The 70,630-nt window shown below is 41.2% G+C and overlaps 4 protein-coding genes across 11 annotated transcripts; all 4 read right to left on the reverse strand.

Annotated features, from left to right (window-relative positions):
• Positions 1 to 3,164: 3,164 nt before the first annotated feature.
• Positions 3,165 to 37,411, reverse strand: LOC105924423 (ladderlectin). Of its 4 annotated transcripts, none has more exons than XM_036129286.1 (7): positions 35,176 to 37,411; positions 9,328 to 9,420; positions 9,217 to 9,246; positions 4,148 to 4,254; positions 3,908 to 4,042; positions 3,712 to 3,823; positions 3,165 to 3,503 (listed from the first exon to the last, which is right to left on the reverse strand). In XM_036129286.1, exons 2-7 carry the CDS (start codon positions 9,386 to 9,388, stop codon positions 3,436 to 3,438), a joined length of 513 nt encoding a protein of 170 aa, XP_035985179.1. In that variant the 5' UTR covers positions 9,389 to 9,420; positions 35,176 to 37,411; the 3' UTR covers positions 3,165 to 3,435. The 4 variants fall into 4 exon arrangements, with proteins under 4 accessions (XP_035985179.1, XP_035985178.1, XP_035985180.1 ...); XM_036129285.1 differs by lacking the exon at positions 35,176 to 37,411 and adding an exon at positions 10,274 to 10,472; XM_036129287.1 differs by lacking the exon at positions 35,176 to 37,411 and adding an exon at positions 9,510 to 9,539 and having other exon boundaries at positions 4,148 to 4,251.
• LOC105922793 (ladderlectin) lies at positions 26,459 to 35,083 on the reverse strand. The gene is made up of 6 exons (XM_036129291.1): positions 34,995 to 35,083; positions 34,882 to 34,911; positions 27,478 to 27,584; positions 27,258 to 27,392; positions 27,062 to 27,173; positions 26,459 to 26,798 (listed from the first exon to the last, which is right to left on the reverse strand). Exons 1-6 carry the CDS (start codon positions 35,014 to 35,016, stop codon positions 26,731 to 26,733), a joined length of 474 nt encoding a protein of 157 aa, XP_035985184.1. The 5' UTR covers positions 35,017 to 35,083; the 3' UTR covers positions 26,459 to 26,730.
• A 3,616-nt stretch (positions 37,412 to 41,027) lies between the features above and the next one.
• On the reverse strand, positions 41,028 to 51,605 carry LOC105922433 (type-2 ice-structuring protein). 5 transcript variants are annotated; one of them, XM_036129295.1, is made up of 8 exons: positions 51,568 to 51,605; positions 46,728 to 46,804; positions 46,490 to 46,516; positions 46,350 to 46,391; positions 43,027 to 43,130; positions 42,769 to 42,903; positions 42,559 to 42,682; positions 41,028 to 42,314 (listed from the first exon to the last, which is right to left on the reverse strand). In XM_036129295.1, exons 2-8 carry the CDS (start codon positions 46,786 to 46,788, stop codon positions 42,232 to 42,234), a joined length of 576 nt encoding a protein of 191 aa, XP_035985188.1. In that variant the 5' UTR covers positions 46,789 to 46,804; positions 51,568 to 51,605; the 3' UTR covers positions 41,028 to 42,231. The 5 variants fall into 5 exon arrangements, with proteins under 5 accessions (XP_035985188.1, XP_035985190.1, XP_035985189.1 ...); XM_036129294.1 differs by having other exon boundaries at positions 41,031 to 42,314; positions 43,027 to 43,127; positions 46,490 to 46,531; XM_036129293.1 differs by having other exon boundaries at positions 41,034 to 42,314; positions 46,490 to 46,531.
• Positions 51,606 to 58,814: 7,209 nt separating this feature from the next.
• LOC105922431 (galactose-specific lectin nattectin) lies at positions 58,815 to 65,964 on the reverse strand. The gene is made up of 8 exons (XM_012858319.3): positions 65,863 to 65,964; positions 65,684 to 65,767; positions 63,650 to 63,712; positions 63,471 to 63,500; positions 63,260 to 63,363; positions 59,352 to 59,489; positions 59,161 to 59,269; positions 58,815 to 59,045 (listed from the first exon to the last, which is right to left on the reverse strand). Exons 2-8 carry the CDS (start codon positions 65,742 to 65,744, stop codon positions 58,969 to 58,971), a joined length of 582 nt encoding a protein of 193 aa, XP_012713773.2. The 5' UTR covers positions 65,745 to 65,767; positions 65,863 to 65,964; the 3' UTR covers positions 58,815 to 58,968.
• Between the last annotated feature and the right edge of the window lie 4,666 nt (positions 65,965 to 70,630).

Raw genomic sequence — 70,630 nt, forward strand, 5'->3', positions numbered from 1 at the left:
GAATTTAATTAAAAAAAAACTCTAGACTCCATAACAAGTAATCCAACATGAAACATTAACAGAAAAAATGTGTTTAGTTTACATTAAGACAAGTGAGATGAAACATGGCATTTACAGCAGATTCAATTACATTTTTTTCTGTCGTTAACAAATGTCTCTTTTTGGTTTAATTTTCTAGCTCAGCAATTTTTGGTTAGTTGAGAACTGAAACAGCAACTCTATTCTTCAAATATCCTCTGGCAAGTCTGACGTTTATTCCTTCAACTCAGCTAAACTGGCTTTACCAAACTAGATGAAAAAAATCTGCTAAGGATCTCTCGGATTTAACGACTGAAATATTGTTTTAAAGGGATGCAGTTGGGACCAAAATTTGCTTTGAGCCACAAGAACATCAACACCTGCCTGCACGCTCATAAAGTTAAGCTGTGTTGTCAATTGTCTAACTGTGTTCCCTAAAGACTACATCAGAGCCAGGGTCCTGAAGTTTAGCGTGATATTCAGTTTTTCTGGCACTCAAACAGTAGCAGTGACCTCAACATCCACATCAACCTAAAGGGGTTAATAAATGGGACATTTACACTCTACTCGACTCAGCACGCTTCGAGAGTTTTTTCCCTACCCGGCTGGGTTGTCTCACCCCTACTCAGAAGGAATATGGTGGTGGTTGAGTGGAGGATTACTCTTGCATGAGTAGACTGCTCGTCGGTGATTGGTCATGAATGTGGCCAGCAAGCCAGCTAAAGTTCATCAGTGGAGCAAGGGGGGGGATCAACATTTATTTGCTGACTCAATACTACCAAGAGGCAAAAACTGGAATCTACACTGTAAGCTGTGAAGTTGTCTCTAAAGCAGGAGTCACCAAGGAACAGCAACTGAATACAATATTTTAAATGCAGCTCGCTGGAGGGTAATGCTATTTCTTTGAATAGGCCTGAGGGCATCACCAATGGCCAGCCTGAGCTTCACACAGATAGCGGATCCTTCTCTCTTGGCAGCTGCTGCGGTGTGGAGTAAACCCCTGGCAGTGTGGAGGCTACTGGATGGCAGAGTAGCAGCGGCTGACAAGACAAGAAGCTGTCACTGTCACTGTGGAGAATTCTGAACCTTTGCTCCGCCACAGCCGGCGGATGCGATCCAAAGAAACCTCCACCAAATCATTGCAGCATAGTGTGAATACTCTATATTCAGCCTGTAAAAATAAAAAAGCCCTAAATTTGAACTCTGTGAGGAAGCTGGGAACATATCTTCTGCTCTCTGTGCTTCTCTCTCTCACACACATCAATAATTGTCTAGGGCAGGCAGAAAGAAACTTTGCATTATTACTTCAGCCTGATCTGTGATCCAGATATTTATCCCAGTGGATTATTATATCCTTAAAATTATTGAAGACATTCTTGCGTATACAATATTACAAACATATGTATTTTTTAAATAAGATGATTTACATTCACTTTACTGCACAGTAATCTATATTGTCTATAAAGGGACTGCTATCTGAAATTTATACTCATAAATGAGTCTATTAGCTGCTAAGGACTGTTTGCCCACTTCTCAGGAAGTCTTGGTCACTGCAATTGACTGATTTCAGGAAAAAAGGGAAAAACAATGTTTGGAAAGGTTACATCTTATTGCATGTTATGTGTAATCTGTGTGCATTTACTTGAAAAAAAATGTCATTCCGGTAACAGATAACGACAATAAAGATTCCAGATTCTCAATTCTTGAAAATGTTGACATTTTTTTGAAACACTTTAATTTATCAAAGACAGTTTTTTTTTCTAAGTCTCTCTTTCACAGGGGATACAAACAATCCATGAGGTTTGGTAACTTTTAGTTCACAGCTTGTATTTGCTGCCACTTGGTTATCATATCTCTGTATGCTGACAGAGGATATCAAGGATGAGCAGTTATTGATCATTTGAGATAGACCCATCTCCAGCTGTCTCTAAGTAAAAACAAACATCATCCAGAAGGGTGATTGTTTGCTCTGTTTTATGCAAGTCTGAGATGTTCTTAATTTACACTTCAGAAGCACTTTCAGTGGAACTGAATCAGGATGTCACATTTAAAGAACGCCCACACCTTTCCCAAACACATCACGGGCAATTAAGTATTTATTATTTTTATGCATGTATGCAGTCAACTTCTGTATTTGAGATTTGTGCAGGGTAATCTTCTACAGTAGGTTGGCTTTGATGTTGTGGAGATTTCCCACCAGACTAGGATAGAGTGACATGGTGTTGCTACTTCACTTCTTCAGTTGACTGTCTGTTGGAAAGTGGTTAATCAGACAAAAACATTCTGAAAAATAGAAAATGTAATAACGTTAGGGCACGAAATACAGAAAACAAAAATTGAGAACAAAGATATGTAATCAAAATGCAGAAAGCAAGAGAAGAAGGCAGAATATCTAAGGAGCTTCCCTAAAAGCACCAGCACACAGCTGAAGTAGGAGGCAGAACTGAACCAAGTGTTTAGTTTTAGGGTTCTGAACTGGACCCAGAGCTAGGAAGCAGGAACAATGATACAAACATAATCCACTAGAGGGCACTGTATGAACACATGGAAACATTGGAAAATGTTTTTTTTAATATAACTGCCAGTTTATTTTGAGAACTGTGTCACTGAAAATAATATATCAGAAACATTTCAAATAATTGCATGCCCTTTTTTGTATGTTATCTATTATAGGTTATTATTACAAGAATTACAAAATGCTAAAGTCAGATGGAACCCACTAATGCTAGTTTGTCTGTTTGAATTCTCCACAAATGTAAAACATTTGGTGGAAACTTGAGATCCTAGAGAAGTTTTAAGACAAAACACTAAATAAAATCAAACATATATGAACTAATGTTCATATTCGTAGCACAGTAAAGATTAACTGAAATTAGGTCCTTGATATTTTGTCACTGAAAGAGTCAATAGGCTTAAGTCAAGTCAGTGGTGTTTACCCGTGAAAGTTATACATATCACTGTAAGTTTTGCAAACACAGCCATATTAAACATATTTTAAACAAATTAAGAGTGTACTGGTGGAAGAGAATGGTGAGAGACTGGTTAGACTGAAGTTTATATTGAAGTCCAAAGCTGAAATAATACAGAAGGTAAACATTCATAAATCAAAGGCAGGGAACAAACCACACAAAATCTTGTTTTTATGCTTCAAAGGTTTATTTTTGAAAGGCTGAAGAAAACAAGAAAGTTTAGCTTAAATTGTAATTTTTTTTAACACATTCAGCTCTAATTAGAGAGAAAATCCACCCGCTCTTTATTTTTGGCTTCATTTTACTAGGTTGCAAAACAGAGAAATTATGTAAAGGAAAGAAGCAGAAATGAGTTTTAGGATATCTGAGGCTTCAAAAAGGCAGGTTAACAGAAACACGTAACACCAGTCCTCATGTGGATCCTGCATCTTTGTGAACATCTGACTCATTAGATTTTCTTGGCGCAGACAGAAGGACGACGGACAGAACAGGTGTCGTCATCCCAGCACTTTTCACCTTTGAGCAAGAGAACAAATCAGTCAACATCACAGAAACAAAAACCCTGAAAGCATCCACAGTATTATAATTATGGGAAATTACCTTTTAATCCAGTAAATATATGTGTATGGCAGCTAAAACACTTACTTACAAAGTACACCAGCTAATTACCAATGAGTCCCTTTACCTTCTAAGAAAACACAATCATGTGTGATATTTTTTTTACCAGAATAGTTCATCTGCAAACAGTGCTGCCTGTTTCCCCCATTATTAGGCTCTCCGTGACACCAGTTTGTGTAGTGCAGAGGGCTTCCATCGCTCCAAAACCAAATGCTCGTCTGAAAGAAAGAATTCAGCAGATGACATGTTTCATTCAGTGTTTCACAAAATAATTAATAATTAGACTTTACAAGTTAAAATACCTCCTGTGCGTTAGTGCCTCCAATCCATGTTTCTTTGGACCCGTGAGATGCCGTAGTTATCAGAGACTGAACCTGATGGTACTCGTTCAAGCAATTAACTGATGCAAGGTGTGCCCCCATGGACAGACAGTGTCTCTACAGACAAACACAGAATTATCTAATAGCAGCTGGGGTTTGTTAATTAAGAACTTTGAAATTAGAGAGAATAAAAGAAAATAGGAGCTCAGTATTGGAAATCACCTCAGCTCTAGCCCAGGTCATGGGTTTGGGAACATAGCGAAAGCAGCGATTCTTGATTGGAGACCAGCCGGGAGGACAAGAAGATCTCTGGACCAAGTCAACTTCTTCTGATAACAAACAGATGGAGAGTCTCAGGTAAAGACATTTTATATGCCATTAGTCTTATATGAAAGGTGCATTGCGTATGTTGCACAAGTTTTGAAGTTAAATATTATTACTTTTCTTTCCCATTCATGCCCTTACAATTGCCCAACATGTAAAAATAGTTATATTTTATTTATCACAGTTGCCTCTATAGGTTATTACATCAAGATGACACAAGATTTGTCATGATTTTAGGTTCTGTCTTAGTTTTGAATTATGGAATAGTTTGAGTTTTGTTGTGGTTTGATTTTGTTCTTTGTTTTATACTATCTGTTAGGGTTCTGTAAGCTTTTAGCTCAGTTCTGTTCACCTGCCAGCTCACCTCCCTGTTTACCCTATTAGGTTGTCACTCCCCTGTCAGCAGTCACCAACCTATCAGTTCAGAACTCTGTCAGTCACTTCCCTGCCTCTGATTAGTTCCAGCTGTTTCCCTGTAATTATTTTTCACTCCATTTCACCTGTGCACTTCACTATATAGTTCTGCCTCAGTCTTTAGTTCTCCGCCAGATCATTAACGAGCCCACGGTGAGTTTAGTTCCAGCGTTCCTTTCTTGATTGACCTGTTGATGCTAACCTGAGAGCCTTTTTGATTCTGAGCCAGCCTGTTCCCTGATCTGTTTTTCCTGCCCTGTCTTACTGATTTACCGTTTTACCGACCTGATTCTGTCCCATGATTATCCGAGCTTGCTTTTGCCCTGTCTGTACCTCTGCCTATTTTGGACTGCCTTTTGTGTACCGGATTTTGGACTGCCCTTTTGATCGTTGAGCCCGCCTGTCCCTGTTTCATTATTAAAATCCTGTTTTTTGCTTATACCTCGCTTGTTTGGTTTGAATACTGGGTTTGCCTGATTCACGTTCATAACACAATGATCTGGCCCCCCTAAAACCTATCGCCAAACAAGCTTGTAGAGGTTTTTTTTTCCTCCCCTTAAATTTTTTGTTTTTTTTCCCCCCTCCACAAACTATGGCTTTGGAGGGTTCCAGATTGGCATTCTGTCCCCCTGGTGTCGGTCCCAGACGCCATCTCTCCAGTAGCCGCAGCAGCAGTAACTCGCTGCCTGCTCAGAGCCTACGCTTGGGAGGGCTCTTTTTAACTAATTCAGGTTCGGCTCGGTATAGTAGGGATCACTCACCCAGCGACACCGCTGTCGGCTCCGCCCAGGGGTCTTTTCCTGATCCAACTTTGTTTTTGGAGGTCGAAGCTGAGGTGGTACAGGATCTTCGTCCGGATCTTTTTCTCTCTCTCCCTCCAGAAGAGGAGATGCAGGGAACGCTGTGGGCTCCGCCGATCCCGGCTCTACCAACAGATTTTAACCTCCAGCAAGTCCTGCCGTCCCACGGTCGGAGGAGGGGACGGAAACCTGTGGGTCGCTCCTTCACCCGTTCTGTTCGGCCAACAGGTGAGCCAGTACCGCGCCCGTCCGTTGCCACTTCCTGCCCAGTGGATCGGAGTCCGGTGCTCCCCAGAGCTGACCAGCCCACAGCGCCTCCTGGTGGCGCCCGTGATGCTGAGGATCTGGCTCTGGAGAACCAGATAAGAACTTTTGCCCCTATTATTAAACACCTTAGGGAGGCTCTTTTCAGCCAGTATTCAGAGGAGCTGGAGGCTAAATTAAAGGAGGTTGAGGGGCACTATAGAGCGGCTCTCCAGGCTTTCTATAGTAGACCCGATCCTGTTCCCAAGGGTCCAGCCGACGCCTCGGCACCTGCACCTGTCCCAGAGGACCCGCCCTCTACCTCAGCTCCAGTGCCGGCTTCCGGCAGCTTTAAAGCAGCACAGTCTCCGCAGCCGGCCCAAGACGCTGCAACCCAGGAGGGTCCGCAGCCGGCCCAAGACGCTGCAACCCGGGAGGGTCCGCAGCCGGCCCAAGACGCTGCAACCCGGGAGGGTCCGCAGCTGGCCCAAGACGCTGCAACCCGGGAGGGTCCGTAGCCGGCCCAAGACGCTGCAACCCAGGAGGGTCCGCAGCCGGCCCAAGACGCTGCAACCCAGGAGGGTCCGCAGCCGGCCCAAGACGCTGCAACCCGGGAGGGTCCGCAGCCGGCCCAAGACGCTGCAACCCGGGAGGGTCCGCAGCTGGCCCAAGACGCTGCAACCCAGGAGGGTCCGTAGCCGGCCCAAGACGCTGCAACCCAGGAGGGTCCGCAGCCGGCCCAAGACGCTGCAACCCAGGAGGGTCCGCCGCCAGTCTGCGACGCTTGGACCCAGGAGGGTCTGCCGTCAGTCTGCGACGTGGGAACCCAGGAGGGTCTGCCGCCAGTCTGCGACGTGGCAACCCAGGAGGGTCTGCCGCCAGTCTGCGACGTGGGAACCCAGGAGGGTCTGCCGCCAGTCTGCGACGTGGGAACCCAGGAGGGTCTGCCGCCAGTCTGCGACGTGGCAACCCAGGAGGGTCTACCACTGGTCCACGAGGAGGGGGTTCAGACGAGCCCTCTTTCAGGCCACAACTCTGGGGCTCATCGGGACACTGGGCGTCGTGGCCCTCGTTCAGACGACAAGCGGCGTCGTGACCCTCGTTCAGACGACAGGCGGCGTCGTGGCCCTCGTTCAGACGACAGGCGGCGTCGTGGCCCTCGTCCAGACGACAAGCGGCGTCGCGGCCCTCATCCAAACGACAAGCTCCGTCGGGGGTCTCATCCAGACGACAAGCGTCGGGGGTCTCGCCGAGAAGACAAGCACCCAGAGCCCCATGGAGACTTAGAGGTCCCTGGACCTCTTCTGAAGCTCTTACCCCCTCACCTTTGGCTAGACAGCCAATTTCCCAAGTGGCTGACCAAGCTTTCTTTGTCGGAGGTTCTGGAAGGGTTACTGCTGAGGTTCTGGGTGTTAAAGGGTCTGGGAGCATCTGAAGTCTGTAGCCCGGGGCCTCCTGAACCTGAAGCCTGTAGCCTGGGGCCTCCTGAACCTGAAGCCTGTAGCCTGGGGCCTCCTGAACCTGAAGCCTGTAGCCAGGCCCCGTCTGAACCTGAAGCCTGTAGCCAGGTTCCGTCTGAACCTGAAGCCTGTAGCCAGGTCCCGTCTGAACCTGAAGCCTGTAGCCAGGTCCCGTCTGAACCTGAAGCCTGTAGCCAGGCCCCGTCTGAACCTGAAGCCTGTAGCCAGGTCCCGTCTGAACCTGAAGCCTGTAGCCAGGTCCCGTCTGAACCTGAAGCCTGTAGCCAGGCCCCGTCTGAACCTGAAGCCTGTAGCCAGGGGCCGTCTGAACCTGAAGCCTGTAGCCAGGGGCCGTCTGAACCTGAAGCCTGTAGCCAGGGGCCGTCTGAACCTGAAGCCTGTAGCCAGGCTCCTCCTGAACTCTGTAGCCGGGCGCCTCCTGAACTCTGTAGCCGGGCGCCTCCTGAACTCTGTAGCCGGGCGCCTCCTGAACTCTATAGCCGGGCGCCTCCTGAACTCTGTAGCCGGGCGCCTCCTGAACTCTGTAGCCGGGCGCCTCCTGAACTCTGTAGCCGGGCGCCTCCTGAACTCTGTAGCCGGGCGCCTCCTGAACTCTGTAGCCGGGCGCCTCCTGAACTCTGTAGCCAGGCGTCTCTTCTAGCTCTTAGTCTGGCGCCGTCTCCAGCCTTTAGTACGGCGCCAGGTTCTGTTCTCTCTCTCTCCAGGCGTCGAATCCTGAGGGTCCTGTTCTGCCGACGGCCTCCTCCTGGACGCCCGCCTAAGAACTTGACTCATCTTGCTTTGTTTTAGTTTGTATTTGGACATTTGTTTGACTCTAGCCCTCCGTCCTGCACCTCCCTCCACCCACCCGATCTAGTCTGTCTTCTTTGTCTTGCTTTAGGCCGTCTGGAATCCGGCCTTAAGGAGGGGGTTCTGTCATGATTTTAGGTTCTGTCTTAGTTTGGAATTATGGAATAGTTTGAGTTTTGTTGTGGTTTGATTTTGTTCTTTGTTTTATACTATCTGTTAGGGTTCTGTAAGCTTTTAGCTCAGTTCTGTTCACCTGCCAGCTCACCTCCCTGTTTACCCTATTAGGTTGTCACTCCCCTGTCAGCAGTCACCAACCTATCAGTTCAGAACTCTGTCAGTCACTTCCCTGCCTCTGATTAGTTCCAGCTGTTTCCCTGTAATTATTTTTCACTCCATTTCACCTGTGCACTTCACTATATAGTTCTGCCTCAGTCTTTAGTTCTCCGCCAGATCATTAACGAGCCCACGGTGAGTTTAGTTCCAGCGTTCCTTTCTTGATTGACCTGTTGATGCTAACCTGAGAGCCTTTTTGATTCTGAGCCAGCCTGTTCCCTGATCTGTTTTTCCTGCCCTGTCTTACTGATTTACCGTTTTACCGACCTGATTCTGTCCCATGATTATCCGAGCTTGCTTTTGCCCTGTCTGTACCTCTGCCTATTTTGGACTGCCTTTTGTGTACCGGATTTTGGACTGCCCTTTTGATCATTGAGCCCGCCTGTCCCTGTTTCATTATTAAAATCCTGTTTTTTGCTTATACCTCGCTTGTTTGATTTGAATACTGGGTTTGCCTGATTCACGTTCATAACAAGATTAAATGCATTAAAAACATAACTTGGTTAGTACCAATGCAACAGCTGTATGTTTAAATTTTTGATGCCCAGTTTGTCACAATCATTAATCAGACAACTTGATTTACTTTGTTTAAAATTGTCTCTCGATTAAAGCAAAGAACTCGCTGATGGTGATATGCTGGACTGCTAACTACGAGCTTTTAACAGGGGTAAAAGCTTTGGTCACAATCACAAAAAATAACCCCGAGATATATAGTAGTTTGAATGTAATTGCAAGAATCAGAGAATACATTTTTTAATATAAGTCTACTGGATAAACTGAAGAATAATAATGTTTTTATGTTTTGATTCTACAAGGAGACATAAATGTCCTATTTATTAAGGATTAATTACAGTTCTTATCCCTCACACTGAGGCATAAAACAATGACAAAAAACAGACCCACTTACCTTGATCAGTGGAACCATCATCTTGGATAGCTGTGGACATTATAAACAGGAGTTAGTGAGATTGTTTGTGTCAGTCTTGCAACATAAATAGAGTACTTAAGAAATGCTCACGATCAGCTCTGGTCTGAGCCATCACAGAAAAAACCAGGACACACACAGCCAGCAGCTTCATGATGAGGTGATGAGATGATGCAGATTTGAAAACTGAAATCAAGTGAAATTAAACAAACATGATAAGAACATTCAATCTCATAATGGAGTAAAAAAGATAAGCCAAAATGTTATCAGCCAACCTGATGCAGAAAGATCTGTTTCCTGAATCAGTCAGCAACTTTTTGCCTTCACCACAGAATCACAGGCTACTTATAGAGCCTCTAAACATGCTATCATCCACAAAATGGGGAAATGACACAAAGTAATTATGCAGAGTTACAGTCCTTGATCAGATCTGGTTCATAACTTCTGTCATAACTCAGAAAAAAACAAAACCTACATCTGTTACACCTGTGATGCTTATGGAACTTGCAGTAAGTTGTCATGGTCCTGGTTTGAGTGTGTTTGTGTGAGCACTGTTTTCAATAGAGGATCTCTGCTGGGAGGCAGGGCTGTTTTGTGTTTGTTTGCTGAGGATTTAAGGAGCTGCAGGAGGTGCATGTGGTCTAGTCAAGACCTCTGGGTTTTCTGAGAATGTTTTCCGAAGTAAATTTTCCTAGAAATAACCTTTTAGGGATGATAAGATGAGACATTGAACCAATTGAGATTGTCATTAATAAGTAATAAATATTAATTTCTAATTATCACATGTATATAAAAATATTTGTTGAAAATCTTCTGTGTGTAATTATTCTAAGAAAAGCTGTCATAGTTTAAGACAAAACACTCTAAATGAGAACAATTACAGAGGCAGACAGGTTAAAGAGTTTATTGTTAAGTTGTGGCTTGAACAGGGAAGGGTGTCGGCAGGTTGACGGTTTTCCGGGCTCTGCTGGGAAAGATGAAGAGACTGGTGAATAAGTTGGACTGGACTGGTGGAGATATTTTGTGAGGAAGAACTCACTGAAGAAGAGGCTTGGATTTGGTCTTGGGGGAGTGATGTCCAGGTTGTCAGTACAGGTCCGGTTAGTTCTCTCCAGTTGGTTGGTTGGAGGGTGGACAGGCAGGTGAGCTCAGGCAGGAGGGCTGAGCAGATGAATGGTCTGAGGTCCTTCATGGGTTCTCGGCAGGTTTGCTGGGAGTGTCTCTGATACGGTTCCAGAGTCTGTGGTTCTTGGCAAGGCGTCTCTTTGGTAAGATCCAGGGTACTAGGAGGAATAAAAACACAGGACTAGGTTAGGTTCACAAGGTAACTAGGGTTTAATCAAGGAGTTGGTCTGTACCACGCTGAAGCGTAAATGAACTGACACTCTCCTCCTGGTTCCAGCTACTTATTAAGGACTAATCAGTCCTGATGGAATGCACCTGCCGGTCATGCCCTGCTGTAGAGAGAGAGGGAGGAAACCAGACCTGTACCTAGACATGAGAGTATGACAAAGCAGGATCCTATATGTCAGGGTGTGTATTGTTTTTCTGTCACTTTAATGAAAAGGCATGGGTTTAAGTACACAGACAGTGAAAGTGTAATGAACTGAGAAAGCGGACCCAGAATTCAGCCAGACCAGCAGAGGTTCAGTTAGATCTTCTTTTATTAACAAAAAGCAAAACAGGGAAAAACCAAGAAGGACCGTCATTTCAAAAAACATCACAAAAATAAACAGACTAACGGGGCAGGCAGGACAGGAACAGACAGGAACAGGATGGCTCAGATCACTGGAGACAAGGGGTCAAAAATCCAAAAGCAAACCAATAAACAGAAACTTGCAGGAGGAGACTCACCCATACTCAAACAGACGACCTGGCACTGATGTCTGGTCTCAACAGTTTATATGGAGGTGGAAGCAGGTGAAACCGGTAAGAGGTGATTGCAGCAGGGGTGGAGTTAGGCAGTTGTGCAGAGTAAGTAATTAGACCAGACATCAGTGCAGAGGCTCAAAACATAAAATAAATCAGAAACCAAACCTAAACTAAGAAGCTGACAGGACAAGACAAAACTCAAAGTAGCCAGAAAACCTAAGACAGGGGAGTAAAATAACATAACCATTACAGAAAGTGCTTGTGGAACTAGGAACAGAGTAAAGGGCAGACAGCCGCTTCAGAACGCCTGTCTGCCCTTTCAGTCAGTCCAAACTTTTCCAGTTTGTTCACATTTAGGATAAATTTCTGAAAACTCCAGGTTTACTGTTGAGATACCACATGCTACAGTGTTACAGAGAATAATCAGCTGCTGTAAAGGTAAACTGTAAATTCAAAATTAAATGGAGAACCCAAAAAATAGGAGGAAATAATTAATAATAAGAATCTGCAGCAGACTTATTGAATCAGTTTCTTGCTTTAAGCTCAAAATCAGCCTGAAAGCATCAGGTTTGACTAAAGAACAACACATCAGCTTTTATGCAGACTGTTATCTTGGAATCTCAAATTAAAAGAAGAAGATTTGATGTGAAAAGAGCAGTGGAGGAAAATGGAGACTTTGCATTCTGGGTCAATTCATGATCATTTATTTGACATATTTAGAGATGTTTTTGGGCAGCCTTGGAAACATTACAGGGTATTTTTATTTGTCCTTAACAATGCAAATGTATAACTTGTATAAGTTTTTATGTTATGGCTGAACTAAAGCCAAGTTATTTTTTTTTTAAATGGAAAAAAGAACAATGTTAGTCTGCTTTTATTGTTGTTCCAGGTAAAAATTAATCATGGAGGGTTTCTTGACTTAAAATAAGAGCTTCCAGAAAAAAAAAAGAGTTTCATAACTGACAATATATGCGGCTTTTGACCTTTTACAATAATGGTAGCTGCTCTTAAAAATAACATATGCACAACTTATACATTTATGTTTTGCATAAAACGTTTTACATAAAATTGTGGCTGTGTTCCCTTCCACGCATGAGCTATCTTTCAACAAGAGCATTTCTAATTCTTCTGTTGTACATTTGGTAAAAAAGTTTTGTCTTATATCTTACCATTGTCCAGTTGTGTACCCTTGTTAAATGGAAATGTTTTATTTGATATGAAAGAGGAAACAATGAAGTAAGGAGAAGTGTTGCATGTGCATTGTGCAATACTTAATATTCAGTACTTAATAAGCCAAAAAGTTACCCAACAAGCTCAAAGGCACACAGTATAGTTCTTTTTTTCTTTTTTTTTTTCCAGTATAGTTCTTTGTGTTGTTTTTTTTTTTTTTGTGTGTGTGTTTTGAAATTTTCTTAGAAGAGCCAGACCGGGGCCATCTAAAAAAAAAATGTAAATTTTGATGGTTCTAAGAAAAAAAGTATGATGTTGGTTTTAAGTTCCACTAATCTTTAACGTATATGCTTCCTGTGCATTACTCAGCATACTATATAGTTTAACACATATCGTGTTACATCTGGTGGCAAACAAAACAGCTGAGCCTTTAGTGCAAACTTTACTAATAGAATATTTATATTTTCACATTTTACCTGCTTTCTTGCTGTCATAGTTTATGCTGCAGTCTTCTGCAGGGACATCTAAAGCTGTTCATGTCCCTTGAACTTATTCATACTTTATTATGTTGCAGCCAATGGCTTTATTGCATTGGGATTTTGTGTAACACACACAGTGGTGCATAATAGTGCAGTAGATAAAATAAAACTAGACGTATTTTCTTCAATTTATAGCAACTAAAAATCTGATAAGTATAGTTTGCATATGTATTCAGTTCCATCTAATGCAATAAATATATCAATAAAATCATCTTAAAGCAACTTGTTTCACCTAACAAGTAAAGAGGAATGGGAGGCAGATCTTTTTTTTTTAATAGTGCCCTGTCCGGCAATGTGGCAATAAGAATTGTTGTCTTATATGGCAAAAAGAAGTCAACGGATTTTACTTTCACAAGCGGAGCCTTACTTCGTTCGGCACATTGCTCCACTTGATTTATACATGCAAGAAGCTTTATTATAATTAATGCAGGGAATATTTCATGTTATATGTACACTAAAACAAGTAGGTAGAAGAGAAAAAAAAGAAAAACAAAAAGGAGAAAAGGTGAACGAGAAAGAGGAGAAAAAGGAGAGAATGATACATCCTCAATGTGCTTCTTCACCTGCAAAGAGAGATGTAAAAAGAACCGCACAAGCAGGCGATCAAGTGTTAGAGATACAATCAAGTAATGCCTTGATACCAGCACTGAAGTATGTACAGTATTAATTAATACGACATGTATCAAGTGACAGCTGAAGATAATAACGGGTTTTCCTTATGGAAGTGAGTCTGTTAGCACCTGGATCCAAGCAACTGTAGGTGTTTGTGAGAGTGTGCTTGTGTCTGTAACGTGTATCCATAAGAAAAATGCTCAATAGTGGTTGTGAAGAGCCAAAGACCACCCTTCCTCCAGAGCACCGAGCCAGACGCCAGGGGAACCAAAACCCCCAGATGCCCAAAGAGACACCCAGAGTAAAGGTGCCCAAGAGGGGCCAACACAGGAAATCTGAATCCCCCACCCAAGGGAAGAGGAGAGACGGCCCCAAGGAAACCCCCCAACAGCCACAATCCCAGAGCCCCGAGGAGCCACACGGTGAGCCCGTGGACTCCACGGGACCGAGGCCCCTTGGGGGCCCAGATTGAGCCACGGAGGGCCAGGCCCCCGCCCGGGCACCCAGCCCGGACATCAAGTACTACCAATGCACCACCAGGCCAAGGCGCCAGCCAGCGGAGTGGAGGTGTTAGCAGGTGTTTCTCATCTTCACATATCAAGATGGTATCATGAACAAAACCAAAGGACCCAGAATTCTACCAATCAAGACAGGTAGAGTTTAAAGACATTTTTTTATGGAAAACTGCTGCAGGTAGAAGGGAAATCGTAAAAAGTTAGTCAATGGGTAAGAACCAGAATGACAGAGGTATGCAGGATGACCGAAGGGATAACCAGAGTCCGTAATCTGAGAGCACATCCAGAGTCAGAACCGGCTAATCAGAAATCCACAAACAGTCCAAATCAGAATCTGAGGGCTGAGTCAGTGCACAGATACAGGTCCGGTAACTGGCAGGAAAACAGGTCTGACAAGGACAAGGCAGGCTCAGAGAATCCGAAGACAGAAAAAGAGTCAGGTAACAGGCAGGTAATCAGGTCCAGCAGAGATCAGACAGGCTCAGGAGACAAAACTGCGTCAGATCACAGGCAAGTAGGCAGACATAAAATGCTGGATTAGACTCACTGGAGGCTTGAAATAATCTGGCACTAGTGTCTGGTCTGAGGACTGCTTCTATAGTGAAACAGGTGAATCTGAAGAGCATTGATGAGAACAGGGCGGATCTTCACAGGTGTGTCAGGTGGTAATCACATAATCTCAGCACTAGTGCCGAGATTATGACAGAAGGAGTACTTAGGCAGCTAAAGACAGTTGGAAGGCTTCAGAGCATTAGCTCACCTGAGCGGTACCTGACCACAACCTTTCTCCTTGTTTGCTCCGTTTCAGAAAAATTCCTTGACTAATTCCTCCCTCTTTCCCTCTCTAGTTCCATTCCGGTTTTGGCCCAGTTCTACCAAGTCTCTCCTCTGTTAACATCATCATGGTCGTCTGTAAGTACTCAATCCCTCGAACCTCCCTGGCACTCCAGTAGGACAAAGCTCCTCCGCTTCTGTTGCCGTTCTTCAGTCACCATCCAGCCTGTCCAAACTTCGTTATGGACCATCCCTCCAGATATGGAACTGCACCTCTGCTTGTCACTGATCACCACAGCCAGACTAACTCCCTCCGGTTCTTCACTTACCATCCTCTTCTCTGTGACCAGAACCATCCCAGCTGGCCAGATTTCACACCCACTTCCATAACACCTCCCTCTACTCTTTCTCAATAATCCTCCTTAACCATTTCACTGTCTCCGTTTTGTTGCTTCCAGGTCACCGATCAAATTAAAACCATTACACTCTGTCCATTACAGAGTTCACTTTAAGATAATTTTTATTTGTTTTTAAAGGTTTATATGGTTTAGCTCTGTTTTACCTCTCTGAGCTGCTTCATCCTTACTCTCCTGCTCGATACCTCAGGTCAGCTGATCAGCTGCTCCTGGAGGTGCTGAGGTCCAACAGGAAGATCAGAGGGGACAGAGCTTTTAGTGTGGCTGCTGTTATTTGATGGAATAACCTCCCTATTCAGATCACATGTGCCCCTTCTGTCACGTTCTGTTCTGGTTTATGTTTATTATTTGGTTAAGTAGCTCTTTCCGCCTTTGGGTTTATTTCTGTTTTTGGATTCTAGTTTAGCCCCTTTATTGTGTTAGTTATCTGGTCCCTGTTTTTGCTCTGTTTTTAGTTCCGTGCTTGGTTTGTTCTGTTTTGTCTTAGGTTTATTTTCTAGTGTCCTGTCTGCTCCCTTAATCACTTCCACCTGTCCTTGATTAGTTTACTTCCGCTCACCTGACTATCCGCCTATTTAAACCTCCCTCAGTCCTCTGCTACCTGTCAGGTCGTCACCTATTATTCCATGTGTGCATCCCCTGTTTGTGGTCCCTACCTGGTAAGAGCTCCCAGCATCTTGATCCTGTTCTGTTTGCCCGTTTGATTCCCTCTCCTCACCTTCCCTCAAATAAATCACAGTTAAAAGCATTGCAACTGTGTTTGGCTGAATTCCGGATTCTTCACCACACCGATCATAACACCTTCAATGTCCAGTTTTAAAACTTTTCTGAAAATTGAAACTTTCTGTTTTCATTTTTTTACTTCTGTTTTTATTTTTACTGATTTTGTTCACTGTTGTTATTATATGCCCTTTGCAATGTTTCTTGATTTTACATGTTGCAGCTGCATTTGTTTTAAAGTTCCCTATAATTAATGTAGTAGTAGTAGTAGTAGTAGTAGTAGTAGTCGCCCATTGAAATGCTGGAGATAGGCACCAGCACCTCGCGACCCCATGAGGGATAAAGTGAGTAAGAAAATGAATGGATGGATAGAAGTAGTAGGAGTATTAGTAGTAGTAGTAGCAATTAAAGATTAGAGGAACTTTAAAACCGGCATCATACTTTTTTCTTATAACCATCAAAATGTACTTTTTTTAAGATACCCCAGCTAAAAGCATTTCAAAAAGGGTTCTAACAAAACCACAGAGAACTATTGGGTAACTCTTTCGCTTATTAATTATTGCATTGCATATTTTGACATAGCCATTCGCACAATGAACATGCAACATTTCTGTCTATTTCAAAAGTTCCTCTTTCATTTCAAATAAAACATTTCCATTTATGGGGGCTACACAAATGGACAATGATAAGACATAAGACAAAAATGTTTGGCCGAGTAGTTAGAAATGCTAATGGCTTTGTTGAAAGCTATCTTGTGCAGGGACAAATATAGTGGGGTGGCATAGGGTGGCAACCGCCTGCAGCTCTAAATTCAAGCTACAGTTAACAGCATGTCGTGCGGTATGATTGTGAAACTTCTTATGTTCGACAACATTGAATGCAGCATTAGGTAACCCTACAAGGCTCAAGGCAACATTGAGTGGAGGGAAGCGAGAGGGGAGCAGCGCATGTCCTGCCAAGTTATGCACTTGCTGCAGTGAGAATGCACATCGTTCAGTAAAATAGCACATGAATGATGAATATTAATTAAAATATGACCAACAGAGCTACTTTAATTATATTCGGCATGTCATTAGAGCCTGAGACATCATGTACCGCAAAGAGAACAGGTGAAAGTGGGATTAACCAGGCTGAAGTTACCAGTAAAAACTGAATGCTAGCTCAGAAGGAGCTAATTGTAAGTTAAAGCTGATTATATTCATACAGCAAAAAGGGAGGTGGAGGTTTACTCTGATGAGCATCACCAAGGTCCTCATAAGAGACAGAGAGCAGAGGGACATTCACACGAGCTACAGTTAGGCTTGTTTGTGCTCAGTCATCATTGTGCCCTGTCTTTGCTTATCATCTTACCCATCTGGAGAAGTTTTCTGGGCACTCTGAGTTTCTGACACAATGTGGCCTCTTTTTTGAGCTGCAGTGCCAGCAGAAGCGGTTCGGATGCAGCAGAGGTGTAGCATTGCCCAAATTAGTCTTTTTTATTAAAACCTATTCAACAAACATTCAAACTGTTATTGTTTGATGCTATGTCAACTAGGAAAGTGTTTTTGTCTTGGACTGATGGCACGCTCATTGACATTTTCAAGCTAGTTAGTAACAGAATTGCATGCAAATTAATTTCTCAAGTGAATATATTCTATTCCGTAAACGAAGATTAACTACTAGAGGTGTTGCTTCCTACATATGTCATGCAAATAATAAAAAAAAAAAATTGTTGCTTTAAAGTTTTATTTGCTTTAAAAAAAGTATTGCACCTGAAAGCAATACTTTCTGATATAAATCCTGTCTGAGTACTGATGTTACTCACAGGTTCTGTTGGTGTAAAACAGTTTTCTATATTTCGTACTTGCAGTACAAAAAAGCTGGACTGATGACAAGTGCAGGATCCACCTACCGTTTGTCAGGCTAAGCCTCAGACATGAAGAAGCTTCCTTCTTTTACATCCCCTTTTCTCTATAGCTATGAAGCAACACAACACATCAACCATACCCTTTTTATTTTGTTACACTCAAGATATAATCTAATGTATTGTAAAACAGTTTTTGTAGATTAACCCCTCCTTTCTTGTTCTTTGCTAGTTTAAACATCAAGCATTAAAATATGTTTTTCTGGTTGTGTTTTTCTCTGTGGTCTTTTTTTTTTACTATACAACATGCAGCAGTAGAAGCTAAAGTCTAAATAATCCATTTTCCGGAAATCATATGAGTTTGCATACATAAATAAAACATAGTTAATTATAAATCAGATCAGATAAACTACGTTTGAATAAAAATAAAAGTTCTACAAGTTATAATCAGTTTTACTGAAAAACAAAGAGGACAAGAGCATAAAACATATTCTCCAGTTTGTACTTAAAAAAGTTTTTACTTGATGTCTTTTCAGGTAAAATAAAGTAATAGCTATAAAACCATCAGACATGTAAGCCAATGTAAAGTCACCTTTTGAAACCACTTCCTTTTCAGTCAGAGGTGGAAGAGGGGCTCTTCAGAAACAAGTTTGGGAACCACTGCTGCAGATGATCAGCTGCTCAATGAAGCATTTCTTAGATTCTGTGTTTAAGTCTTTGTAGAGAAATTTTTTAAAGACGGGATATTCAAACAGAAATTGTGTGTCGGCTTTGGAAGTTAATTAAACATGAAAATAAAATAGCTAAAGAACTGGTAAATAACCAACCTATTTGCGGACTCCCCAGGTTTTTTTATCTGATAATGTTGTGTTTCTATAGTAGAGTTCTGTAGCAAAAAAATTACTCTTCAAACCATAACTATATTTGACCATATTTAATAAAAAAGGCAGAGGGATGTTTACAGCTTCAGTACTGGACTCTCATACACAAATAATGCAGCGGCCTGATTTCCGTACTCCAGAAAGAGCCTCGTTCATTCCTCACACAGATATTAAATAGGACCAATTGTGTACACCCATCCAGGGGCGTGCAGAGTATGATATCAGCTTTGTGTTTATCACATTGGTGGAGAAGATCATACTATGATGTAGACATCTCCTTGCTGACACATTTTTCCCTAAACAGTCATTCTTTCCAATCCAAGTATGTCAAACTTTGTGTTTCCAGAGTCTGTTTAGCTATAATGGTAACCACCTTTGAAGTTCAGTCTCTGTAATCTCATAATCTCTAACAGACCTGAGAGGTTAAATCATGAAGTATTTTAGATTCTGTGTTGATAAAGTGCATGAAAAACATTTCAGGATACACACTCAGGTTATGTGCAGGGGGCCAGGCCTAAACCACTACATCTACTTTACATGTGCTTTGGTTTGTCAAAGATTTGTATTAAATTATTCTTGATTAATTAAGAATTTTTTAATACATAATACAGGAATTGTGAAACCTTTACACATAATAGACAAAAAGCAAAAACAAACAGACAAACTTCATTGTCATCTAGTGGTACATTTACAATGCACATTTGAGCCTTTAAAGGAGAAATAAGTATGATATTTACTGCAAGATCAACACGGGATGGAAGTAACATTAACATAGTCCAAAGCATTCCAGTTCCCCATGTAGACTAAGACTGAATGATTTAAATGTGAAAAATGAAGGATTTAAAGGCAAATTTTGTCCCCTTTTAAGCTGTAATGCGGTAAGTTATTGTGTTAGAGCCCCCTATATCCATGTGTCTTTGAAAACAAGCAGACAAGTAAAATACAGACTGGGATATAAGGCACAAAAAATCTAAAACAATGCTATACATCTGGATCCACACCAGTAAATTTGTTTGAATCTGTGTACATGAAATTTTAGCATTTTGTCACAAATTACAATTTGGATCCAAGTTAATCAAATACTCTTTCTCAGTAACTTTTGGATCCTTTATACTCATTCACAACTTAACTGCATTGAAGCAACATATCAAAATCTTGGTGTTGTATAGGCCAACAGGTATATTGTGGAAATCTTCAATTTGCCACCCAGTGGTAGAAAAAATTTAAAGACAACCAAAATTGTAACATTTTACCGAAATAAAATCCGTAAAATTTACAACAAATTTTGAAGAAGATAAAAGATACTATTCTATTATTAATTTTGTCCTATTTTAATGTTCATATTTTTTAGTACATTTGGTCTTTGAGTTATTGCTGGATTAAGAGTTAAGCATAAAATTCAAAGCAATTTTCAAGAGTGGTAACTTTCCTGCTGCTAGATTGGGAATTTCTGTGACTTTGTCTCTATATTTATCTTTGACATCCGGACTCCCAGGGTGCACATGAGCAGATTTTCTTGGCGCAGACAAATGGCTGAACGTCGTTACACCGTAAGTCATCACAACCTTTTTTTAGCTGTGAAAAAAAACAGAAAGTCAAAAACATATCTCATCAATAAAACCCTGACTCTTTCAACTTAGGTTTCTATGTAATTTAGGCACACTGATCAAATGAAAGTTTGTATAAATCCAAGACTAATGATGCAGCGATAAAAATGCATATTTGTGAATAGTGAAGAATATATGAACAATCAACAACCTTTTGCTATTTTGTCAGTGAAATTATCGAAAAACACATGTAATTTATTAATTACCTTTATCGTTCATTTGGAAACAGTGCTGAATGCATCTGGGATGAGAGGTGAGGGACCAGACAAAGAGCAGCCCGAAAAGCTCCTTATGATGAATACCATAAATGGATATCGTGTTCCCTCACCTGGACGCGGGTCACTGGGGCCCCACTCTGGTGGGGCACGTTGGCGAGCGCCTGGTGGCCGGGCTCAGCCCAAAGAGGTGACATGGGTCCCCCTTCCAATGGGCTCACCACCTATTGGAGGTGCCAAAGGGGTCGGGTGCATTGTGCAAGGGGTGGCAGTAGAGGGCGGGGACCTTGGCATTGCGATCCTCGGCTGTGGAAGCTGGCTCTTGGGACGTGGAATGTCACCTCTCTGGTGGGGAAGGAGCCTGAGCTAGTGCGCAAGGTTCTGACTAAAGATAGTCGGATTCACATTTGCACATGGCTCTTGCTCTGGAACAAGTCTCCTTGAGAGGGGTTGGGCATTCTTCCACTCTGAAGTTGCCCTTGGTGAGAGGCACTGAGCTGGAATGGGCATACTTGTTGCCCCTCATCTCAGTGCCTGTACGTTGCGGTTCAGCCCGGTGAACGAGACGGTGGCCTCCCTACACATTTGTGTGGGGGGACAGGTTCTGACTGTTGTTTGTGCTTATGCGCCAAACAGCAGTTCGGAATACCCACCGTTTTTGGAGTCCTCGGAGGGGGTACTGGACAGTGCCCCTTCTGGGGACTCCCTTGTTTTGCTGGGGGACTTAAACCCTTACGTGGGCAATGACAGTGGGACCTGGAGGGGCGTGGTTGGGAGGAATGCCCCACCTGATCTGAACTCGAGTGGTGTTCTGTTGTTGGACTTCTGTGCTCGTCATGAATTGTCCATCACAAACACTTTGTTCAAGCTAAGGGTGTCCACATGTGCTCTTGGTACCAGGATACCCTAGGCCGTAGTTCAATGATCCACTGTGTGGTTGTTTCATCTGACCTTCAGCCGCATGTCTTTGACACTCGGGTGAAGAGGCAGGCAGCCCGGCTGGTCGCCGAGGCAAAAACTCGGGCATGGGAAGAGTTAGGAGAAGCCATGGAGAAAGACTTCCCTACGGCTTCGGAGCCATTCTGGTCCACTATCCGGCGTCTCGGGAGAGGGAAGCAGTTCAGTACCAACACTGTTTATAGTGGGGGTGGTGTGCTGCTGACCTCGACTCGGGACGTTGTGCGTCGGTGATCAGAAGACCTCCTTAATCCCACCAACACGTCTTCCATTGCAGAAGCAGAGCCTGAGGACTCTGGGTCGGGTTCTCCCATCTCTGGTGCTAAGGTCGCCGAGGTTGTTAAAAAGCTCCTCGGTGGCAAGGCCCCGGGGGTGGATGAGATTCGCCTTGAGTACCTTAAGGCTCTGGATGTTGTGGGGCTGTGTTGGTTAACGAGGCTCTGCAGTATTGCGTGGATATCGGGGGCAGTTCCCCTTGATTGCCAGACTGGGGTGGTGGTCCTCCTATTTAAAAAGAGGGACCGGAGGGTGTGTTCCAACTACAGAGGAATCGCATTCTTAAGCCTCCCTGGTAAGGTCCATTCCATGGTACTGGTAAGGAGGGTCTGTCGGATAGTCGAATCTCAGATTCAGGAAGAGCAGTGTGGTTTTCGTCCTGGCCGTGGAACACTGGATAAGCTCTACACCCTCAGCAGGATCCTGTAGGGGGCATGGGAGTTTGCACAACCAGTCTACATGTGCTTTGTGGATCAGGAGAAGGCATTCAACCATGTCCCTCGAGGGACCCTGTGGTGGGTTCTCCGGGAGTATGGAGTACCAGTCCTTTCAATAAGGGCTGTCAGGTCTCTGTATGACTGGTGTCATAGTCTGGTCTGCATAGACGGCAGTAAGTCGGACTCGTTTCCGGTGAGAGTTGGACTCCGCCAAGGTTGCCCTTTTTCACCGATTCTGTTCATAACTTTTATGGACAGAATTTCTAGGCGCAGCCAAGGTGTTGAGGGGATCTGTTTTGGAGGCCTTAGGATTGTTTCTCTGCGATTCGCGGATGACGTGGTCCTATTGGCTTCATCAGGGCGTGATATACAGCTCTCACTAGAGCGGTTCGCAGCCAAGTGCGAAGTGGCCACGATGAGAATCAGTGCCTCCAAATCCGAGACCATGGTCCTTAACCGGAAAAGGGTAGAGTCCCTCCTCCGGGTTGGGGAGGATGTGCTGCCCGTTGTGGAGGAGTTTTAGTATCTTGGGGTCTTGTTCACGAATGAGGAGAATATGGAGCGGGAGATCGACAGGCGGATTGGTGCAGCGTCTGCTGTGAAGCGGGCTGAGCCAAAAGGCGAAGCTCTTGATTTACTGATCGATCTACGTTCCTACCCTCATCTATGGTCATGAACTTTGGGTCATGACCGAAAGAACGAGATCCCGGATACAAGCGGTCGAAATGAGTTTTCTCCGTAGTGTGTCTGGGCTCTCCCTTAGAGATAGGGTGAAGAGCTCAGTCATTCGGGGAGGACTCAGAGTAGAGCCGCTGCTCCTCCACGTCGAGAGGAGCCAGTTGAGGTTGCTCGGGCATCTGGTTAGGATGCCTCCTGGATGCCTCCCTGGTGAGGTGTTCCGGGCATGTCCCACCAGGAGGAGGCCTAGAGGGAGACCCAGGACACGCTGGAGGGACTATGTCTCCCGGCTGGTCTGGGAACGCCTTGGGATTCCCCCGGAGTAGCTGCTGCAAGTGGCCGGGGAGAGGGATGTCTGGGCCTCCCTACTGAAGCTGCTACTCCTGTGACCCGACCCTGGATAAGCGGAAGACAATGGATGGATGGATGGATGAATGGATGGATAATTTAATTCAGAACTTCACTCAAAAGACTCAACAAATAAGTCCTAGAAGTAAAAGAACCTCTTGTGCATCAGAGCCTCCGATCCATGTTCTTTTGTGCTCTTTACTTGTAGCCATTATCAGCCTTTGAATCTCATGATACTCATCAATATTATGGACTGATGCAAGACTAGCCTGCATAGACACACAGTTTTTCTACAGTGGAGTAAAATGGAGAGATGGTGTTATCAAGGCATCAGCAGGAGTTCAGAGATAAAAGAAACTCAGACAAAGTGTGCAAGAAAATCCTCATAAGAATAAACTGCATATACCTGAGCTGAGGCCCAAGTCAATGGTACAGGAAAGTAGCGAAAGCAGCGTCCATTAAACTCAGACCAGCCAGAAGAACAGGAACCTGAAGTCTGGTCATTTGCTGCTGTTGAAAAGCAAAAAAGGCTGTCAAATGAATTAATATTTGTTTGCCCATCAGTTTCTGCATTTATCCTTCTATTTTTTATACTTTTTTTATTGAGCATCAGTCATACATTATATATTTCAGCAAGAGTAGATAATTGAAGTAATACAAAAATAAACAAGAGCAGTAAAAAATAAATAAATAAATAAATAAATAAATAATAATAATAATATATATATATATATATATATATATATATATATATATATATATATATATATATATATAAAAAAAAAAAAAAATATATATATAAAAAAAAAATAAAAAAAAAAAAGTAAATTGAAGAAAAAAAATTAAAAAGGCTGTGCACTTCACAAAACATGGTACACATGGGTTTAATCAAAATCACAGATTCAAACACAGGATAACTGCCAGAGGATTAAGTGGGCACAGTTTTACGTTTATCTAAATGTGTCAATATCGGACCCCAGAAAGAGAAAAATTTGTCCTTGGATCCCCTTAGAGTATATTTTATTTTCTCTAATTGTATGAATTGTGTCAGTTCACTAAACCACAAAGACACCTTGGGTGGATTTTTGGATTTCCAATGCAATAAAATTCTTCTACGTGCAAGCAGCGTTGTAAAAGCAATTATGTTTCTATGGCCTTCCCTTAGTGTTATATCTCTATTATCTATGGCACCAAATATGGCCATAGCTACGTTGGGTTGAAGATTAGTATTCAATGCTTCTTATCCTTCTAATTTTTAACACCTCTTTTACCAACTCTATTGCTTCACTCCAACAGATCTAAGCAGTTTGGGTCAGATTGTCTCATTATTACATTTAATCAACAAATGGATTGGTTGGCAAGTTGTTGTCGGAGAAATATAAAAAATAAATCAAAAATAGAAATGGACGCTCTGACAGGATGAGAAATAAACCAGGGAGTGATGGACTGATGAAGACAGATGGTTTGAGAGAAGGGTGAAGGAATATTATATTATATTATATTATATTATATTATATTATATTATATTATTAGGAAGCCATTTACGTAAAAAAAAAACTTTAAACAGGTGAGGAGGGCTCAGGTTTCAACTTTCACAAACTTGCAACACAGCAATGGGTTTGATTCCTGCCGAGTATCAGCCCAATTCACACCTCCATGCATGTGACGATAATATTCCTCCTTAGAGCCAGGCTATTGAGGAGCCTAACAACTCTCCATTGTTGGGGCGACCAGTTCCATCTGAATCTTCACATCAATCCAAGCTCTAACGAGGCCTCGCCTGCATGTCTATAAAAGTGCGAACTCCATACTACTCCAGCCATTTTTAATTGAGAAATATTTTTGGACAGGACGCAAAACATCTTCAGCTTCTGACTACAAGTCCAGTTGTTTTATTTTTTAACCTTTTTTTGGATTGAGCTAGTTGCCTGTTGTTAGCTACAGTGAAACGGATGAGGTTTCATTAACTTCCCGTTGGTCAAATGTGCGGCTTTTAAAGGTTTCCCACTGCCGTCTTATCAGTTCAAATATATTATTTCCAGATACATAATCATATCACTGCTTTTCCTGCACTTGCTGCTATTGCACTTCTGGTTAGACCTAAACTGCATTTTGTTGCCTTGTACCTGTACCTGTGTAATATCAATAAAGTTAAATCTAATCTAATCTAATATAAGAATAAGAAACCAACATCCTTAAGGTGAATGATTTTTCATTTGACAAAAAACATTTTTAAAATCTAATTTTATCAGGCCCAATGGGCTTTTAAAATGAAAGCAGTATCTGTATGGATCACTGCTGCAGATGGTAATTATTCCACGAGAGCGATCTAATAATTATATGGAAACATAACCTCACCTTGAAAAGATAAGTGAAATATTATGTTAAATTCTTTATTTAGCAAAGCAGATTATGATAAATCAGTCCAAAGATGAGGTGAAAGGGTCATTAACCTACTGGATTTCTCCCATTTCCAGCTGGAGCTACAGAAAGAAAAGCTCAGTTAAACAAAAATCTGAATTTTAACTTCTAACTATAATGTTCTTAATTGTAGGTCATCCTGACATGGAGACAACTATCAGACTTGTTTTTTTTTTCAGGAAAATTAGGGAGAGGAAGACAGAATATCTAAGGAGGTTCCCTAAAAGCACCAGCACACAGCTGAAGAAAGAGGCAGAACTGAAACAAGTGTTTAGTTTTAGGGATCTGAACTTGACCCAGAGCTGGGAAGCAGGAAGAATGATACAAACACTGTATGAACACGTGGAAACATTGGAAAATGTTTTTTTCTAATATAACTGCCAGTTTATTTTGAGAACTGTGTCACTGAAAATAATATCATATCAGAAACATTTAAAATAATTGCATCCCCTATTTTTGTATGTTATCTATATTAGGTTATTATTACAAGCATTACAAAATGCTAAAGACAGATGGAACCCACTAATGCAAGTTTGTCTGTTTACATTCTCCACAAATGTAAAACATGGTGGAAACTTGAGATCCTAGTGAAGTTTTAAGAGAAAACACTAAATTAAATCAAACATATATAAACTAATGTTCATATGTGCAACACAGTAAATATTAACTGAAATTAAGTCCCTGATATTTTGTCACTGAAAGAGTCGATAGGCATAGGTCAAGTCAGTGGTGATTACCCGTGAAATTTATACATATGACTATAAATTCTGCAAACACAGTAATATTAAACATATTTTAAACAAATGGAGAGTGTACTGGTGAAAGAGAATAGCGAGAAACTGGGTAGACTGAACTTTAGATTGAAGTCCAAAGCTGAAATAATACAGAAGGTGAACATTCCTAAATCAAAGGCAGGTAAAAAAAACACACAAAATCTTGTTCCTATGCTTCAAATGTTTATTTTTGAAAAGCGTAAGAAAACAAGAAAGTTTAGCTTAAATCATAATTTCTTTATAACACATACAGCTCCATTTAAAGAGCGAAAATCCACCCACTGTTTATTTGTGGCTTCCTTTTGCCAGGTTGCAATAAAGAGAAATTATGTGAAGGAAAGAAGCAGAAATGAGTTTTAGGACATCTGAGGCTTCAAAAAGGCAGGTTAACAAAAACACCAATCCTCCTCTGGATCCTGCATCTTTGTGAACATCGAACTCATTAGATTTCCTTGGCGCAGACAGAAGGAAGACGGACAGAACATCTCTGGTCATCCCAGCACTTTTCACCTTTGAGCAAGAGAACAAATCAGTCAACATCACAGAACAAAAACCCTCGTCCACAGTATCATAATTATGGGAGAGGTTGAAATTCTAAAACATTTGATCCCCCCCCCCTTAAAAAAATAAAAATAATCAACATAAACTCCTACCTTTAATCCATTAAATGTATGTGTATAGCAGCTAAAACGCTTACTTACTGAGTAAACCAGTGTATCACCTATGAGTCTCTCTGTTTAAGAAAACACAATCATGTGTGATATTTTTTTTACCAGAATAGTTCATCTGCAAACAGTGCTGCCTGCCCCAACTGTTATCAGGCTGTCTTCGACACCAGTTTTTATAGTGCAGAGGGCTCCCATCGCTCCACAACCAAACTCTCGTCTGAAAGAAAGAATTCAGTAGATGGCACGTTTCATCCAATGTTTCCCAAAGTACTTAATAAATAAACTTTACTGTTTAAAATACCTCCTGTGCATTAGTGCCTCCAATCCATGTTCTTCCAAACTTGTAAGTCGCCATAGTTATCAGAGACTGAACCTGATGGTACTCTTTCATGTCATGAACTGATGCAAGGTTTGCCCCCATGGACAGACAGTGTATCTACAAACACAGCATGATGTGGCAAATTACTTTGAAACAGGAGAGAGTGAAATTAAAAGGAAAGCACAATATTGATAGAAATCACCTCGGCTCTAGCCCAGGTCATGGGTTTGGAAACATAGTGAAAGCAGCGATGCTTGATTGGAGACCAGCCAGGAGGACAAGAAGATCTCTGAACCAAGTCAACTTCTTCTGATGACAAACAGATGGAGAGTCTCAGGTAAAGACATTTTATATGTCATTAGTCTTATATGAAAGGTGCATTGCGTATGTTGCACAAGTTTTGAAGTTAAACATTATTTATTTCCTTTCCCATTCATGTCAGGGTTCTCTGTTTTCCGTACTCTCTAACTCTGCTTCACAGGTGGCTGCAATTGACAGTTGGGCGTGGCCCACACCTGTGGCGCCTTTGGGAACCCTCGTCTCTGGCTTAAAAGGTTTGCACTGACAGCTGGAAGACACCGTGTCGGAGTGTTACCCCGTCGTGGTATGCCTAGGCCACAGATCTGTCTCCTGTGCTTCGTACCTGTGAGTTTTTGGAAACCCTGTTTTTGGACTAATCCTGTCCCCTGTCTTCTCCAGTTTGTCGTGTTTGGATTTACTCACCAGTATTGGCTCTGTGCACTGAGGACCAGTCATCTGAATCCCAGCCCGCTCAGATTTAGCTCTGGCATCTCCACTCATACTCACTTAGTATTACCAAGCCAGGCGTGAGAACCCCCTTCCTGGATTCATCTGGTTCGTCTATCACACTCTGATTCTTCCAGCTGCTCCTCCTGCCTGCCGCCGCAGTGGTGCTGTTCGGGCCCCCCGCCATCATTACATCTCCCAGCCCTCCTGTCACTCAACCACTACTTCCCATCAGTAGGGATGGGAATCAAAAACTGGTTCCTGTTCAGAACCGGTTCCGTGTGTTCCAATTCCATGGCACCATTCGGCAGCTCGCCTAACGATTCTCTTATCGGTTCCAGGCAGCACCAGAGCCGGGCAGCACGACTTACGTCACGTTTTTACGCAAGTTACACACACGACATTCAGTAAGCAAGTACAACATGACTAGGATAAGTCTAGAAAAGCAAAACAAAAACAAAATATGGTGCCCCATCGGGTAAAGCGATCAAAAGTCCGGTCAACAAGGAAAAAACAGTGGATCATTAGCTAAACCTAAAACCAATACGTTTGTGGTGATTTAATGAATTTAGTATTAATCAATAAGAAAATAAAAGCATAAATTGTTGTCTCGATCACTGTGTATGGGGGCAGCAATTATGCCCGACATCACAACAACAAAAATTCAGGAGCGCAGGATCCCTTGTTGGCGCAGGAACCAAGGGGACGGGGGGAAGGCGTCGGAACCCATGAGCGCAGGACCCTCTCTAAGCGCAAAAACCTTGAGAGCGCCAGAAACTTTGAGAGACAAACCAGAGGCAAACGTCGCAACACAGTGACCCAGGCGAGACGAACCAAGAAGCGGGGCATCGTAGACTACGATCCCGGCGAGACAAACCAGAGGCGAAGGCACCCACGGAGATCTGGGGCTAAAGCGAAGACGAATCCAAAATCCTCCCAGCTCCTGCACCAAGCTCTGTGTGTGACTGGGTTCATCCTTTGACCGGTTCGTTCTGTCATGATTTGTCTTGGATGAACCCGGACACAGCAAACACACACACAGAGCTGGTTTCCAGAGTTTATTGAGACAGCGGGTTGTGGATGATGAGGCCAGAGTCATTTTACCAGACGGAGTTGTAGAGGTGCAGGAACTGGCAGACAGGAACAGACTGAAGCAGACAGGAACAGGACCAGGAGACAAGCGGGAACGGGACAGGCATGATGTTCATGAGACTGGCAATGAACCGGTAACCATGGACAAACTGTGGTGAGTTATACAGTGGAGTGAGCAGGTGGAATGAGTCCGTGGTTGATTGCAGTCCTGTCAGGTGTTCCCAATCAGGGCTGCACTGGGGAAGGGGCGAGAAATGTCCAGAAAGCAGCCTTCAGGCTGCATCATGACAAACATTATGCACAAACACATACTCTCTCTCTCTCTCGCGGCGCTACTTTCCCTCTTCATGTTTCTCCGCTCTTGTGGTCTCTCTCCGTCTGAGCAGCAGCCGCGCGGTTGTTTGTGAGAGACACCAGAGAGCTGATTGGGCGGGCCAGGCAGAGCCTGCGTGCTGATTGGCTGGCACTGCTGAGCCATGTAGGAGAGGGGAGGGGGAGCGGCAGAGTGCCATGGCACAGACGCGGAGATGTTGGTGAAGCTGCTGCGCGCTGACTGACACTGATTTTAATGGTCAGTCAGAGAGTGTCAGTTTTAGCCCCCCCCCCCCCCCCCCCCCCCCGTCCTGGGCCCAGGACAACTGACCTGTTTGTCCCCACCGTCGGCGGGCGTGGTGACAGCCATTACATTCGGGGCTTTACTCAAAACATTCAGGGCTAGGGATCTACCCAGCCTGGATGTCTACTGTCGAATGTATGGTGAGTTGTTTGAACGTTAATGTTGGGGAGGGATTAAATCCACGGGGGGGGGGGGGGGGGGGGAGTTGGGGGGGGTTGACGTTCTGGTGGGCTTGTGTCCGGCCCCCTGTCCCGGTCCTGGTCCGTGTCGTCTTCCGGTGCGGGTTTCACCTGGGGGGTGGGGTTGGGGTGGCTCGTGCGGGCCGGCTGGCCAGGGTCCCCCCCTCTTATTATTATTATTATTATTATTATTATTATTATTATTATTATTATTATTATTGTTATTATTTATTTATTTATTTATTTATTTATTTATTTATTTATTTAGTTTAAGTAGGCTTGGTGGGTGGGCAGGGGGGGGCTTAGGTGTTGGTCCTGGTGGGTGGTTGGCTGGCGGGCCCTGCGGCCTCTCCCTGGCCCCCGGGCTACGGTGGTGCCGCTGGCGAGGCCCCCTTCTCTAGGTGGGGCTTTCGGGGAGCGGGGGTGCCTATTGGAGTCAGTAGGGGAGCTGGCTCCCTGGGTTGGCTTCCCAGTCATTTGCTCCCCATCCCCGGACTCCTCCCTCTGCCTGCTCCATCACGCCGCCACACATGTAGGTCATGAGGGAGGGGGCGTTACTGGTGGTTGCCACTTTCTGGTGACGCCCCTCTCCCCAATTTTATTTTGCATCTTAGACACTTTCACTTAAAACATTTTTCACATCACACACTCATATAGGCCATGGTAGGGGGGGGGGTGGGGGGAAGACGTCTGGGAGGGGGCTTATGTTGTGTGGGCCTCACCTCGGACGGCTCCCTTCACCTCCTCTCCCACTTAGACATTGAGGGTTCTGGGCAGTCACACGGAAGGGGTGCGCTGGCAACAGCTACCTTCCGAAAGGGGGGTGGGCTGTGCCGTGCATCCCCTTCGGCGCTCCCAGTTTTTAAACGCACTTGAGAACAACATGCAACAACACAACATTTGAGCAGGCGTAGGGAGGGTCGGGGTCTTCTGCACTCCCCCGTTCTCCGATGGAGGCAAGGAGTCTGGGGCCTGGAGGAGGTGCGGGCCACTGTGTCCGGGGTCTTGGCGGGGGGCTGCGGTGTGCAGTCAGCGGCCTACCAGGTCTGGGGCTGATGCCTCCGCTCCCCCCAGGGGACGGGGGGCAGGGATGGCAAGGGTAAGGTGGGGGAGGTGGGGGGAGGGAGTGGGTTTATTAGGTATTTAGGGGGAGGGGGGGGCTCTGGCCGGGTGGCTCGTGCGGGTCGTGATGGCCCGCCCTCTTGGGGGGGCCCGGTCCGGGGGGCGTCTGGTCGGGGGCCGGGGCCGGGGGTCGGGCACAAGCAGTCGTTAGTCGATTTGGGGTGACCCCCCCCCCCCCTTTGGTCAGTGTTGGATGTGAGTGTTATGTGGGAATGTGTGTAGAGCGTCTTTTTTTTTTTTTTTTTTTTTTTTCTGTGTGTGGCGAGTGGGGCACAAGGGAGGGATGGGGTGAATGAGTTTTTTTTTTTTTTTCTTTTTTTTTTCTTTTCAGGTATGGGTGTGGTCCGCTCCCTCTCCCAAGAACATCTCAAGTCTCCGATAGGTGCGGAGCCCATCCCCCCACGTCCTGCCCTCCTCCACTTCGTTGGCGGGCGCCTTGGCCCCCTGGCGCATTAGTTGGCTTCGGGTTTGGGGCGGGTTCCCGGGCATGCGCCGGCCCGCTCCTGGCGGCCTCTTCGCGGGGCCTGGCCCCCCGGGGGGCGGCCGGGGCCCTCGTCGCGGGGGCGGGGCGCCCCTGGGGCCTCTGGCCCTCAGGGCCCATGGCCGGGACCACTTCAGCGGGGCTGGCTGCCGGCGGAGCCCACGGGCTCGTCTCCGCGGCTCTTGAGGGCGTCGGCATTGCGGTGGCTGGGGGATTTCCTCGGGGTCGTCTCTGCTCCTTCCTTGGGGGGGGGGGGGGGTTGCAGATATCCTGTGTCGGCCCCTCCTGGGCGACCTGCTTTAGGGACCCCTTTGGTAATCCGGGGCTACGGGTCCCCTGACGCCTGCCTCTGTGCTCGGGGAAGGTGGGTCTTTGGTTCTCCACAATCACTATCAAGCTATTTCTGGATAATCTTCACCTAAACTACTGCACTTTCACATCTCCCACTGGTGCTGGGTCCCAGGTATTAAGTGTTCACTTATATACAGTAATCTTATAATTTATTTATTTATTTATTTATGTTGTGTCACTTTCTTTTTTCAAATATCACATTACACATGTCAGCTTACATAATAATATATATGATTTAGCAATGGCATCTAGGTGTTATTCGAGTGTATCTGTTGCTTTATGTCTGTTGGTTGTGCTGTTCTTTTTGTGTCTCTTTCCAGGTTATGGAGCAGACAGAGGACATTTTATCATTCTCTTCCTTTTATCTCCTCTTTCTTTCACCTCTACTCTTTTTTTTTTCTTTTCTTTCACTTTTTGTTCTTCCTTTACTCTCCCATTGTCATGTCCATATAATTTGAAATTCTCCTTGCAGGAATCATAATAAAGCTATTTACAAGCATAAATCAAGTGGAGCACTATGGCGAAAGCTGTTTGCTCCACTTGTAAAAGCAAAATCTGTCGAGCTCCATCTGGCATTGAGATATCAATTTCTATTGCCATAGTGCTAGACAGGACACTGGGAAGAAAAAAAAAAAAAAAAAAAAAACATTCAGGGCTGAAGCCCCGGCAAAATCGGTTGGCGCCGCCACTGTTTTTAACCAACTACATTAGCGTTCATTCCATGTCCCAAGAGCCAGCTTCTGCAGCCAAGGTCCCCGCCCTCTACTGCTACCCGTTGCACAACGCACCCGACCTCTTTTGCCCCTCCGACAGGTGGTGAGCTCATCGGAAGGGGGACCTATGTCGCCTCTTTGGGCTGAGCCCGGCCGGGCTCCATGGGCAAAAGCCCGGCCACCAGACGCTCGCCAACGTGCCCCACCTCCAGGCCTGGCTCCAGGGTGGGACCCCGGTGACCCGCGTCCGGGCGAGGGAACACGAGATCCAATAATTGTGCTCATCATAAGGGGCTTTTTGGGCTGCACCTTGTCTGGTCCCTCACCTAGGACCTGTCTGCCTTGGGTGACCCTACTAGGGGCTTAAAGCCCCTGACAGCATAGCTCCTAGGATCATTGGGACACTCAAACCCCTCCACCACAGTAAGGTGGCAGGCCAGGGAGCGTTCATTCACTGGCATGCTTGTATTTTTTTTCTGTGTTATTGGTGACTCAGTGGAGCCATGATTCTCTTTCCACTTCAGTCTTACAGACAGCTGCTGCTGCCTGGTTCTGGCTGCAAACCCCGCTATGAAGCTTTTACCCGCCTGCAGTCATAGCGGGGTGTACACGCAGGACAAGGCCGCTGTCTGTGAGAAGTGGAAAGGCAATCACGGCTCCCTCACGTAACTGGAGAACAAATGGTGCTTTCACGGTGAAGTTGCCCATAAAGCAGAAAAAAAAAAAAAATCGATGGAGCAGAGGTCTGAAAAGTCACTGGTTACAGCGCTGCTGTGACAGAAAGCAGCAGCCTCCTCAGGGAATGAAAGCAGGGGTGTCTGTCTTTCATTTCTTGCAACTGCAATCTGTTTCAATCTGGCAGAGAACCGAGCGAGCCAGCGCATGAAGGCATGGACTGTTTGTTATAAAGAATGATCTGAACCTTTGAGATCACTGAGCGGGGAAGACAGGGCCAGCGGGCCAGGCCACTCAGTTATTGACCAACTAAAAAATGACGAATCATGAATATTATTTAACAAAAAAATATTTCTAACTTTTTTTTAACTCAGAGGATGTTACCCCTAAACAAAAGTTAACGGTGACAATATATTTTGCTCTTCTCACATGACACTAGTGTCATGTTTTTAGATGAACCCGAACACAACCATACACATAGAGCTCAGTTTTGTGAGTTTATTGAAGATGATGAATTGTGCAGTATGAGAGCCAGAGTCTTGACCAGGCTGGAGCAGGAGGCTGTTAATGGCTGGAGCTGGACAATGGAGACGACAGGAACTGGCAAGCAGGATGGAGCCAAAGCACGGAAGTAGCAAGACCAGCAGCACGGCAGAGTGAAGACTCGGAGCCAGAACCACAGCAGGATTAGTAGCACAACAGGGTGAATACTTGTAGGACCAGTGAGAGAGCAGGACCAGAATCACAGCAGGCAGGCGGAGATGAAGGGAACTCGGGCTGGACAAGAACAGGTGAGTAGCAACGAGCAGAATGAACAGAAGTTAACAGTACGAACCGACAGGGATGAGCTAACTGAAGGGAGCTTAAATAGGGAGGATGACAGGTGTGCTGAGTTCTGGCTTGATTAGTGGCTGACAGGTGTAGATGATTACTGAGGTGGAGAGGAGACAGAGGTGTATGGAGGGTGAAAAGGGCCCTGAAATGTGCATGGTGCAGCAGACAAAGCTGCACCATGACAACTAGTGTTATTTTTTTATTATTTGTCGACAGAGGGGGCAGACGTGAGCAGAAATCCTGCACCCTTATTTTCAGAATCAGAAATACTTTAATAATCCCAGAGGGAAATTGCTGTTTGAATACAACCGCCATGTCATTTTGTGACAGGTTATTACATCAAGATGACACAAAATTAAATGCATTAAAAACATAACTTGGTATAGTACCAGTGCAACAGCTGTATGTTTAAATGCCCAGTTTGTCACAATCATTAATCAGACAATTTGATTTACTTTGTTTAAAATTGTCTCTCGATTAAAGCAAAGAACTCGCTGACGGTGATATGCTGGACTGCTAACTACGAGCTTTTAACAGGGGTGAAAGCTTTGGTCACAATCACAAAAAAATAACCCAGAGATATATAGTAGTTAGAATGTAATTCGCAAGAATCAGAGAGTACTTTTTGTTCTAAGTCTACTGGATTAATAAAATTATCCAGTAGACTTTTTTGTTTAATAGAATTTATGTTTTGATTCTGCAAGGAGACATAAATGGCCTATTTATTAAGGATTAAATAGGGTTCTTAACCCTCACACTGAGGCATAAAACAATGACAAAAAACAGACCCACTTACCTTGATCAGTGGAACCATCATCTTGGATAGCTGTGGACATTATAAACAGGAGTTAGTGAGACTGTGGGTGTCTTAGTCACGTTGCAAAAGCTGAGTACTTAAGAAATGCTCACGGTCAGCTCTGGTCTGAGCCATCACAGAGAAAACTAGGACACACAGCCAGCAGCTTCATGATGAGGTGATGAGATGATGCAGATCTGAAAACTGAAATCAAGTCAAAATAAAGCAAACATGTTAAGAACATTCAATCTCATAATGGAGTAAAAAAGATAAGAAGAAATTTTATCAGCCAACCTGATGCAGAATGATATGTTTCCTGAATCAGTCAGCAACTTCTTGCCTTCAGCACGGAATCACAGGCTACTTATAGAGCTTCTAAATATGCTATCACCCACAAAATGGGGAAATGACACAAAGCAATAATGCGTAGTTACAGTCCTTGATCAGATCTGGTTCATAACTTCTGTCATAACTCAGCAAAAACCAAAACCTACATCTGTTGCACCTGTGATGCTTATGAAACTTGCAGTAAGTTGTCATGGTCCTGGTCTGAGTGTGTTTGTGTGAGCACTGTTTTCAATAGAGGATCTCTGCTGGGAGGCAGGGCTGTTTTGTGTTTGTTTGCTGAGGATTTAAAGAGCTGCAGCAGAGCCATTCATCCCCTGATTGTCAATGCATGTGGTAGAGTCAAGCCCTCTGAATTCTCTGAGACTTTTTGCTGAAATTAATTTTCCTAGAAATTAAACCTTTTAGAGATGGTGAGATGAGGCATTGAACCAATTGAGATTGTCATTAATAATTAATAAATATTAATTTATCTAATGATTATCACATATATATAAAAATATTTGTTGAACATGTTCTGTGCGTAATTATTCTAAGAAGAGTATGTACACACCCAAAGAAAAGGGTGTGTATTGTTTTTCTGTCACTTTAGTGAAAAAGCATGGGTTTAAGTACACAGACAGTGAAAGTGTTTTAGGAACTACAAACAGAGTACTGGATGTGCTTGTGCAGCTTAGACAATGTTGTGCAAAATATTTATTTGTTTTTATTGGTAAATAAAAGGTTTTCAATAGTTTTTGGTTTCAATTGATTCCTTTTTTTTGACAGTACTTGTCCAGTCTTTGAAAATACCCATTCACAGGGCACTAAAGAACCTAGTGTGCACAGAAACACAAACACCAGTTTCTGTAAACTTGGGTAAAGTAGTTTTTGCCTCTCCCAGCACTTGAGTGAATTTGCCATTCTGCTGATTTTGGGCTCTGAAAAGTAGCGCTGGACTTGGACCGTAACATCCGCGGTTACATTTTTTTTTTTTCTCTTGCCTCCAACTCACTCATATCCAAATTATGCCACAATTTGCAACTTTAGAGAAGACAGAAGATTATGTTAGCAAGAGAATGATCAGCTGCTGTAAAGATAAACTGTAAATTCAAAATTAAACGGATAACCCAAAAAATAGGAGGGTCCCTACGCTCCAAGAACTCACTCTGTTGTGCTGCCGGCTCTCCTGCTATTTCAGCGCTCCAAGTCACCACATTGCTGTGCTGCTGGTTTTGGTGCTACTCCAGCACCTCAAGAACTCCACCTGCTGTGCTGCTGTTCCTGCTGTTACTCCCTGCTCACCCAGCTGTCCTCTCCTGATCGCACTCCTTCCTTAGCGCCCTTGGATCCCGCTCCAAGTTCTGCTCGGGTCCCATCCCGAAGCTCATCTGCAGCCTTGGGTTCCGCCCCAAGGCTCAACTGCGGTCACTCTCCAGCTCCTGCCGTCTACATCCTTCTGTTCCTGCTCAGTCAAGACTCTGGTGCGTTCTTATCCTCCATAACTGACCTCCTTCAATAAAACTCTTAAAACTATACGCGGTGTGTGGTTGTGTCCGGGTTCATCAGAACAGTTCTGACAGCAGGAAATTATTAATAAAGAGGATCTGCTGCAGACTTACTGAATCAGTTTCTTGCTTTAAGCTCAGAATCAGCCTGGACGCATCAGGTTTGATTAAAGATCAACACATCAGCTTTTATGCAGACTGTTATCTTGGATTCTCAAATTAAACGAAGAACATGCCATGTGAAAAGAGCAGTGGATGAAAATGCAGACTTTGCATTCTGGGTCTATTTATTATCATTTATTTGACATATTTAGATGTGTTTGGGCAGCCTTGGAAACATTACAGATTATTTTATTTGTCCTTAAGAATGCAAATGTATAACTTGTATACGTTTTTTATGTTATGGCTGAACTAAAGCCAAGTTTTTTTTTTTCAAAAGACAAAAAATAGAACAATGTTAGTCTGCTTTTATTGTCGTTCCAGGTAAAAGTGAATCATGGAGGGGTTCTCGACTTAAAATAAGAGCTTCCAGAAAAAAAAAGTTTCATTACTGACAAGATATGCTGCTTTTAACCTTTTACAATAATGGTAGCTGTTCCTAAAAATAACATATGCACAACTTAATCATTTATATTTTGCATGAAAGGATTTACATTAAATTGTGGCTGTGTTCCCTTCCACACATGAGCTATCTTTCAGCACAAGCATTTCTAATTCCTCTGTTGTACATTTGGTAAAAAAGTCTTGTCTTATATCTTACCATTGTCCAGTTGTGTACCCTTGTTAAATGGAAATGTTTTATTTGATATGAAATAGGAAACAATGAAGTAAGGAGAAGTGTTGCATGTGCATTGTGCAATACTTAATATTCAGTAATTAATAAGCCAAAAAGTTACCCAACAAGCTCAAAGGCACACAGTGTAGTTCTTTTTTTTTTTTCCCAGTATAGTTCTTTGTGTTGTTGTTTTTTTTTTTTTTGTGTGTTTGTTTTGAAATTTTCTTAGAAGGGCCAGACTGGGACCATCTTGAAAAAAGGCAGCTTTTGATGGTTGTAAGTAAAAAAGTATGATGTTGGTTTTAAGTTCCTCTAATGCTATATGCTTCCTGTGCATTACTCAGCATACTATATAGTTGAACACAGATCTTGTTTCATCTGGTGGCAAACAAAACAGCTGAGCCTTTAGTGCAAACTTTACTAATAGAATATTTATATTTTCACATTTTACCTGCTCTCTTGCTGTCATAGTTTCTGCTGCAGTCTTCTGGAGGGACTTATAAAGCTGTTCATGTCCCTTGAACTTATTTATACTTTAGTATGTTGCAGCCACTGGCTTTATTGCATTGGGATTTTGTGTAACACACACAGTGGTGCATAATAGTGCAGTAGATAAAATAAAACTAGACGTATTTTCTTTAATTCATAGCAACTAAAAATCTGACAAGTATAGTTTGGATATGTTTTCTGTTCCATCTAATTCAATAAATAAATCAATAAAATCATCTTAAAGCAACTTGTTTCACCTAACCTAACAAGTAAAGAGGAATGGGAGGCAGATCTTTTTTTTTAATAGTGCCCTGTCCGGCAATGTGGCAATAAGAATTGTTGTCTTAATGCCAAAAAGAACCCAATGGCTTTTACTTTCACAAGCGGAGCCTTACTTCATTCGGCTCATTGCTGCGCTTGATGGATACATGCATTAAGCTTTATTATAATTAATGCAGGGTATATTTCATATTATATGGACACTAAAACAAGTAGGTAGAAGAGAAGAAAAAAAGGAGAAAAGGTGAAAGCGAAAGAGGAGAAAAAAGGGAGAGAACGATACATTCTCAGTGTGCTTATTAACCTGCAAAGAGAGATGTAAAAAGAACAGCACAACCAGCTGATAAACTGTTAGAGATACAGTCAAGTAATGCCTTAATACCATCACTATCAATACTGTACATCAAGTACGTACAGTATTAATTAATACGACATGTATAAAGTGACAGCTGAAGATAATAACGTGTTTTCTTTATGGAAGTGAGTCTGCGAGCACCTGGATTCAAGCCACTGTAGGTGTTTGTGAGAGTGTGCTTGTTTCTGTAACGTTTATCCATAAGAAAAATGCTCAATAGTGGTTGTGAAGGGCCAAAGACCCCCCCCCCCCTCATTAGCACCGAGCTAGACGCCAGGGGAGCCTAAACCCCAGATGCCCAAAGGTACCCTGAGAGTAAAGGTGCCCAAGAGGGGCCAACAAAGAAAATCTGCCTCCCCCACCCAAGAGAAGAGGAGAGACGGCCCCAAGGAAACCCCCCAACAGCCACAATGCCAGGTTCAGTTTACGGAGCACCAATCTTCCTCACCTGGAGGGCCAAGCCAAGCTCCACCTAAGCCCAGCTCCAGACAATCAACCTCAGACCAGACCAGCTCGGAGGAGCTCAGCTCATTCTTTCTCCCTTTCTGCTGCCTACTTTTCTCTTTCCCTCTCCTGTCCAACCAGTTATGATTTTTGTAAATAAATCATCAAATCATAGGGAAGCATGGCTTTCCTTGTATTTGTTATGGTCCAAGAGCCAGGTCATAACACCGGGTAATCAGAAAGGCCCTAATAAGTGACAGAGGGACATTCACATGAGCTACAATCTGAGTTTCTGACAAAATAGCCCCATTTACACTACCCTTGTTAAACCGATTCATGCCGAGCTCGGACTAGTCTCGGCACGGTTAAAAAGGGGTAGTGTAAACGGGGTATATGTGGCCTCTTTTTTGAGTTGCAAAGCCAGCAGCATGGATCAGCGGCTCGGATGCAGCAGAGGTGTAGCATTGCCCAAATTAGTTTTTTTTATTAACACTAGCATTACCAGGGTTTTCGACCTCCCCCCTGAAGTCCCAAAAGAGGGTCAAAAGACCCTGAGTCCAAACTGACGACTCTGGTGGCTCAAATTAGCAACCCTTGTTCAGTTGTAAATAGGGCCATTGCCTGAGGAATCAGCAGGGGGGGTGGGGGAGAGCCGAACTCACAAAATCATTCCACACTTCTGTACTGTCAGGCCAGAAGGTACGTGTGAATAGTCCATGTTGGGGGTGGGTGCGATCTATGATGGAGGCAGCTCTACAGTACAAAACTAACCAAATTAATTGTGTTGATCCACCTCAAAAATCATGCAAAAGGTGTAGCAAAAGAGATCTGGGAGACTTTGCACATGCAAATTTGCATGCACCATTTTGTGCTGTGGAGGATAAATAGGTGACTGCTTCATCTATTTAGTTCACAAGAAACAAAATGCAGAAGAGGTTCACCGCTCAGGAGGCATTGGAGCTGATTCTGAGCAGTGCCAGCCCTTGTGATTCAGATGGAGAAGATATAGACCTTCAACCGGATTCGGACTCTGAGCCGTCTTCAGGTTAGATTTCTCAACCTACCTATTTTATTTTCCTGACTATTTTTTTTATTTAGAACCGAACAAAAAGTTAATTTGAAATTGTTTATATTGCAGATGAGGAGACTCTCCCTCTACCAAAAAAGAGAGCTTGTTTGGGGAGTGAGCCGTCAGAGACCGCGAAAGATGGCACACTGTGGCGTGAAGAACAAGTGGGGAGACATCTCCATTTCACTCCAATAGAACCGTACGCCACAGATGGAGAGCCAAGCGCTAAGGCCAGACGAAGTATCCGGAGTCGCCTTTAGAGCTTCCTCTGTTTTTTCACTCTTGACATGCTTCGTAGCATTCGAGAATGGACTACTCAACATGCACGTCACACGGAGCAGCTGGATTGGTTCATGGATCTCCCGGAACTAATGGCATTTATTTCAGTCATTATCTTGCGGGGGTGACCAAGGATTACCAGACCTATTCAACAAACATTCTAACTGTTATTGTTCGATGCTATGTCAACTAGGAAAGTGTTTTTATTTTTGAACGATGGCACGCTCATTGACATTTTCAAACTGGTGAGGTAGTAGAATTGCATGCAAATTAATTTCTCAGGTGAATATATTCTATTTTGTAAACAAAGATTAACTATTAGAGGTGCTGCTTCTTACATATGTCATGCAAATAAAAAAAAATGTTTTGCTTTAAAGTTTTATTTGCTTTAAAACAAATTTTTTGGAAAGTATTGCACCTGAAGTGCAATACTTTCCAAAATAAATCCTGTCTGAGTACTGTTACCTGCGAAAAGCCACAGGTTTTGTCTTACTTGCAGCACATAAAAAACCTGAACTGATGACAAGTGCAGGATCCACCTACCGTTTGTCAGGCTAAGCCTCAGACACGAAGTAGCTTCCTTCTTTTACTTCCCTTTTCTCTATAGCTATGAAGCAACACAACACATCAACCACACCCTTTTATTTTGTTACGCTCAAGATAAAATCTAATGTATTGTAAAACAGTTGCTTTATACACTTTTGTAGATTAACAAAAGTGTATAAAGACGACTCTATCGGCTTTACATGTGCTTTGGTTTGTCAAAGATTTGCATTAAATTATTCTTGAGTACATAATACATAATTTACACATAATCCACAAAAAGCAAAAACAAACAGACCAGCTTCATTGTCATCTAGTGGTACATTTACAATGCACATTTGAGCCTTTAAAGGAGAAATAAGTAAGATATTCACTGCAAGATCAACACGGGCTGGAAGTAATATTAACATAGTCCAAAGCATTCCAGTTCCCCATGTAGACCAAAATTGGTAAATTGGTGTGAATCTGTATACATGAATGTTTAGCATTTCATCATAAATTACAATTTGAATCCAAGTTAATCAAATATTGTGTCTTTTTTCCGTAACTTTTGGATCCGTTATACTCAATCGCAACTTAACTAAATTAAGGCAACATATGTTTTTCTTTAAACATGAGCAAATTGGAGAATCGTTGGTGAATACTATAAATTCAAAGTAGCAAGAACAGAAAATAAGACAATAAAGAAAACCTTTTGAAACACCTACATTTAGGCTCAAAACAATTGAAATTATTGTCGCATTTCACTCAATATAAATATCAGTTTAATGCAACAAGCATAGAAATTCTTATTTGAAGTAAATGAACAGGTCAATGTTGAAGGTTAAAATAGAAAGTACCAAACCCTGGCCCAAACTTATTTGAAAATTCACCAAACTTTGAATAAAATTGGCCTCAATTGAAATTTTAGGATTTCAATGGAATCAATTGCCTAATAGTTTTAACATACCCCTTAGTGAGATAGGCCAATTGGTATATTGTGGAAATCTTCAATTTGCAACACAGTGGTAGAAAAAATAAAATACAACCAAAATGGTAACATTTTATCAAAATAGAATCTGTAAAAAGTACAACAAATTATCAAGATGACAAAAAACACTATATTATTATTCTTTTTTTCCTATTTAATGTTCATATTTTTAAGTACATTTGGTCTTTGAGTTATTGCTGGATTCAGAGGTTAGCATAAAATTCAAAGCGATTTTCAAAAGTGGTAACTTTCCTGCTGCTGGTTTGGGACTATTCTGTGACCTTCTCTCTTTTTTTGTCTTTGACATCCAGACTCTCAGGGAGCACAGGAGCAGATTTTCTTGGCGCAGACAAATGGCAGAGCGTCGTTACACCATAAATCATCACAGCATTTTTCAGCTGTGAAAAAAAAACAGAAAGTCAGAACCATATCTCATCAATAAAACCCTGACTCTTTCAACTTAGTGTTCTGAGTAATTTGGGCACACTGATCAAATTAAAGTTTGTATAAGTCCAAGACTAATGATGCAGCGATAAAAGTGCATATTTGTGAATAGTGAAGAATATCTGAACAATCAACAACCTTGCTATTTTGTCAGTGAAATAATCGAGAAAAAAAAAACACCTGTAATTTATCACTTACCTTTATCGTTCATTTGCAAACAGTGCTGAATGCCTCTGGGATGAGAAGCCCCATTATTAGGCTCTCCAGCACACCAGTTTGTGTAGTGAAAAGGGCTTCCATCACTCCACAACCATGTGCCTTCCTGGTAATAACAGTTAATAAAAAAACTAATTTAATTTGGCACTTCACTCAAAAGACTCAACAAATAATTCCAAGGAGTAAAAGAACCTCTTGTGCATCAGAGCCTCCGATCCATGTTCTTTTGTGCTCTTTACTTGTAGCCATTATCAGCCTTTGAATCTCATGATACTCATCAATATTATGGATTGATGCAAGACTAGCCTGCAAGGACACACAGTTTTTCTACAGTGGAGGAAAGCAAAATAGAGAGATAGTGTATCAAGCCATCAGAAGGAGTCCAGAGATAAAAGAAACTCAGACAAAGTGTGCAAGAAAATCCTCTTTATAAGAATAAACTGCATATACCTGAGCTGAGGCCCAAGTCCTTGGCACAGGAAAGTAGCGAAAGCAGCGTCCATTAAACTCAGACCAGCCAGAAGAACAGGAACCTGAAGTCTGGTCGTTTGCTACTGTTGAAAAACAAATAAAGCAGGGCAGTCAAACTTTTTTACAGTAGCAGGCCACACACTATCAGGTAGGACGGTGCACTTATACCGGTGCCCGAGCTCAGGAGGGGAGAATTTTGAAAAATAGAGTTTCCCTGATGTATTTTGGGAGCTTTTAAGACAGGTGATTATTTAAAGAATAGAGTCAGAGTGCATGTTTTAAATTGAATAAAAGGCAAAAAAAGAAGTGAATGATCAATTCTTCAAAAACAACCTTTGTTTTTATTATTATTATTCTTGAAACATTATTTTTTCACATGATGTTATCATCATGTTTTAACAAGGTAAGGTAATCTCCATTTGCATAAAATTAGTTTAATTTGAAATACTAGCACCACATAAAACAGATCAGATTAGGTGAGATCTATTCATTTTACTATTATTATTCACAGTTCTGTTCTAAAAACGATCGTAACATTTCTTCACGAACCAAGTAAAATTTTTATGATAAAAAGACAAGGTTGGAATTTGAAATTGAATTTACATGTTGAATTTATTTCAGTCATATTGCTCTTTCGAAATCTTTTATCTCAGTTTATTTTCACTTGCACTCATCACACACACATGATATCATATCATCGGCGAGGATTCTAGAGACAAACATAAAATGCATCCTCTTAAAAACTTTGATAATTTGCTGCTGTAATATTATATTATATGTAATATTATATATTTTTCAGAATAAAAAGCTAACAGATGTGCATAATCAAAAAATATCAGAAATACAATTATAGAGCATTCAGTATTGTAAGAAAGCCCACACTGTTTCTGGATAAATACATTATTGTATGAGTTAAGTTCTATTCCGTTTTATGCCTCTTTCCTTGTAAGTTTGAAATGTCCCATGCTCCTGAATGCACCATAGCTTTCTGACGCTCGTGAATGCATCATACTGGCCTATGAACGCAGTGCTGTGTGCTGTGCACGTTTGATATTCCGCTTAAGACAAAGCTTTGCAGTTTCAAAACTCACGTCGGCTCTCACGGTTTTATTGCACTTTTCGGAATAACACCGGTCTGTGTTTTGATCGGAGAAGTAGCATCTCGTTTGGAAGCAAGGAACCAAATCACTTGCCATTGACCGGCTACTTTTGACTGCCCTGATAAAGGCTGTCAAATGAATTAATATTTGTTTGCCCATCTTTTTCTGCATTTATCCTGCTAATTTTTAACACCTTTTTTTACCAACTCTATTGCTTCAGTCCAACAGATTTGAGCAGTTTGGGTCAGATTGTCTCATTATTACACTTAATCAACAAATGGATTGGTTGGCAAGTTGCTGTCAGAATAATATAAAAAAACAATAATAGAAATTGACGCTCTGACAGGACCCTCATGACGAGTAACATTAATGGATTTCGTGTTCCTTCGCCCGGACGCGGGTCACCGGCGCCCCCCTCTGGAGCCAGGCCTGGAGGTGGGGCACGTTGGCGAGCGTCTGGTGGCCGGGCTTTTGCCCATGGAGCCCAGCCGGGCTCAGCCCGAAGAGGTGACATGGGTCCCCCTTCCAATGGGCTGACCACCTATGGGAGGGGCCAAAGGGGTCGGGTGCGTTGTGCAATGGGTGGCAGTAGAGGGCGGGGGGTTTGGCGTTCTGATCCTCGGCTGCAGAAGCTGGCTTTTGGGATGTGGAATGTCACCTCTCTGGTGGGGAAGGAGCCTGAGCTTGTGCGCGAGGTTAAGAGGTTCCGACTAGAGATAGATGGGCTCACCTCGACGCATGGCTCTGGCTCTGGAACCAGTCTCCTTGAGAGGGGCTGGACATTCTTCCACTCTGGAGTTACCCCCGGTGAAAGGCGCCGAGCTGAGGCGCCTTCACATTATGTGTGGAAACACAAATTGTGAAGCACCTGTCTTTTTTATCTCCCTCCACTCCCCCCAGTGTAAATCTTTCTTCAACAGATCTTCAAGGGCAGCGCCTGTGGACTCCGTGTAAGCGGGGTCTGAGGCAGTTTGGAGGAATGCGCCAAAATGGCTGTGCTGAAATAGCGCCGGCCGACTGGCTGCGTTTCCTTGGCAACTCAAGGCCTCAGTCAATCGTTCCCCCAAAATGTTTGTAAAGTGTATGTAATGGATGGTTGTACTGGAACTGAATTTTCGATTGCAATGCAAATTGCAGTTGACAAATAAAATTAATTGATTGGTTGATTGATTGATTGATTTGATTTATTTGTTTTGGTGGCCTTAGGATTGCGTCTCTGCTATTCGCGGATGACGTGGTCCTATTGGCTTCATCAGGGCGTGATCTACAGCTCTCACTAGAGCGGTTTGCCGCCGAGTGCGAAGTGGCCGGGATGAAAATCAGTGCCTCCAAATCAGAGACCATGGTCTTGAGCAGGAAAAGAGTAGAGTTCCTTCTCCGGGGTGGGGGGCGGGGGGATGTGCTGCCCCTAGTGGAGGAGTTTAAGTATGTTGGGGTCTTGTTCACGAATGAGGGGAAGATGGAGCGGGAGATCTACAGGCGGATTGGTGCAGCGTCTGCTGTGAAGCGGGCGCTGTACCGATCCGTTGTGGTGAAGAGAGAGCTGAGCCAAAAGGCGAAGCTCTCGATTTACCGGTCGATCTACGTTCCTACCCTCATCTATGGTCACAAGCTTTGGGTCGTGACCGAAAGAACGAGATCCCGGATACAAGCGACTGAAATGAGTTTTCTCCGTAGTGTGTCTGGGCTCTCCCTTAGAGATAGGGTGAGGAGCTCAGTTATCCGGGGAGGACTCAGAGTAGAGCCGCTGCTCCTCCACGTCGAGAGGAGCCAGTTGAGGTAGCTCGGGCATCTGGTCAGGATGCCTCCTGGACGCCTCCCTGGTGAGGTGTTCCAGGCACGTCCCACCGGGAGGAGGCCCAGGGGAAGACCCAGGACACGCTGGAGGGACTATGTCTCCCGGCTGGCCTGGGAACGCCTTGGGATTCCTCCTGAGGAGCTGGCCCAAGTGGCCGGGGAGAGGGACGTCTGGGCCTCCCTACTGAAGCTGGTACCCCCGCGACCCGACCCCGGATAAGAGGAAGACGATGGATGGATGGATGGACTTGTTAAATGTATGTTGTTTTTTCTTGTAAAATAAAGAAAATAAATGACAATGCAAATACTGTGCTGAAGCTGTAAAACGTCTTCTGAATTCCTGGCATTGTTTGGTAGTTTTGATTTTTTTAAAGACATCAATAAAATAGGAAAACACAAAGTCACCTTTTGGAGCTGTATCCTCTTCTGCTGGATGAATTTGTGCATCTAAAAAAATAAAAATATAAATAACAAATTTAAGTAATCTCACATTCTTTAAAGAGAAGATCAGAAACGTTCTTAGACTAAAAGAAAGATGCACTAGCCTGTTCTATTGGTCCACTTTATAGCTTCTGCATTAGGAAGGACTGGAGTTTGACACAAAGTTTGCACTTGATATAATCACACATGCTTTTAATTTAAATGTTATTTGAATTTACACTTAGTAACTGGAAACGCTATGGATTTTTCAAGTCAATTTTAAAACAAAGTTTTAAAAATACATGTATTGTGATGTGACTACATTTGTTCAGCTATTATATTTATAAAAATGCAGGAACTTACCAACAGCTTGGCCCAGAGTCAACAAGGCACAATGAAGTAAGGACAAGACCAGTATCTCCATTGTGGGATTGTGAAAACTGAAAAAAATAATCACCTTTCAATAAAAACAATTAAGCTGGAACATTTATTGACCTGAAAGTCAACAAAGAAATAAGAGAAGTCAGGGGAAAATCCACAGCTACAATAAAGTCTAAAGTGACTTATTGTTAACTTCCTTATCTCTTAGCTAACTACTTGCCTTAGATGACCTAAATATACATATTGACAATATGCTGGGGAAAGAATATTAACAGATTACACTTAACTACGGTGAACATACTTATTAAAAAATCAATATATACTACAATAGATACCGGCTCAATATCAATAGAAAATATCTCCAATAAAATGTTCAGTATTTCCGCTGAATTCTGATCTAGAACCAAATGGTATTCTGGGGGATATGGGCAGAATAAAGGATTTAACTTCTCAACCTCTCAAGGCCAAACTAAGCAACGTTGGTAGTATGGCTGACCTATTTTACAGGTTAAAGGTTACATTTAAACAGGGTTAGGGTTACTGTTTAAGATGAGATAAGATAGGCTTTATTGATCTCACGTTGGAGAAATTCACGTCACATCGGCTCAGTAATCAGTAATCATAGGAAGAAGGTGTCAAGTAGGACCATAGGAAGAAATTTAAATTTAATTTAAGTTTAAATTTGGGGTTTTTCCCCCCAGTCCTTGTTTCAAATAGGTAAACAAAACACTATCCAATAATGATTCATATCGATGTAGAGCAAAGGCTTATATTGAGGTAACCTTTTCAGCCACATCGCACAGCCCTAATTCAGACTTCAGGCAAAAGATGCTGCACACATGGTGCATGGAGAAAGAGAGCAGTGTTGCAAGTTTGTTGGGATAGCTGATTTAGTTCAGGATTCACATGGACGTATGTGCACGCTCAGCCAGCCCAGCTAGGTAAACAAAAGACTGGAGAACTACATAGAGAGCTGCTGTTGTGGATTTAGCTGAAACATCCCATCTTTCTGATAAAGACGACTTGATTTCGTTCAATATAGCTTTACTTCCGAACTGTGGCATCGTAACATTCACATAGAACTGTCTTTTCTAGAGAAAAGGCAGTTCTCCATCCATCCATCCATCTATTTTCTGGCCGCTTAATCCCTCATGGGGTTGCGGGGGTCGCTGTGGGAGGATGGGGGGGGGGGGGGGCAGAGGGAATCTACCGGGATGACAAAGCAGAAAAGAAACTGACTGACGCATGGAGACGGAGACAGAGACGATTAGAAAACATAGAAAAGGCAGAGATTAACTAAAAGAAAATAGAAAAACTACAAACAATCTGCTCAAATTTGCAGACTACATCTCTAAATGTAGTCATAAGACAGTCAAAGTTAACTATTTATATATATGCTGGTGAAGATTCTCAGTCATCCAGGTCATTCCATCCATTTTCCAAACCGCTTTATCCCTCATGGGGTCGCGGGGGTTGCTGGTGCCTATCTCCAGCGTTCACTGGGCGAGAGGTGGGGTACACCCTGGACAGGTCGCCAGTCTATCGCAGGGCAACACAGAGACAAACAGGACAAACAACCATTCACGCACACACTCACACCTAAGGACTCTTTCGCTGTTAATTAGTAGAAAAAAACAACAACCTTGCTGACATATGGCACCTGCGCCCTCTAGCGGAGAAATACTTATACAGCCAAACTAGTATAATGACAAATTTTAACCTGTAATTGTATTGTATTTATTCAATTGTCAAATTCAATTATATTTATTTAACTTATGCATAATATGAATTAACCATATTATAACAATATTCAACAGCTGCGGTGTGCCACCATAACATTGTCCATCTGAAGTATCACATTTAGTTATTCACATCACTATTTTGTAGTTCTTTGTAGTTCTTTCAATCTAAAGTAATTAACTGTCACTTATTGGTCTTTTACATGGCAGCAGAAGCATTTGAAAAGAATATTATATCCATCTGTGCCTAGGCACTTGCATCAAAACACACAGTGTGAGTGTGGGCTTGTTACCAGTTCTTGCAGGAGAAATAAGAAAGCAGTTCTATGAAAACAAACAAGTGTTAGAAAATGAAGAGTCCCTGCTGAGCCATACGGTGACCCAAAACCTCAGCACCATCAACCCCTTAAGAACACCTTCGCCCGTCTTTGAGAAATTTTCCACAATATAACATGCTTAACTCTGACCATACTTTATTCAGCAAGTAAAAACTCTGTTTATATAATCTTGGTTTATTCTTTGATCATTTGTCATACATCCTTTGACCTTGATTGATGTTTAATTTTCCACAATAAAAATGACCTAGCCAGGCTATAGATTGCATTCACAGGCAACAAATGCACTTAATCACAATAGCTTATCAGAAGAGTTGGTTTGACAAGAAGGCTAGATTAAGAAATTGCATTATTAAAGGGTTATTGGACCAGATTCAGCCCCCCCCCCCCACACACACACACAAAACAAGACAAAGCCATATCACAATACAGACAGAAAACAACAAAGTAAGACAGCCATACTGAAACATGGCAACGGAACATGATACAGTGAAATTAGACAAACGAGTAAATAAATAGGAACTGTTGTATGTCCCAATGCATCAGAGGTTAACAGGTATCACTACACCAATAAAAGACAATAAAAAGTGTTGGATTTCAGCCAAGAGGTATATAAGTATCAGATTGCAGCTGGGGGCCATAAGTAAGATGATACTCCAGTATTGTCCAGATATTCACTGGACAATATCTGATAGACTGAGAGTTGTTTGATTAAATATTTAAAGATTAACTATTTTAAAGTATGTGTAATCGCACAGCAAAAGCCAATAAGACAGGATAGAATCAAATGATATAGATAAGAAATTGCTTTATTGTGCCACAATGAAGAAATCTGGGTGTGACCATAATAAAGACAGAGAGAGTCACACAATAACTAGTAATGTACTCTGTACCACACGTGAATAGCACACTGTCTATTTCCCCGGCATTGTTTACATTGTTACATTGTTTTTCATTTCAACTGTTTACATAAATCTCTGGTGCATCTTTATCCTGAAAAATAGCGCAATCTACTCTGATTTTTAGAGTGATTTCTAGAGTGACTTTTTTCAAGCTGTATGCAAACAAAATTTCGTTCTGTACGCACTTTGTGCATACAAAATGACAATAAAGATATCTATCTATCTATCTATCTATCTATCTATCTATCTATCTATCTATCTATCTATCTATCTATCTATCTATCTAATGAAAAAACACAAAACAAAAATAATGAAAATAAAAAAAAAATATATAGAAAGTAATTAATAGGCAACATCAAAATATAATGAATTGGGATGTAGCCATTTCCAAGCAAATGATCAATATTTGTTAAGATGAGAGATAGAAGTTGGGAGAGAGGAACATTTAACGCAATTGCGTATGCAACGGAAAACTCTGTTGCATTTACCTGAGAGTAATAATTCATGGGATGGGTCCCGCAACCTTCTTCTTGCCCAGTTAATTACAACAGCCCTCATAAACAGATTTAGCAAGAGAGAGGCTAAAAGTTTGACCCAATTACCTTTCAGTGATATTCTCAGTATATTTGCAAGCTTAGATTTAGACTGCACAGTGAGTAAACAAAACCAAGCACCGATGCCATATCTAATTATGCTAACCAGAGCAGCATTATAGAAAATCTACACGATCTTAGGTGGATTCCAAACTGCATGTGTCTGGATAAAAAAAGAAAGAAAATAAAGCAGTGTTTGGGCCAGTCGGGAGCGCAATAGTCAACGTAAGCACCCAAGCACAAAGTGTTGCTCATGATGATGCCAAGGTATTCAAAAGTTGGCACTTATTCAATGCTAATTTAGTCAATTATCACATGGTTGTGATCTAGGATGGAAGATAATCTTTTACTTTGGTGGTATTCAGCATAAAGAGATGATTATCACACCAGGTTTTAAAAGGTCCAGCTTCCCTGTGATACACAGAAGGGCAATCATCATTGTGCAGCAGGCTTAAAATAATGGTGTGATCTGAAAATATGATGACATAACTGTTAGTAATAGTAATTATTAATAGTAAGTGGCCTACTGGTTAGAGTGTTGACTGCGTGTTTCTGCATTCGATAGTGTACAAGGTAAAAAGTAAAGGGGAGCCCTGAGGCACGCCTGTGCTACAGTATCTTACTGCAGACAAAGTTATTTACCCTCTCCTGTTGGGACCTGTTTGGTGTTTTAATAGTAAGAGCTTTAACACCCATATTAATCAGTTTTTTGACAACCAGGTGAGGCTGAACCAGATTAAAAGCAAAGCAGAATTTGCAAAAACCATGTAAAGGCTTTAGAATCCTCTAAATGTTTGTTTGTTTATCAGATGGTATAACAGCTTCCTCTAAAAATTTTAAGCCTTTGTACTCTACACTACTTTGTAGTGTATTGAAAGTTAATACTGTCTTCATCAAACCTACGATAGTGAGTCTGCTTGTTTGTCTATGTGTCTTTTTGGTATTTGACTCAAGCTGCTGGTGAGTCTGTGTTTATATACAGTATTGTAGTTTTAGAGTGTTTGTAATGGAGATAGGTTCCAATACATCAGGAAATGAGATTATTGATTAAGTTACAGACCAAGCAGTTGAGTCCTTTTATTTATATTGTATTTTTGTTCAGACATTTAAATATACATTCTTGAGACGCAGGGGGACTGGCCGTCCGTTCTGTGTAGGAAGTGTAGATATAAATGTAAATTTCTGTTACCTTATATTTCTGGATGTTTGATTTCTTGCGTTAACAATACACTTGTTTAGTTAAAATCACTTACCTCTTCCTGGTTTGGCTCCTCAGCAGGGTGTGGCAGCAGAAGGGAGAAACAAGCTGCAAGTGCTGCAGACAAGCTCTGGGAGCAAACCATTTGGAAGAAGGGTAGAGCTTTAAGGAATTATGTTTAATTTGAAGTGTTCTTTTGATTGACTTTATATGTGTTTAGTTGAAATGATTTGTGTTTATGTAAATATTTATTAGGTTTGTTTATTGTGTTGGGTGTTAGTTTTGTGTAAGTATTTGTTTCTTATTTTCTGGTCATCCCCTTCATTGGGTCCTTCTAGCAAGACATTCAGGGTGCTCTGCTATAAATGGCAGACATTGTCGTTGGCCAAGAGGGTGTTGGTGCAAGTTCTAAAATAAAGCCAGTCAAAAGCTGACAGTGTTATAATTGCTTTACTAATGCAAATATTAAATCCACCATAGATTTCATGTTGAAATATATGCATTAACATGTATTTAATGGCAGACAAAGCAAACTTTAAGGTTTATCTGTATATAAGTGTATCTGTAATCACATGGATCCAAACACCTAAGAACTTTGGAATAAAATTTTATATCAAGGCCCAAAGAAAATTATTATTATTCCACATATTTTTGGTTATTTTGTCCAAAAAAAGAACCTCCAAAACACGTATTCACATGCATCTAAATAAATAGTACTTTATACCCGTTATTTAATGGATGATCTCTAAAACATAGTCAGTGAAACAATAATAATGTCACATGAAGAAGTCATATTCTACAGCTCTGGTCAGAAAGGTTTAGCTTCTGTATATGTCTATCTTTGTATATATTCAAGGGCAGCTATTGTGCATTTCATTTCACTATATACTTTAAGTTGTTACATAATCCCAACAAGCTACATTGATGTTAAATCTCATAATGTAATAAATTCAAGGGTTATTACTACCTTGGAGAGGTAATATATAGATGAACAATTCAGCTGATCTCACTCAGTCTCCGCATTACATCATTTAACCATAACATCAGATATACAGAGTTTCTGAGTTACTGAAAACTAGCTGCTTTGCTACACATTTCAAACATCATAGTTGTATAATTAGGAAGCCTACAGAATTTTCAGAAGCTGGATTATTGAAAGTTACTTAAGTGAGAGGAACTCATTAACAGGAGTGTCTTGTCAATGACACAAAAAACATGAAAAAAATCAAAGTTCTCTTGACCTTGATTTAGCTCAGTCAGAGACTAGGAGGCAGTTCAGTTCATGTAATTAACTTAATGTGGATGTTGAAAGCAAATTTTGGTCCCAACTGCATCCCACAAAGACAGCATTTGACTCATTAAATATGTGATATCCTGGAGACATTTTTTGCCATTTAGTTTGGTAAAGCCAGTTAAGCTGAGTTGAAGGAATAAACATCAGACTTGCCAGAGGATAAAAAAATAAAGTTGCTGTTTCAGCTCTCAACTAACCAAAATTGCTAAACTACAAAATAAAATGAAATAGTCAAATTTGTTGTTAATGACAGAAGATATTCAATTGAGTCTGTTTTACATGTAATATTTGATTCCATATTTATTTTAATACAACTAATCCATTTCTTCTCCATGTTAATTTTTCAAGTTGGATTCGTTATGAATTTGAGATCTTTCATTTCTATGCTTATCCACCAGATGGTGCTTTCTCATCTGTGTTTCAGGTTATTCAAACTTGAGCTTTGCACATACAAAAAGAACATTCACAGGATCCGAAACAACTGAAATTGGTAATGTTTGACCATTAGACAAAAATTAATTTGTGCACAAAATAATATTGTGTTTATCTTAAGAAATATGTTTTTGATTTTTCTACAAAGATGTGGGGTCACTAAAACAGCATCTGTGAGGCATCAAAATGTAAAAACAGATTTACATTAGAATTATTATAATTAAACATAATTCTGACATAAACGACAAGGGAAATGACAACATTCTATCTTATATTGTAACATGGCATGCAGGGGGATTTTTATCTGGTGGCTTTAGCAGGGAATAAAAACAAACATCAGCTTTATATAAGTGGTTACTAACCAAAGTTAGGTCTTTTATTGAAAGTTTGGCTGGACTATGGGTACAATTATGTCATACTAAAAATGAGACAGTGTCCTTGAAGGTTGCTTTTTCTAAACTACATTTCATACACTTAATAGTTTAGTCAAGTATACTTGGCTCAAATGTATAAATAAAAGTCTAGACTTAGGTATACTTAATAAAATACTTAATAAAATTAACTTCAAGTATGCTATGTTTGGCTAAGAGGAGGGTCCAGATGATGGTAGCAGTAGTTTTTGAGGAGAGTGAGAATTACTGAAGCTTCTACTGCCATTTTAAAGAATTGCTTGGAAACAGATGTTCAGCAAGGTGTGGTAATCCTCGTATTATCCAAAGCAACACCTGCAAGACAGGTGAGAGGAAAAGAGAGAAGTTGATGATAAAGAAATTAAAAAACAAGAACAGAGGAAACCCAAATTTAGAGAACAGAATCTAGCTTTCAAGTCTTTGAAAATCACTCACGTAATTAACAAAACCCTGTGTCATTTCTTGAAATAAATTCTTTCTGTTTCTACGAGTTGGTGTTTTATTTAATTGACAGAGTCATCCAATAAACCTTCTCCAAAGTTGTCAACTTGTTTGCTCTGCAAATATCTCCAACACAACCATTTATGGAAAAGTAATTATTGGCTTTGGACACCACATGTTAGCCTCCAGCGTTTTTTCATATAACTTGCAGTTTTTTTATATAGATGCTTGATTTTTCTTTTCTTTTTTCAGACTCTGACATTTATTTTAATACAGATAATATTTTGGCACCCACATGAGGTAATAAGATCAAAACAACTTATGCTCAGAAAACTGTTGAAGTAAGTCAACATCAGCAGTAAAATAGTGATCTTACACACATATATCAGAAAATATTTAACAGTGTAATCATTTGTCAAAAAAATTATTTATCAAAATTAAGAACTTAGAATGGATATGTCCATAAGGCTCACTCCGCCAGTACCCAGAGTCAGCCATTCTCGTGTGCAAATCTGCTCTTCATCTGCTCCTGAAAGATATACCCAACAGCAATATGATTAAAATTTATTGATCAGGGTTTTCATGCAAGAAAAATCAAAAGAAAAAAAATTAACTAGAATTTAAGCCCCCTTTTCCTCTGCAAGACTTCTTCTACCCTTCAGCTTTGTTCCAAAATTTAGAAAAGATCATTTCAAATATTCACTGCTCAGTGTTGCTCACCCAGACGTGTTACTGTCCGTTCAGAATTGTTCGATAATGTTTAGTTTAAACCACTAAATAATATTTACTTTCACATGAGTCGTTCCTACCACATTGAGCTTAAATCATTATTTAATGTAAATATACTTTCACCATTCTGATCCATTAATGCCAATAAATTGTAAAATACCCCCTAATGACCATAACTGCAGCACTTAGTTCAGAGTATTCATCAGTTTAAAAGACAAATTTCCCATAGCTGCAATGCTGCTGTCCCAGATTTAAAAAAAAAAAAAAACTATTAACATTTTTAATCTTCGAAATGCCATGTGCATTAATTTAATGGACCGTGGGTCAGAGTCGAACATGGGTCGCGCAACCCCATGTGCCACCAGTGTGCCCTGTTATCATCTTTTAATATAAATTGAGATCCATTTTACTAATTTATTGCTTGAAAAAAAGTTAAAATGTTAGTTTTGCAATGTACTGCAGGAATGACCACAATGCATCCATGTGGCCTTAAAGAATATTACATTTAAGCAAAAGACTATTACACTAAACTTTTATCAACATAATGTCAGAGAGGTCTTTTCTAGTCACTTGAAAATTTGATTGGTCTAATCAGTGGTTAACATCTGTCATATTTTCCCTGTACAAGGTATCATACCGTTTCTCCAGCGCTCACTTTACCCTTGTTCTGGTGGTGTTTTAGTTATCTTCCATCGGAAAAGGGTGGCCAGAACTGGACAGACTCTCAACTTCTGAAAAACAAAACTGAAAGCAGAACAGTTAGTGCTTTTAATCAGGATGTTTTTTAATTCAAAGCATGTAATCAAAACCTGGTCCTGTCATTACTCTATTTTTATCCGGTCATTTACTCTTTTATAATGTGGCTGAGTCTGTTTACCCAGTGAGAATCTCACTTTTCAAATGAAACATCTCTAAATCCACCTTGTGCCTTTTTACAATATATTTTATATTTGACAATTCTAAAAAGGTTCAGGTTGCTGTCACAGATCAAATTACTCTCACCTAAGGTTTCAATTGCAGAAATAAAATAATGACCAAACTGAACAGAGACTTGTGATCTGTTGATACTGGCGTAAATATTTTCAATTCATTGCATAAATATGACTATAGAGACAGACAGAGCTCAACAAAAAATACAATTCCCTTTTTGTCTGGAGTTTGAAGGAAGTGAATAAAATACCTTAGTTTAGAGTCCAAACTTATTTCCAAAATTTCTTAAAAACTATTTTCTATTAATTTATGACTCAGGACTATTTTTAGTGGTTACATAATGTAGCCATGTTTGCAGACTAAATCTGTTTCCAAATTCATAAAAGTCATTAAAGTTTCCAATCAACTTGTCTAATTCAGTCACAATGTGACACAGTGGTATTAATTTTTTTTCCCCTGTAATCCTTATAAACTACTATCCTCTTCTGCAAAATCTCTATTTCTTAATTAACAGTGCATGAGGTAATTAATAACTTTGTCATGGGAGAACCCATCATCTTCATTATTCAACACTCTGCAGGTTTAACTTAAAAAAATTTAAAGTTTAACTAATTGAACTGATGTGGAATTTCCATTAATAATTTCACCGTACAATTTGACTTTACCCACTTATGTCATTTTACTACATTTCAGTAACTTGTTGCCGTTTTCAGTATTTGTTTTACTTTACATTTTAGACACAATTGAATTGAATGAGTTTTACTAAACCTTTCTGGTGGACTTTCAGTTGCGTGCGTTTCACAAAGATCCGTGTGCTGCAGCTCTCTTTCCAGGCCATTGTCAACGGAGACCGTTTCCTTCTGCCAAGCCGTGTTTCCTGCTGGCCTGAGCGTCCTTCGTTGTTTTATGAACGAGCAGGCGCTGTGCCAGTGCTCTGGAATCCATGCAGGAGTATTATTCTTTGCTTTGTAATCCATAATTCAAGCTTCCATCTGATCGCAAAGTGACAGTTCAAGGGTATTTTAATCCCATAATGACATTTGGAAGGCTTCCCATTTTGGTATACACTAATTTAGTCAACCCAACTAAACACAATAGGATTATTGGGGGGGGGGGTCTGTTTCTTGCTTACTCTCTCACTGACAGGCAAACAAGCCCTTCAACGAAACAACCCAACTGCCAAAAGTTTTAGCACCGGGCTCAAATTCAATACGCAGTACCTCTCCAACGCTCAATTACACTCATAAGAACCCATACAAAAAGTCAGCTTTGCACATGCAGCTAATCAGACAGGGAACCCTTGACTCACAGCACCTACACTCGCTTTCATCTCACTTTCCCGGGAATTAGTGACTTAAGTGACTTTTTCTAATGGTCCAGATGCCCAATTTTCTTAATTTCTTCATGTGCGCACATTCAATTTAGCTCTTATTGTAACAGACTCTTACAGAAAAGGAGAAAATGAAAAAGAGGGAAAAAAATTTTAGATACTGCACGTGCTTCAGAACAGGCCTACTGTTTCAAATCCTGCCGACAACGGCAATTATGTGGGAGAGGATGGAACCTTAAAAAAGAGACAAAGACGAGGCGAGACAGAGCAGCTTCTTCTCTAAGAGAACACCAGGGGGATCTTTATTCCAGACTTACAGTCACATCTTCATTCATCAGAATCCCCCCCAATCCTCCCAGTTTTGGTCCGTGAGGCAGACACCCTGTCTACTTTTAAGATTAATCTTAAAACTTTCCTTTTTGACAAAGCTTATAGTCAGAGTGGCTCATGTTACCCTGAGCTACCTTTATAGTTATGCTGCTATAGGCTTAGGCTGCTGGAGGACATCAGGGTTTAATTTTCTCACTCTACTGATTTCTACTGTTCTTCAGTTTTGCATTACTTGTTGTCATTTCTGCTTTAACTTTCTGTTCTCTCTCTTTTCTCTTCATAGTAGGTACACCTGGTCTGGCGTTCTGTTAGCTGTGACATCATCCAGAGAAGACAGATCACCCGCTACTACCATCTAATGTAGAACAGATTACTGGATCAATGTGTGCTTCTGTGCTTTTTTGTCTCTCTTGTTGTGTCTCTGTTCTGTCTTCTCTAACCCCCAGTCAGTCGAGGTAGATGACCGTTCATACTGAGCCCGGTTCTGCTGGAGGTTTTCCTTCCCGTTAATGGGGAGTTTTTCTTTCCGCTGTCACTTCATGCTTGCTCAGTATGAGGGATTGATGCAAAGCCATGTACAATGCAGACGACTCTCACTGTGGCTCTACGGTTCTCCAGGAGTGAATGCTGCTTGTCGGGACTTTGAAGCAATCAACTGGTTTCCTTATATGGGAAATGTTTGACCAATCTGTATAATATGATTTAACTTGATTTTGTAAAGTGCCTTGAGATGACATGTTTCATGAATTGGCGCTATATAAATAAAATTTAATTGAATATGCGGTAAATGTCATCCTTTTATAGGGATGCAGTTTGACGTAAATGGGAACATAATATCTTATTGTGCACATGGACCCCTAGTTGAAAGGGTGTGCGTGTTTAGGAAACAGCCCAACAGCTGCTTTAATTTCTGGTAAGGGACTTTTTTACTGTGAATAACAGGAAATAGCTAAACAATCACCCATGTTATCATTAGGAGTGTATGCAGTGTTTTTTGAGACACAGAGCCAAGATTAGTTCAACAAATGTTCCTTTTGCTTTATTTGACCTCTGCTGTGGTACACTAAAACATTCTAGAACTAGTAGAACTTCTAGAACTTTGGTTTCCAGTTATTATTACAAACAGAATTCAAACATGGCAATAATAAAAGATCAGGCAGTTTTCTTCAGTACCGTACCAATTTCTACTATAAAATCAAACTGGAAGTTGAACATTTCCATTCAGTTGTAGTTAGTGTAATGCTTTCTTTGTTTTGTCTTTTGCATGTTGCACCTTAATACAAGGAAAATGCCAGTGTTGCTTTTAAACAGAGACACGCATTTGTTAATGCTAAAGATTTTATTTGGTAAATGGTTAGACGTGTAAGGCGAATTTCTACAGTGTTAAAAACAGACGGCATCTGAACTTGCACTAGAATCAAAATCAAACTTTTATTTTAGTAAGCGATTGGGTTATTGTTTTGGTTACATTAAAGCAACAGAGCAGAAGAAAAACCCAGAAATAACACAGTAATGGCCACATTAGCCTGTGTCTGCTGAGGATTCGCTGTTCTTTCCAGACTAATAGAGGATGATCCCACAGACGGACGGGAGCTTCACGTCACACTGCTGGTCATCCAGACATCCTGAGCCGCTCCCTGTGGACAGAGAAAAACAACAATTATTTGGCCACAGAGGGTTGTATTGCTCTACTTTACATATCGCTGTTCTGCACAAGGTTTTGCTCATGAATAGAAGTGACGTTTGATTTACCATCAAAACTGATCTGCAAACAGTTGTTCTCATGGTGGGCCGATTCTCCACGGCAGAACTTAGCAAAGCCATCAAAGACAGAATAATCCCCCCAGGACCAAGAAGAATCCTGCAAAACCAGATTACACTGAGTTTAGTTTGGGTCTATTCATAAAATCTTATTTTAAACTCTGTAATGATGAATTAGTTACCCCTGATGCTTTGCTGCCTCCAACCCACACGTGTCCATCACGATGGCCGGCATTTTTCATCTCCTGACGGATCTCATCAGCTTGAGTGTCACTATACACAGCAGCGAATGAATCGTACCCTTTGGAGTCACAGTTTTTCTAAAAGAAGGCAGAAGGCGTGCAGTGTTAAAAAGAACAGACATAGAGAACAGCAGCACTTAAGATAAGTTAGACTTCAACAGCCACATTCTAAATATTGTTTCTAAACGGCCAATCAAAATCAGCAGGCAGGTCTCTCAGAAAATGTATTGGCTGACAGTCATGTTCACATAAGTCAATGGTCACGTCTTTCTCATGCAACAAACCACGACATTACAGCTAGATTTTCTAGTTAGCTTTCACCTATAAATGGTTTGGGGATATCCCCCTAATTCCCCCCCGCCCCCCTTTTTGCCACTTTTCCAAGTAAAATTTCCAACTTTCTGCCAAGTTGGAAATTTAAAACGGAATGCCCCCAGAAGTCTGAATTATTTAATTCAATCAAATTCAGATTTATTTATATAGCACCAATCCACATCACAATATGAGTTGAAAAGTAACACAAAGCCCACTTTCAGGAATCAAGATGGCTGCTTCCTTCCTAAATATTGAGTATAGTTTCATAATTTGACTGTTTTTAGAAGTTCTTTATTATTTAGGTAACATTTAGACAGTCGTACAGATGCTACCTTTCAGTGATCATGTTTCAGTGCTGTTTATATGCACAAAATACTGTGCAGTACTGCGTTATTGTCATTGTTTTTATTTTAAAAGTGTAGAATTGCAGTTCTAGTTCAATTCAACAATTCAACATGGCTTAAAAAGACAACGATTTTGCAATTAAATGCTATTATAAAACACATTCTAAGACTTAGCTTGTCTATACTTGTACATTTCACAATGGCCTTGGCGTGAAGATCCATGTTTTTTTTTCTACTGTCAGGCGAGCAGGAAAATGGAACACTATCAACTGGGAGATGACGTCAGTGGAACGCATCGGTGCTTTGTTCTGTGGAAGTGGGGAGGGCAGGGGCAAAGTCTGAGAGGTGTGCTGTTTGCACCAACAGATTGGAGGAACTCTGTGAGGAAACTCGAGTAATTTGCTGGAGATACAGAAGAGACCCTTAAACAGCAGCCTGTTGCAGCCAGTTGCTGCATGTGGTAACAGATTCAGCTCATTCCTGCAGTGACGTTCTTCTTTAAAAAGTTCCTGTCAGTTTAACAAACCTGCTTGAGTTGGCGCTAGGTAACATTTTGCATAAAGGAGAATGAAAGGGTTGGAGATTTTGCTGAATCTAGCTACAAAAGCGATAATTTGGCAACACTGCAAACCTCCCTGCAAATTCCTATATACAAACCGATTGACTGCTCTGGTTGGCCTGGCCAACCAGATACCATTGACAGCCGGGGCCACCACTATAGCCATGCCCCTGAGAATAAGCACAGGCTGAAGAAGCTGTTTGACCACAAACAAGAAAAGGAATGAATGGGAAGCTTGAATGAAGCACAGCTGTTCCTGACATCATACCCTCTTTTTTTAGGAGTAAAAGAAAGGTCCAAAAATGTGAAAGTTTTAGGGAAAAATCAAAATTTTTGCAGAGAAGAGTCGTAGCCTTAAATCTTAAAAGTGAGAGCGTAATGAAAGCAGTGTTTTCATGTATGTATGAGTGTTAGCCTCCCCACAGAGATGGATGTGAACACCAATATCTATGGCTTGTGGACTGATCCAGTCAGACATGCACAGTACATCTGGTACTGATGACTCTTGCTTTAAGCTTGATGCCTTCCTATTTGATTTGAATGAAACAATATAAACTAAAGGCTTACGCCGCAAACCATCTGACCTGCACAGTCAGGTGTTACTGGGCGGAGTCTGAGGCAGGCAGCAGGTCTGCATTAGCTGGAAGAGCAGAGGCAAACAGAGGAATGAAGTCCTGGCTCGCTGTGGCACCTCTAAATCTAAAAGTCTTCTTATATGCTTCATTTTAAGATGACATATAGAGGAAGTTATCTTCTTCTATGCATTGTGCTGCATATGCGCACCTGGCTTGTGGCCTCTGCTTCATTCATTCTGGCAAATATGCTCAATTGGCTAAAACCAGAGAAACTTTAATTTAAGGGAGACATCTAAGGTCAAAGTTAGCGATGAAGGAGGAGAGGAACCAAGAGAGAGGGAGAGGAATAGGAGGCAACAGAGGAGAGAATTGCAACGGATCCAGGAGAGGAAAAGGAGTGAGAATCAGAAAATGTCTCTAGCTCCCTCCTCTTTTTTACTTTGTTTACATCAGTAGAAGGATCATTGAATTTGGGCTGAAAGTTTTATTTACAAGATTAAATTGAGACTCTAGGTCTCTATCAATCGAGCAGCGCCGCCATGGTGCTGTGAGCACTGATGTGCATGTCATAGGTGCAGTTCATTTTACATATGGAGTTTTAGCGCATATTCAGACAAGAACAGGGAAACCGGGGCTGCAGGGGGGCTGAGGTGTGTTTCCATGGCCGTGTTTACCTGCTGAATGTAACTGCTGTGAAACAAGCAGGAAATAACATTTTATTTCTTGGATTATTTTACTTCGGCGCTCTGTTATTTTGACTCTATGCTGCTCTACACCCCCCTGAGTCAGACTCAAATTTAGAAGCTGGTACATGAAATAAATAAAGTGAGAACACACACAGGTAGATCATCAGAATTTAGTCCATGAATCCACCTGGATGGGCTCTGCTTCAGAGACTTTTCAGGTTTTCTGTGGGGGTGTGACCGATCTGAGCGTCTCTTTCTTTCTCTGGCTCCAGGCTGAGCCACCGATGCACCTGAAAATCCTCAGGATCCTGTTGATGGATGCTGTGTGTGACTTCAAATTCTGTTATTTCCATAACCTTTGTTATGATGGTTGTTGTAACTGCAATTTTCTCTCTTTCTTTTTCTTTTTTTCTTTTACATGTGTTCTGGTCATTTGAGCATGACTAAACATGCCCCCTTTATACAAGAGCTCATTGCTTGGTTTTTGTTGTTGTTGTTGTTTTTAAGATTGAAGGTGCACCAACCCAGTTTGGACACAGAAGGGGGTTCCCAAAAAGTTTGGGAACCACTGATCTAGACCATCGCAGAGTTAGATTTTGAAAGATAACCGCACAGATTTTGTCTTTGATCAGTCAGATTTTGTTTCTGATGCATTTAAACAGAAGAAAATGTTCTATAGCGGAAACCCAGCCTGGTCTTTGTTTATTTGTTTTGGACTTTTCTGCACTAAATAGTTTCCTTTCCCCTTAGCCTCTTCCCTGTGAGAACCAGCTGCTTACTCTACTCATTCTGGTGGTTCCTCGGTACACATCGACTGTTCTGGTCAGCCCCTCTACCTTCATCATCTGGTTCGTCTTGTCACTGCCTGCAACCCCTGGTCAGTCTGATTCTGCTTGCCTGCCTCACCTGTCACTACTCATCCGTCCAGACTGGTTTTGTCTGCCTGTGTTGTTTATTATTAATCATCCCTGCAATAAACTTATTTTTTTAAACTTAACTCTGTGTAGGGCTGAATGTCGGGTTCACCAGTATCACCTATTCCACAGCCTCTTAGTCCTATGCAGGTGACTGCGACTAAATTCGTAGAACAAGGGACCCATTTTCTTTCCAGCACTTATTTATGTTTCTATTAAATTTATAAAGCATATCTTATTAATTATATTTCATTAAGTGTATAATGCTTGAATTAAGCAGTTTTTTTATGGGATATTTGGTAAATTAAAATTGAAAACTTATTGAAAACTATTTTTTTTTTAAAACACCATTGATAAATAAAGAGAACTGTTTCATATAAGGACTGTGAACTGTTTATACAGCCATTAATATGAGATTTTGTTTTAAACGATTTTAGTCTTAAGAAGTCCGTTACCTTGGCCTCTTCCCAGGTCATTTTTTCAGGAACAAAAAGGAGACACTGAGTGCTGTGCATTGTCCATCCTTCAGGGCAAGTGAAGCCATAAGGATTATTTCCCTCTGTGAATAAATACAGATATAAGCATTATATTACATCTGACAGTTTATAATATTTTGAATACATATAATGAGTGATTGACAAAATAGTAAAAATAAAAACTACTGACCAGTTCCATGCATCCAGTCCAAACCGTAATCTCAAACGACAAATATACACATTTTGTCTGTCATATTTTGTCGACAAGTTAAAGTTTCATAAATGCAGTTAAACAGTATTAGCATCATACAAAATGTCCTTCTTTTTTATGTTGACATGATGTACAAATAATAGTGTTAATAGATTCACCTGCAGGTAAAGAGGTGTCACCTCCTGGAGGTGTAGTCAGAGGATAGCCAGTGACTGGAAGGTCTGCAGACACAGAATGAAAAGTAGTTGAACACATGCTTGACTTAAAAAATAAATAAATAAAAACACACATATATATATATATATATATATATATATATATATATATATATATATATATATATATATATATATATACGTATATAACACAATGTTCTTGTGTCTGACTTCATCTTCCCCAGTTTTATATATTCTACAACTAAGTTACATGTATTTTTGTGTATCCTGACAATAATATATTTTGTGAGTATTTTGTTTCATTTCATTGTTTTATTTGATCCTATTTAATTTACTTTCATTGCAGAAATGGACTTTTAAAGCTAAGTTGTGCGACTTTCGGAATTATTTTCTGCAGCACCTCCTGAAAATGTCCAATCTAATTTAATCTGGTTTATTTATATAGTGCTCATTCAGAATTTTAGAATGCAGGTTTAGGAAACTTGAGTATTACCAACGGTCAATGGCTACATTCCACCGGCTTCCAACCGTCCCGTGTTAGCCGGTACAGCCCCTATTTTGAGCCAAATTTAAATGTCCCGGATTTGACACTCCTTTTACCGTATTTTGATTGCAGCCTGCAATTTGTATATACAAACACTAGACAGCACTCCACGCCTTACTTTCCCAGACCACACAAAAAAGCTTGAGGATCAGGATAGGAGATGTAATAAGCATTGTAAAACCTAAGCCTGTGGACCTGCATTATCATGCTAAATCTGTTTAAAAGTGTTAAATCTGAATGAATTTAAGAGTCTCTGAAGCTCAACTGCAGCTCTAAGGTCAGCAACTGTTGGGCTTTGTGTATTAATGCATGAGTGGTAAGGGCGTGGCCAGGTCCAGGTTGACTGATATGAGCAAACACAGCAGTTTGCAGCCAGTTATGGAGACAAGGGTGTTCAGATTCTACTACTCTGGAAGCCATTTTCAATTGTTCCGGACGGGACCCGCTATCCGACCAAGAAGTTTGTCAGATACAGCCAAACCCAGCTTTGTGTAGAGGCCAAAACAACCTTATGCATCATAAAAGGAGGGTTGGAGTCCTTGTCAGGCTGATTCAGACAGAGAACAATCAAATGGAAGTATAATTAGAAAATAAATGAAAACAGGTTAAGAGGAGTTTTACCTTGTCGTGAAATGGCAAACTAGAAGGTGAAGGTTGTGTTTTAATCCGTGGATTTTTGGTGGTCATTTGTGTTTTTGTTTTGGCTGTTTCTCTGTTAATGTTTCAAAACTATTGCCATATTCGGTTAAATTCTCTTTGTTCATTATTGTTATAAAGGTATATAACAATAATGCCATATATTAAATGCATAAACTAGACCCCCTCCCACCCCCCACACACACCTTTCCTTGGATTTCCTGTATTACTCTTCTCCACAGCTGTTCTACATACCCTGATTAGCCAATCCTGCATCCAGTGTCATTCTCCACCTTTACCTCAGTATTTAAGATCTTTGATTAACACTAATCATTGCCAGTTCATCCTGTTTTTTCTGCATGTTCTCTGAGTCCTACTCTCCTTGTTTTCTGTGTCTGTTATTAAGTTCATGTTGGTATATTGACCTGGTTCCAACCACACAATACAAGGCAGGTTGTGGCAATGAAATACAGTTACAAATACAGGATTATGAAACAGGGCCTTTACCATGAAAACATTAAGGAATCCATTGAAATGAAAGATAACAAAAAGAAAATAGTGAACTATTGTTTTAAATTGGTCCATGTCCAAATTGCTCACCAGGCAGCAAATAAATGTTTGTAAATGTAATGCAGCCTTAGAATAGACAATCTACTATAGATGAACAAATAGCCTACAATCTCTCTGTTTATCTCAGTTTTATTCTCAAAAGCAAATAATATGGAGAGGCTTATAGATTTAAAATTTGCTACAGTGTAGTTACTGTTTATTTAACTGCAAAGACAAAAAGAAAACTCAAGGACATTACTCTACACATTTCTGCAGTAATTACTTACAGAGCACATGGGCCAAAGTCAGACAGATAAATCCAAAGCAAGACACACTCAGAAACTTCATATTGGAGATGAATTAGGTGCAACCTGTGGTGACAAAGTCATTATGATGTGCAAAACCAAAAGCACATAAAACTGAGCGAACAATGAAGAACATCAACATATTTGTGGTACAGATTTACCTTATTTTCCTTCCTCTCCAGTGAGTCTCAGCCTGCAGCCTCAGTCTGGCTTTGCAAGATTTTCTATGGTGAGCCAGAAGGGACACCCTTCCCCTCTAAATAACTCAGTCCACAGGCACTGAAACAGGATCAGACATCCTCATTCAGTACCAACAAAGACAGCAAGATAAACATCTTTAATCTTTCTAATAACTCTTAGTAACAGTTATTAGAATGGACGACCTGTTTCACAGGAATCTAACAAATTGTAGCACTGAACAAACAACACCCTTGATAAATATTCAGTGACATCTTAACCATGTATTTACTCAACATTCAATAAAATGGAAGACTACATGTGACAAAAGGGAAACACGAAAACTAAATGGGTACTGTTAAGCACCAACTTGCCTATGATACATTTAGGTTTAAAGTAATCTTTAAATTTTACAGAATATTTTTCATCTTACTGGAAGTGATATCAATGTCTAAAATGAGAAAGATGGTAGAGGGAGCTGGAGATCAGGGTGATGGCATAAGGCACATTCAAACTACAAGTGAGAAAACTCACACCATGTCTTGTTTTCTTTCTGACAGAGATATTTTGGACCAGGCCCAACAAAGTCACGCAGTTGCAATGCATCATTTCAGGGCCCGTGTTGCACTGATATGATCAGATGACGCCAGGCTTGTTTGATGAGTCAAGAAATGTGTTTGTTGCTTTTTCGTTGACATGATCTCAAGGAGTGATAGTGATAGGCAGAAGGATCACATCACCAGCCTTTTCAAGGAAACGGGGAACAGATTTAATCTGAAGACGATGGAATGAAGGGAAGCTTGTTTTTAAGGACAGAGCACTGAAAGGTGCCTCACATTATCCCCTCTGAGTTCACTTACCAGTCACAGATTAGTTACAGGTGGTTGGACCAGTTCCCTAGTTCCGAGGTGGCGGACCACACAAACACAGCAACCGTTCCTGTTATTATTTTTTTTTAACTCTCTGTAAGTCTTACTGTGGTCAATGTATTGGACAGGAAACAGGTGAATAATACTGATAAATAAAATAGCTTTTTTTTATCTGAGAGAAAATTCAGAAAATTCAGTAGCATTGAGAATGTTCCATGTCACCACAGATTTAGACAAATTAATTTTCCCACTTCCATTAGGTAAACATTTCAGAAACATTAAATAAAAAAATAGAGTTACAGACAGCTTCAACAATTGTACTCAAGTAAGATTAGCTCTACTTCACCATGTTTTTGGGGGTAGCTGGGGACAGCCCCAGCTACCCCCATCACCCTCTGTGACTCCACTATCGACACTGTGGAGTCTTTCCGCTTTCTGGTAACTTTCATCTCCCAGGACCTAAAGTGGGAGCTGAACATCAACTCCCTCACCAAGAAAACCCAGCAGAGGATGTACTTCCTGCGGAAATTCAACCTGCTAAGGACAATGATGGTGCAATTCTACTCCTCCAATCATTGAGTCCATCCTCACCTCCTCCATCACCATCTGGTACGCTGGTGCCACCGCTAAGGACAAGGGCAGACTGCAGCGTGTCATCAGGTCTGCAGAGAAGGTGATTGGCTGCAATCTTCCATCTCTCCAGGACCTGTACGCCTCCAGGACTCTGAGGTGTGCAGGGAAGATTGTGGCTGATTCCTCGCACCCCAGTCACAGACGATTTCAGTCACTTCCCTCTGGCAGGAGGCTGCGGTCCATCAGGACCAAAACCTCACGCCACAAGAACAGTTTTTTCCCATCTGCTACCGGTCTTATGAACAAGGCCAAGAGCCGCCTGTGACACTGGACACTGCCTCTCTCCCCCGTTCAGGACTTACAAGCTTCTGCGTTACATTGACGCACAGTTTACTGATTGTATATAGCTTCAGTATATATATCCATTTTATTTTATTGTATTTCTATTTTTTGTCTGCACCATCAATACCTAGTCAAAGTCCTTGTAAGTGCAAACCTACTTGGAGATTAAACTTGATTCTGATTCTGATTTTTACTCAAGTAAAGGTAAAAAGCAGTCAGCCACAAAATTTCTCAAGTAAGAGTAAAAAAGTATTCAGTAAGAGGGCTACTCAAGTACTGAGTAAATATAACTTTTGATTTTTTAATCAGACAAAATATAAGCTTATGTGCAAATTCTGGTATCTTAAGGAGAAAAGATATTTTTAAGACACTAAAGACAAAAGAAACACTTTTCGAAATTGCTGTTTGAACATTTGAAAGCAATACCTAAAGCAGTTAATGTACATACGGTATGCTAGACCAGCTAAAAGTACTTCCAATGACAATATCTACTATTTACTGTATGTTCATTTCACCAACAATTGGCTCAATGAGCTCAGCAGTCTGAAAATATTTTTAAAATACCAAAGCTTGTGTAAAAATAAGAAGTCTCACTTTAACATAAGCTTTAGGTTTTTGTCCCTCTGGTGCATTTTGGTTAAAACAAGTCTGTTCTTTATGCATGAAGTTACAAATTTTACCCAAGTAAGAGTAGCGATACTTGAGTAATAATATGACTCAAGTAAAAGTACAGCGTAATAAAACTACTCCTAAAAGTACATTTTATTCAAAAAGTTAGTCACGTAAATGTAACTGAGTAAATGTAACGAGTTACTACCCATTTGTGGTTGTGAGGGTTATCATCCCCTGCTGAAAATCAAGTGAAACACCAGCCCAGTTCATATGCTTACAAACATCTTCTGGTTCCGCAGGTTTTTGATTCGATGAGGAATTATTTACCTACCTCTCACGTGCTAATGTCTATTTGCACAATTTGAACTTCTCAGGGAGTGGTTGTTTGGACATTCATGGGAGTTGCACAGTTCTTTAACTTGAACATCTCAATTTTGGCTAATGTCTATTTGCAATTTCTTTTCATTCCTCAGGGAGCGTTCGTCTGATACATTCATGCAATAACACAGTACGTTACATCGTTCTATAAAGTGAATGCTGCCTGTCTTTTTTGACTCGAACATTTAAAGCTCATGAGATGCTAAGGATCATTTGCACGTTTTCAGGTTCTCCGGGAGCGCTGTCGGTGCATTAGACCTGAACAACAGCCCTGTTTTGTTTTTGAGTCACGTGTGTATCTGTTTCCGTTCTGAGCCGGTGTCTCACCAAAGTTTGTTATGGTTACAAAATGATAATAAAGACTCTTGATCCTCGATTCTCAATATACCCGTGCAAATTCTCAGTTATCCGGGTCATCGCAACAGCGAACAGGCCTCCCATTTAAGCCTGCTTGCCGATTCTCGATATAGTTACAAACTTCAAACTGTGGAATAAGCAATGATGCAATGCAGAGTCAGTGTTTATAAGGTCTCAGTAAGCGGTACAACATTGATATTGCTGCTGCTGTTGTCTATAACAAGTGAGGAAAAACCCATGCCTTACATTTCTCTTCTTCAATGTTTCCTCCTGCCGGATTAATTTGTTTAGGAACACTCTCTAGGAGATGTAATTGTCTTTGCTAGACTTAAATCAAGAAAAGGATGCATTCCTGCAAAGGGTTTCCTCATAGCAACGATGTGTCCAACCAACAACTATTCAACCAGTTTATCTGATTAAATAGTTTCATTTTTAAAGTGAAAACAGGCCAAAACTACTCGGGCATTTTGCAGCACATTCTTTAGTAAAATCTGCTTCAATTCTGAGGAAATTGCTCCTTTGTTGCCAGCAGGGGCTTTCCTTCCTTTTTATGTGGAGTATAAATGCTGAAGAGTCAAAGTCGTGAACTGGAGATGGATCGTCTGCATTCTGAAGGTAAGTTCGGTCATTTCTCATACCTGCACGCTGGAAATACTGGATTAATAGTCACTGCTTGATGCCTCAAGTGTTAGATGTTGTGTTTACCTGGAAAACAAATCACAGCAATTAATGGTCACAAAACAAAACAACTGGACTTATTTCCAAGGTTTGACGAGCAAAACGTCTTCAAACTTCGAAAATAAGTCCAGTTGTTTTTTGTTTTTTTGTAACTTTTTTGGATTATTAGACTCATATAATATGGATTGTTTGATGTATTTGTTTATTTGACTCATTTCTGTTTATTTTTATAATTCATGATTTGAATTCTTGTAAAACATGTGATGAAATATATATAAATAATTTAATATGTGCTGTTTCAAAGTGGATCTGGACTACATATAATCAGATGTACTTTTCACAGCTGCTCTGTCATAATGTATTAATTTATTTATTTGCATTACTTGTTTGCTGACTTATTTATATAGTATAGAAAAAACATAAATCTACAAATGGTAACAAATGGTTTTTGTTTCAAAAAACATTTGTTACTTTCATAATGTGAAACAACCTGTCGTTGTTTACTGTTAACAAAAGATGTGCTTTTTACTTAAAACTTTGAAATGTCAGATTAAGTTTTAGTGTAGAAAAATAATAAACGTTTTTCTGTTTGTTTTTTCCAAGTAAACACATTTATTTTTTTGGTGTTATATCTCTTTCATTTAAAAAAAAAAAAATCAAAACATCGAAAGTTCTGTAAATCATCCAGACTTATAGATGTGTGATCTGTAAACAAATCGAACGCCAGTGTTTGAGGTGTTATTAAGATGATAACGCTGAGTTCATGTAGTTTGTTTGCACATCCTATCTGCGGTCCATCCTATTTGACACATCATGTTGAAATATCTAAAGTAAGTAGCTATACCAAGACTAATATTTGAAGTTCTGGCTGAATAAGAACAGGAACACCCAAACGGAGAAAGTTGCAGTTCTGCAAAAGACATGGTTTGAACATGTAAGGCCT

The sequence above is a fragment of the Fundulus heteroclitus genome, unplaced genomic scaffold (assembly GCF_011125445.2).
Source record: "Fundulus heteroclitus isolate FHET01 unplaced genomic scaffold, MU-UCD_Fhet_4.1 scaffold_153, whole genome shotgun sequence".
NCBI lineage: Eukaryota > Metazoa > Chordata > Actinopteri > Cyprinodontiformes > Fundulidae > Fundulus > Fundulus heteroclitus.

Excerpts from the sequence above, each read along its gene's own strand:
- LOC105924423 (XM_036129286.1), bottom strand. The coding sequence starts at position 9,388 with ATGAAGCTGCTGGCTGTGTGTGTCCTGGTTTTTTCTGTGATGGCTCAG. Across the intron at positions 9,247-9,327 it reads GGCTCAGACCAGAGCTGATC|CTATCCAAGATGATGGTTCC; the intron begins GTGAGCATTTCT and ends TAATGTCCACAG. Across the intron at positions 4,255-9,216 it reads TGATGGTTCCACTGATCAAG|AAGAAGTTGACTTGGTCCAG; the intron begins GTAAGTGGGTCT and ends GTTTGTTATCAG.
- LOC105922793 (XM_036129291.1), bottom strand. The coding sequence starts at position 35,016 with ATGGCTCAGACCAGAGCTGACC. Across the intron at positions 27,585-34,881 it reads TGATGGTTCCACTGATCAAG|AAGAAGTTGACTTGGTTCAG; the intron begins GTAAGTGGGTCT and ends GTTTGTCATCAG. Across the intron at positions 27,174-27,257 it reads GAGGCACTAATGCACAGGAG|ACGAGAGTTTGGTTGTGGAG; the intron begins GTATTTTAAACA and ends TCTTTCTTTCAG.
- LOC105922433 (XM_036129293.1), bottom strand. The coding sequence starts at position 46,788 with ATGGAGATACTGGTCTTGTCCTTACTTCATTGTGCCTTGTTGACTCTG. Across the intron at positions 46,392-46,489 it reads AAAGTGGACCAATAGAACAG|ATGCACAAATTCATCCAGCA; the intron begins GCTAGTGCATCT and ends TTATTTTTTTAG. Across the intron at positions 43,131-46,349 it reads AGAGGATACAGCTCCAAAAG|TAGCAAACGACCAGACTTCA; the intron begins GTGACTTTGTGT and ends GTTTTTCAACAG.
- LOC105922431 (XM_012858319.3), bottom strand. The coding sequence starts at position 65,744 with ATGAAGTTTCTGAGTGTGTCTTGCTTTGGATTTATCTGTCTGACTTTG. Across the intron at positions 63,713-65,683 it reads GACTTTGGCCCATGTGCTCT|ACCTTCCAGTCACTGGCTAT; the intron begins GTAAGTAATTAC and ends CTGTGTCTGCAG. Across the intron at positions 63,364-63,470 it reads GGACTGGATGCATGGAACTG|AGGGAAATAATCCTTATGGC; the intron begins GTCAGTAGTTTT and ends ATTTATTCACAG.